Source organism: Chiloscyllium punctatum, chromosome 10 (assembly GCF_047496795.1).
Source record: "Chiloscyllium punctatum isolate Juve2018m chromosome 10, sChiPun1.3, whole genome shotgun sequence".
In the NCBI taxonomy this organism is placed as follows: Eukaryota; Metazoa; Chordata; class Chondrichthyes; order Orectolobiformes; family Hemiscylliidae; genus Chiloscyllium; species Chiloscyllium punctatum.
This window is the reverse complement of record NC_092748.1, coordinates 27748207-27820295: the sequence shown is the minus strand read 5'-3', so window position 1 is coordinate 27820295 and position 72089 is coordinate 27748207. Positions and strand designations below refer to the sequence as shown.

Genomic DNA, 72089 nt, shown 5'->3' with positions numbered 1-72089 from the left:
CTCCCACTCTCCCTCTCCTTCACACTGCCGGGTCCAATTCTGTCTCTCCCTCACACTGCCGGCTCCCAATCTCTCTACCCCTCAAACTGCTCGCTCCCACTCTCTCTCGCTCACACTGCTTGCTCCTACACTCTCCCTCCCTCACACAGCCCACTGCCACACCCTCTCCCTCACACTGCCAGCTCCCACTCTCTCTCTCCCATTCACACTGCAGGCGCCCACTCTCTTTTTCCCTCACACTGCCAGCATCCACTCTCTCTCTCCCACACACTGCCAGTGCCCACCCTCTCTCTCCCACACACTGCCGTTGCCCAACCTCTCTCTCCCTCACACTGCCGGCTCCCACACTCTCTCTCCCTGACACTGCCCACTATGACTCTCTCTCCCTTACACTGCTGGCTCCCACTCTCTCTCTCTCACTCACACTGCTGGCTCCCACTCTCTCTCTCACTCACACTGCTGGCACCCACCCTCTCTCTACCTCACACTGCCGACTCCTACACTCTGTCCCTCAAATGGCCTGCTCCCACTCTCTCTCCCTCTCAGTGACCGCTCCCTCTCTCTCTCCCTCACACTGCCCGCTCTCACTCTCCCACCCTCACACTGCCCACTCCTACTCTCTCTCCCTCATACTGCCGCTCCAACTCTCTCTTTCCCTCACATTGCCTGGTCTCACTCTCCCACCCTCACACTGCCCACTCCTACTCTCTCTCGCTCACACTGCCCGCTCCCACTCACTCACACTGCCGACTCCTACACTCTGTCCCTCAAATGGCCTGCTCCCACTCTCTCCCTCCCTCACACTGCCCGCTCCCAATCGGTCCCTCACACTGCTAGCTCCCACTCTGGCCCACACACTGACGGCTCCCACTCTCTCCCTCCCTGACACTGCCCGCTCCGACTCTCCCTCTCTCTCTCTACCTCACACTGCCAGCTCTCACTCTTTCTCTCCCTCACATTGCCCGCTCCCTCTCTCTCTCCCTCACACTGCCCAATTTCACACTCTCTCCATAACACTGCCCGCTGGCTCCCACTTTCTCTCCCTCAGACTGCCCGCTCCCACTCTCCCTCTCCTTCACACTGCCGGCTCCAATTCTCTTTCTCCCTCACACTGCCGGCTCCCAATCTCTCTACCCCTCAAACTGCCCGCTCCCACTATCTCTCTCCCTCACACTGCCCGCTGCCACACCCTCTTCCTGACACTGCCCGCTCCGAGACTCTCTCCCACACACTGCCGGTGCCCACCCTCTGTCTACCTCACACTGCTGGCTCCCACACTCTGTCCCTCAAATGGACTGGTCCCACTCTCTCTCCCTCACCCTGCCCAATTTCACACTCTCTCCCTCACACTGCATGCTCCCTCGCTCTCTCACTCTGCCCACTCTTGCTCTCCCACCCTCATACTGCCCTCTCCCACTCCCCCCCCACAATGCCCGCTCTCACTCTCTCCCCCCCACAATGCCCGCTCTCACTCTCTCCCCCCACAATGCCCGCTCCCACTCTCTCTCCCTCACACTGCCGGCTCCCAATCTCTCCCTCCCTGACACTGCCCGCTCCGACTCTCTCCCTCCACTGCCGGCTCCCACTCTCACTCTCTCACATTGCCCGCTCCCACTCTTTCTCTCCCTCACACTGTGCGCTCCCACCCTCTCACTCCCTCACACTGCCGGCTCCCACACTCTCTCCCTCAAATGGCCTGCTCCCACTCTCTCTCCCTCTCACTGCCCGCTCCCTCTCTCTCTCCCCCGCACTGCCCACTTTCACACTCTTTCCATCACACTGCCCACTCCCACTCTCTCTCTTCCTCACACTGATGGCTCCCACTCTGTCCCTCACACTGCCGGCTCCAAATTTCTCCGTACTTCACACTGCCCGCTGACACACGCTCGGCTCCCAAAATCTCTCTCCCTGACACTGCCCGCTACAACTCTCTCTCCCTTACACTGCTGGCTCCCACTCTCTCTCTCCCTGACAATTACCGCTCCGACGCTCCATCCCCCACACTGCCCGCACCCACTCTCTCTCTCCCTCACACTGCCGGCTCCCACTATTTCTCTCTCTCAAACTGCCCGCTCCCACGTTGTCTCTCTCCTTCACACTGCCCACACCCACTCTCTCTCTCTCTCAAACTGCCCGCTCCCACTCAGCCTCCCTCGCACTGCCCACTCGCAATCTCACTCTCCTTCACACTGCCGGCTCCCAATCTCTCTACCCCTCAAACTGCTCGCTCCCACTCTCTCTCTCCCTCACACTGCCTGCTGCCACAGACTCTCCCTCACACTGCCGGCTCCCAATCTCTCTACCCCTCAAACTGCTCGCTCCCACTCTCTCTCTCCCTCACACTGCCTGCTGCCACAGACTCTCCCTCACACTGCCGGCTACCAATCTCTCTCTCCCTCACACTGACGGCTCCCACTCTCCCTCCCTGACACTGCCCACTCCGACACTCTCTCCCTCACACTGATGGCTCCAACACTCTGACCCTCAAATGTACTGCTTACACTCTCTCTCCCTCTCACTGCCCGCTCCCTCTCTCTCTCCCTCACCCTGCCCAATTTCACACTCTCTCCCTCACACTGCACGCTCCCTCGCTCTCTCACTCTGCCCACTCTCACTCTTCCACCCTCATACTGCCCGCTCCAACTCTCTCCCCCTCACACTGCCTGCTCTCACTCTCTCTCCCTCGCAATGCCCACTCTGTCTCACATTCCCTCACAATGCCCGCTCCCACTCTCTCTCCCCCTCACACTGCCCAGTCCCAATTCCTCTCCCTCACACTGCCCGATCCCACTCTCTCCCTTCCTCACATTGCCTGCTCCCACTCTTTCTATCCCTCATATTGCCCGCTTCCACTCTCTCTCCCTCACACGGCCCACTCTCAATCTCTCTCTCCCTCACACCGCCGGCTCCCTCTCTCTCTCCCCCCGACACTGCCGGTTCCCATTCTCTCTCTCCCTCACACTGCCCGTTGCCACTCGCTCTCGCTCACACTGCCCGCTCCCACTCTCTTTCCCTCGCACTGCCCGCTCCCACTCTCTCCCTCACACTGCCCTCTCCCTCTCTCTCTCTCCCTCACACTGCCTTCTCCTTCTCCTTCTTGCTCTCACGATGCCTGCTCCCACTCTCTCTCCCTCACACTGCCCACTCCCACTCTCTCTCTCCCTCACACGGCCCGCTGAAAATCTCTCACTTCCTCAGACTGACCTCTCCCACTCTCTCTTCCTCACACTGCCTGCTCCCACTCTCTCTCTCCCTCACCTTGCCTGCTCCCACTCTCTCTCCCTCACACTGCCCACTCCCACTCTCTCCCCCTCACACTGCCCGCTCCCACTCCCACTCTCTCTCCCTCACGCTGCCCACTCCCACTCTCTCTCTCCCTCACACTGTCCACTTCCACACTCTCTCCCTCACCCTGCCCAACTCACTCTCTCACCCTCACGCTCTCTCTCCCTCACACAGCCCGCTCCAACACTCTCTCCCTCGCACTGACCGCTCACACTCTCTCTCCCTCAAACTGCCCGCTCGCACTCTCTCTCCCTCACACTGTCCGCTCCCACTCTCTCTCTCCCCAACACTGCCAGGTCCCATTCTCTCTCTCCCTCACACTGCCCGCTGCCACTCGCTCTCCCTCACCCAGCCTGCTCCCACTCTCTATCACTCACACTGCCCGCTCCCTCTCTCTCTCTCTCTCTCTCACTTTGCCCGGTCCCACTCTCTCTTCTTCACACTGCCCGCTCCCACTCTCTCTCTCCCTCACACTGCCTACTCCTTCTCCCTCTCGCCCTCACAATACCTCCTCCCACTCTCTCTCCCTCACACTGCCCACTCCCACTCTCTCTCTCCCTCACACGGCCCGCTGAAAATCTCTCACTTCCTCAGACTGACCTCTCCCACTCTCTCTTCCTCACACTGCCTGCTCCCACTCTCTCTCTCCCTCACCGTGTCTGCTCCCACTCTCTCTCCACCACACTGCCCACTTCCACTCTCTCTCCCTCACCCTGCCCACTCCCCCTCTCTCTCCACCACACTGACCACTCGCACTCTCTCTCACTCACACTGCCCGCTCCCACACTCTCTCCCTCACACTGACCGCTCCCACAATCTCTCCCTCACACTACCGGCTCCCACTCTCTCTTTCACTCTGCCCACTCGCACTCTCTCTCTGTCAGTGCGCCCACTCCCACTCTCTCACCCTCTCACTGCCTGCTCGCAATCTCTCTCTCCTTCACATTGCCAGCTAGCTCTCTCTCTCCACCTCACACTTTCCACTCCCAATCTCTTTCCCTCACACTGCCGTTTCCAACTCTCCCTCTCCTATACACTGCCCGCTCCCACACTTTCTCTCCCTCAAAATGTTGGCTCCCACTCCCTCTCTCCCTCACACTGCCCGCTCCCACTCTCTCATTTTCCCTCACATTGCCCACTTCCACTCTCTTTCTCTCTCACACTGCCGGCTCCCACACTCTCTCTCCCTCACACTGCTTGCTCACATTCTCTCACTCTCTCTCCCTCACACTGCTTGCTCACATTCTCTCTCTCTCTCTCCCTGACACTGCCCGCTCCGACTCTCTCCCTCCACTGCCGGCTCCCACTCTCACTCTCTCACATTGCCCGCTCCCACTCTTTCTCTCCCTCACACTGTGCGCTCCCACCCTCTCACTCCCTCACACTGCCGGCTCCCACACTCTCTCCCTCAAATGGCCTGCTCCCACTCTCTCTCCCTCTCACTGCCCGCTCCCTCTCTCTCTCCCCCGCACTGCCCACTTTCACACTCTTTCCATCACACTGCCCACTCCCACTCTCTCTCTTCCTCACACTGATGGCTCCCACTCTGTCCCTCACACTGCCGGCTCCAAATTTCTCCGTACTTCACACTGCCCGCTGACACACGCTCGGCTCCCAAAATCTCTCTCCCTGACACTGCCCGCTACAACTCTCTCTCCCTTACACTGCTGGCTCCCACTCTCTCTCTCCCTGACAATTACCGCTCCGACGCTCCATCCCCCACACTGCCCGCTCCCACTCTCTCTCTCCCTCACACTGCCTGCTGCCACAGACTCTCCCTCACACTGCCGGCTCCCAATCTCTCGCTCCCTGACACTGTCCGCTCCCACTCTTTCTCTCCCTCATACAGCCGGCTACCAATCTCTCTCTCCCTCACACTGACGGCTCCCACTCTCCCTCCCTGACACTGCCCACTCCGACACTCTCTCCCTCACACTGATGGCTCCAACACTCTGACCCTCAAATGCACTGCTTACACTCTCTCTCCCTCTCACTGCCCGCTCCCTCTCTCTCTCCCTCACCCTGCCCAATTTCACACTCTCTCCCTCACACTGCACGCTCCCTCGCTCTCTCACTCTGCCCACTCTCACTCTTCCACCCTCATACTGCCCGCTCCAACTCTCTCCCCCTCACACTGCCTGCTCTCACTCTCTCTCCCTCGCAATGCCCACTCTGTCTCACATTCCCTCACAATGCCCGCTCCCACTCTCTCTCCCCCTCACACTGCCCAGTCCCAATTCCTCTCCCTCACACTGCCCGATCCCACTCTCTCCCTTCCTCACATTGCCTGCTCCCACTCTTTCTATCCCTCATATTGCCCGCTTCCACTCTCTCTCCCTCACACGGCCCACTCTCAATCTCTCTCTCCCTCACACCGCCGGCTCCCAATCTCTCTCTCCTTGACACTGCCCGCTCCCACACTCTCTCCCCCTCGACACTGCCCGCTCCCACACTCTCTCCCCCTCACACTGCCCGCTCCCACACTCTCTCCCCCTCACACTGCCCGCTCCCAATTTCTCTCCCTCACACTGCCGGCTCCCACTCTCTCTCTCTCTCACACATTTACCGCTCCCACTCTTTTTCTCCTTCATATCTTTCTCTCCCTCACACTGCCGACTGCCTATCTCTCTCTCCCTGACACTGCTCGCTTCGACTCTCTCTCTCCCTCACACTGCCCGCTCCCACAATTTCTCACCCTCACACTGCCTGCTCCCACTCTCTCTCCCTCACACTGCTCGCTCTCACTCTCTCCCTCACAATGCCCACTTCCTCTCTCTCTCCCTCACACTGCCCGCTCCTACTCTCTCCACACCTCACACTGCCGGCTCCCACACTCTCTCCATCACATTGCGCACTCCCACTCTCTCCTCACACTGCCCGCTCCCACTCTCTATCCCTCACACTGCCCGCATCCTTTCACTCTCTCCCTCACACACCCGCTCCCACTCTCTCTCCCTCGCAGTGCCCGCTCCCACTCTCTCTCTCCCTCACACTGACAGGTCCCATTCTCTCTCTCCCTCACACTGCCCGCTCTCACTCTCTCTCCCTCAAACTTCCCGCTCGCACTCTCTCTCCCACACGCTGTCCGCTCCCACTCTCTCTCTCCCTCACACTGACAGGTCCCATTCTCTCTCTCCCTCACACTGCCCGCTCTCACTCTCTCTCTACCTCACACTGCCCGGTCCCACTCTGTCTCCCTCACACTGCCCGCTCCCTCTCTCTCTCTCCCTCACTCTGCACGGTCCCACTCTCTCTTCTTCACACTGCCTGCTCCGACTCTCTCTCTCCCTCACACTGCCTTCTCCTTCTCCCTCTCACCCTAACAATGCCTACTTCCACTCTCTCTCCCTCACACTGCCCTCTCCCCCTTTCTCTCCACCACACTGCCCACTCGCACTCTCTCTCACTCACACTGCCAAGTCCCACACTCTCTCCCTCACACTGTCCGCTCCCACTCTCACTCTCCCTCACACTGCCCACTTCCACTCTCTCTCCATCACCCTGCCGGTTCCCTCTCTCTCTCTCACTCACACTGTCAAGTCCCCCCCACTCTCCTTCACACTCTCCGCTCCCACTCTCTCTCCCTCACACTGCCGGCTCCCACTCTCTCTCTCTCACATTGCCCACTCCCTCTCTCGCTCTGCCTCATACTGCTCGCTCGCACTCTCTCTGCCTCACACTGCCCGATCCCATACTCTCTCCCACACTCTGCCCGCTCCCACTGTCTCTCTCCCTCACACTGCCGGCTCCCACTCTCTCTGCCTCACATGGCCCGCTGAAAACCCCTCACTTCCTCAGATTGACCTCTCCCACTCTCTCTCTCCCTCACACTGCCCACTCACACTCTCTTCCTCACACTGCCGGCTCCAATTCTCTCTCCCTCTAACTGCCTGCTCCCACACTCTCTCCCTCACATTGTCCACTCACACTCTCTCTCCCTCACACTGCCCGCTCCCACTCTCTCTCTCACACTGCCCACTTCCACTCTCTCTCTCACACTGCCCACTTCCACTCTCTCTCTCTCCCTCACACTTCCCGCTCCCTCTCTCTCTCTCTCTCCCTCACACTTCCCGCTCCCTCTCTCTCTCTCTCTCCCTCACACTGCCAGGTCCCACTCTCTCTTCTTCACACTGCCCGCTCCCACTCTCTCTATCCCTCACACTGCCCACTCCTTCTCTCTCTCGCCCTCACAATGCCCACTCCCACTCAATCTCTCTCTCCCTCACACTGCTCACTCCCCCTCTCTCTCCCCAACACTGCCCGCTCCCATTCTCAATCACTCACACTGTCAAGTCCCAACCTCTCTCCTTCTCACTGCCTGCTCCTTCTCTCTCTCCCTCATATTGCCCGCTCCCACACTCTCTCTCCCTCACACTGCCCACTTCCACTCTCTCTCCCTCACACTGCCCACTCGCACTCTCTCTCCCTCACTCTGCCAGGTCCCAGCCTCTCTCCCTCACACTGCTGCTCCCACTCTCTCACACTCACACAGCCGGGTCCCATTCTCTCTCTCCCTCACACTGCCCGCTCCCACTCTCACTCTACCTCGCACTGCCCGCTCCCACTCTCTATCCCTCACACTGCCCACTCCCCCTCTCTCTCCCTCGCATTGCCGGTTCCCATTCTCTCAACCTCACACTGCCCGCTGCCACTCTCTCTCCCTCACACTGCCCGCTCCCAATCTCTCTCTTCCTCACAATGACCTCTCCCTCTCTTTCTCCCTCACACTGACTGCTCTCACTCTCTCTTCCTCGCACTGTCTGCTCCCACTCTCTCTCACCCTCACACTGCCCGCTCCCACACTCTCTCCCACACTCTGCCCGCTCCCACTCTCTCTCTCCCTCACACAGCCCACTCCCACTCTCTCTCTCCCTCACCTTGCCCACTCCAACTCTCTCTCACCCTTACACTGCCCACTCACAGTCTCTCTCCCTCACACTGCCTGCTCCCACTCTTTTTCCTTCACTCAGCCTGCTCCCACACTCTCTCCCTCACATTGCCCGCTCCCACTCTCTCTCTCCCTCACACTGCCATATCCCATTCTCTCTCTCGCTCACACTGCCTGCCCCAATCTCTCTCCCTCACACTGTCGCTCCCACTCTCTCTCACCCTCATACTGCACGTTCCCACTCTTTCTCCCTCACACTGCCCACTCCCACTTTCTCTCTCCCTCACACAGCCCGCTCCAACACTCTCGCCCTCGCACTGACCGCTCACACTCTCTCTCCCTCAAACTGTCCGCTCCCACTCTCTCTCTCTCTCTCTCTCCCCCCGACACTGCCGGTTCCCATTCTCTCTCTCCCTCACACTGCCCGTTGCCACTCGCTCTCGCTCACACTGCCCGCTCCCACTCTCTTTCCCTCGCACTGCCCGCTCCCACTCTCTCCCTCACACTGCCCTCTCCCTCTCTCTCTCTCTCCCTCACACTGCCTTCTCCTTCTCCTTCTTGCTCTCACGATGCCTGCTCCCACTCTCTCTCCCTCACACTGCCCACTCCCACTCTCTCTCTCCCTCACACGGCCCGCTGAAAATCTCTCACTTCCTCAGACTGACCTCTCCCACTCTCTCTTCCTCACACTGCCTGCTCCCACTCTCTCTCTCCCTCACCTTGCCTGCTCCCACTCTCTCTCCCTCACACTGCCCACTCCCACTCTCTCCCCCTCACACTGCCCGCTCCCACTCCCACTCTCTCTCCCTCACACTGCCCACTCCCACTCTCTCTCTCCCTCACACTGTCCACTTCCACACTCTCTCCCTCACCCTGCCCAACTCACTCTCTCACCCTCACGCTCTCTCTCCCTCACACAGCCCGCTCCAACACTCTCTCCCTCGCACTGACCGCTCACACTCTCTCTCCCTCAAACTGCCCGCTCGCACTCTCTCTCCCTCACACTGTCCGCTCCCACTCTCTCTCTCCCCAACACTGCCAGGTCCCATTCTCTCTCTCCCTCACACTGCCCGCTGCCACTCGCTCTCCCTCACCCAGCCTGCTCCCACTCTCTATCACTCACACTGCCCGCTCCCTCTCTCTCTCTCTCTCTCTCACTTTGCCCGGTCCCACTCTCTCTTCTTCACACTGCCCGCTCCCACTCTCTCTCTCCCTCACACTGCCTACTCCTTCTCCCTCTCGCCCTCACAATACCTCCTCCCACTCTCTCTCCCTCACACTGCCCACTCCCACTCTCTCTCTCCCTCACACGGCCCGCTGAAAATCTCTCACTTCCTCAGACTGACCTCTCCCACTCTCTCTTCCTCACACTGCCTGCTCCCACTCTCTCTCTCCCTCACCGTGTCTGCTCCCACTCTCTCTCCACCACACTGCCCACTTCCACTCTCTCTCCCTCACCCTGCCCACTCCCCCTCTCTCTCCACCACACTGACCACTCGCACTCTCTCTCACTCACACTGCCCGCTCCCACACTCTCTCCCTCACACTGACCGCTCCCACACTCTCTCCCTCACACTACCGGCTCCCACTCTCTCTTTCACTCTGCCCACTCGCACTCTCTCTCTGTCACTGCGCCCACTCCCACTCTCTCACCCTCTCACTGCCTGCTCGCAATCTCTCTCTCCTTCACATTGCCAGCTACCTCTCTCTCTCCACCTCACACTTTCCACTCCCAATCTCTTTCCCTCACACTGCCGTTTCCAACTCTCCCTCTCCTATACACTGCCCGCTCCCACACTTTCTCTCCCTCAAACTGTTGGCTCCCACTCCCTCTCTCCCTCACACTGCCCGCTCCCACTCTCTCATTTTCCCTCACATTGCCCACTTCCACTCTCTTTCTCTCTCACACTGCCGGCTCCCACACTCTCTCTCCCTCACACTGCTTGCTCACATTCTCTCTCTCTCTCTCTCCCTCACACTGCTGGCTCCCACTCTCTCTCTTCGTCACACTGCTCTCTCCCTCTCTCTCTCCCTCACACTACCTGCTCCCACTCTCTCTCCCTCACACTGCCCGTTCCCACTCCTCTCCCTTACACTGCTGGCTCCCACTCTCTTTCTCTCTCACACTGCCCGCTCCCACTCTCTTACTTTCCCTCACATTGCACACGTCCACTCTCTCTTTCCGTCACACTGCCAGCTGCCATTCTCTCTCTCCCTCACACTGCCCGCTTCCACTCTCTCCCTCACACTGCTGGCTCCCACTCTCTCTCTCCCTCACACTGACCGCTCCCACACTCTCTCTCCCTCACACTACCGGCTCCCACTCTCTCTTTCACTCTGCCCACTCGCACTCTCTCTCTGTCACTGCGCCCACTCCCACTCTCTCACCCTCTCACTGCCTGCTCGCAATCTCTCTCTCCTTCACATTGCCGGCTACCTCTCTCTCTCCACCTCACACTTCCCGCTCCCAATCTCTCTCCCTCACACTGCCGTTTCCAACTCTCCCTCTACTATACACTGCCTGCTCCCACACTTTCTCTCCCTCAAACTGTTGGCTCCCACTCCCTCTCTCCCTCACACTGCCCGCTCCCTCTCTCTTTCCCTCACACTGCCTGGTCCCACTCTCTCTCCCTCACACTGCCCGCTCCCACTCTCTCTCCCTCACACTGCCCGCTCCCACTCTCTCTCCCTCACACTGCACGCTCCCTCTCTCTCTCTGCCTCACACTGCCCGCTCCGACTCTCGCTCTCCCTTACACTGCCCGCTCCTACTCTCTCTCACCCTCAGACTGCCCGTTCCCTCTTTCTCCCTCACACTGCCCACTCCCACTTTCTCTCCCTCACACTGCCTGCTCCCACTCTCTCCCTCACACTGCCTGCTTCCACTTTCTCTCCCTTACACTGCCGGTTTCCACTCTCTCTCCCTCACATTGCCCACGCCCATTCTCTCTCTCCCTCACACTGCCCGCGCCCAATCTCTCACTTCCTCACACTGACCTCTCCCACTCTCTCTCCCTCACACTGCCCACTCCTACTCTCTCTCACCCTCATACTGCCCGTTCCCACTCTTTCTCCCTCACACTGCCCGCTCCCACACCCTCTCCCTCACACTGCCCGCTCCCACACCCTCTCCCTCACACTGCCCGCACCCTTTCACTCTCTCCCTCACATTGCCCGCTCCCACTTTATCATCCTCACACTGCCCGCTCCCACTCTCTCTCCCTCACACAGCCTGCTCCAACACTCTCTCCCTCGCACTGGCCGCTCACACTCTCTCTCCCTCAAACTGCCCGCTCCCACTCTCTCTCTCTCCCCTCAAAACTGCGGGGTCCCATTCTCTCTCTCCCTCACACTGCCCACTGCCACTCGCTCTCCCTCACACTGCCCACTGCCACTCGCTCTCCCTCACACTGCCCGCTCCCAATCTCTCTCTCCCTCACACTGCCCGCTCCAACTCTCTCTCTCACTCACACTGCCCACTCCCTCTCTCTCTCCCTCACCCTGCCGGGTCCAACTCTCTCTTCTTCACACTGTCTGCTCCGACTCTCTCTCTCCCTCACACTGCCTACTCCTTCTCCCTCTCACCCTCACACTGCCCACTCCCACTCTCTCTCCCTCACAGTGCCCGCTCCCACTCTCTCTCTCCCTCACATGGCCCGCTGAAAATCTCTCACTTCCTCAGACTGACCTCTCCCACTCTCTCTCTCCCTCACCGTGTCTGCTCCCACTCTCGATCCCTCACACTGCCCGCTCCCACTCTCCCTCACACTGCCCGCTCCCACTCTCCCTCACACTGCCGGCTCCCATTCTCTCTCCCTCACATTGTCCACTCACACTCTCTCTCCCTCACACTGCCCACTCCCACTCTCTCTCCCATACACTGCCCATTCCCACTCTCTCTGTCCCTCACACTGCCAGGACCCACTCTCTCTTCTTCACACTGCCCGCTCCCACTCTCTCTATCTCTCACACTGCCCACTCCTTCTCTCTCTCTCCCTCACACTGCCCGCTTCCACTCAATCTCTCTCTCCCTCACACTGCCCACTTCCACTCTCTCTCCCTCACACTGCTCACTCCCCCTTTCTCTCCACCACACTGCCCACTCGCACTCTCTCTCACTCACACTGCCCGCTCCCACACTCTCTCCCTCACACTGACCGCTCCCACACTCTCTCTCCCTCACACTACCGGCTCCCACTCTCTCTTTCACTCTGCCCACTCCCACTCTCTCACCCTCTCACTGCCTGCTCGCAATCTCTTTATCCTTCACATTGCCGGCTACCTCTCTCTCTCCACATCACACTTTCCACTCCCAATCTCTCTCCCTCACACTGCCGTTTCCAACTCTCCCTCTCCTATACACTGCCCGCTCCCACACTTTCTCTCCCTCAAACTGTTGGCTCCCACTCTCTCTCTCTCCCTCACACTCCCCGCTCCCTCTCTCACTCCCTCACACTGTCCGCTCCCACTCTCTTTCTCTCTCACAGTGTCCACTCCCACTCTCTCTCCCACATTGCCCACTCCCTCTTTCTCTCCGCCTCACACTGCCCGCTCCCACTCTCTTACTTTCCCTCACACTGCCCGCTTCCACTCTCTCTCTCACACTGCCCGCTACCACTATCTCTCTTTCCCTCACATTGCCCACTTCCAATCTCTCTGTCCCTCACACTGCCGGCTCCCACTCTCTCTAGTTCACGCTGCCCGCTCCCGCTCTCTCTCCCTCACACTGCCAGCTACCACTCTCTCTCACTCACACGACCTGCTCCCACACTCTCTCTCCCTCACCCTGCCCGCCACAACTCTCTCTCCATCACACTGCCCGCTCCAACTCTCTCTCCATCACACTGCATGGTCCCATTCTCTCTCTACCTCACACTGCCCGATCCCACACTCTGCCCACTCCCACTCTATCTCTCTCCCTCACATTGTCCGCTTCCACTCGCTCTCTCCCTTACACTGCTCACTCCCATCTCTCTCCCTCACTCTGCCGGGTCCCATTCTCTCTCTCTCTCACACTGCCCGTCCCCAATCTCTCTCCCTCACACTGCCCGCTCCCACTCTCTCTCCCTCACACAGCCCGCTCCAACTCTCTCTCCCTCGCACTGACGGCTCCCAATCTCTCTCCATCAAACTGCCGCTCGCACTCTCTCTCCCTCACACTGCCCGGACCCACTCTCTCTCTTCTTCACACTGCCCGCTCCCACTATCTCTCTCCCTCACACTGCCCACTCCTTCTCCCTCTCGCCCTCACACTGCCCACTCCCACTCTCTCTCCCTCACACTGCCTGCTCCCATTCTCTCTCTCCCTCACACTGCCCACTTCCACTCTTTCTCCCTCACCCTGCTCATCCCATTCTCTCTCCCTCACACTGCTCACTCCCCCTCTCTCTACCCTACACTGCCCACTCGCACTCTCTCTCACTCACACTGCCAAGTCCCACACTCTCTCCCTCACACTGGCCACTCCCACTCTCTCTCTCCCTTACACTGTGCGCTCCCACTCTCTCTCCCTCACACTGCCGCTCACACTCTCTCACACTCACACTGCCTGCTCCCACTCTCTCTCTCCCTCACACTGCCCGCTCCCACCCTCTCTCCCTCACACTGACCGCTCCCACTCTCTCCCTCAAACTGCCGGCTCTCACTCTCTCTCCCTCAAACTGCCTGCTCCCACACTCTCTCCCTCACACTGCCTGCTCCCACCATCTCTCCCTCACACTGCTCGCTGCCACTCTCTCTCCCTCACACTGCCCGCTCCCACTCTCTCTCCCTCACACTGCCTGCTCCCACTCTCTCTCCCTCACACTGCCTGCTCCCACTCTCTCTCCCTCACACTGCTCGCTGCCACTCTCTCTCCCTCACACTGCCCGCTCCCACTCTCTCTCCCTCACACTGCCCGCTCCCACTCTCTCTCCCTCACACAGCCCGCTCCAACTCTCTCTCCCTCGCACTGACAGCTCCCAATCTCTCTCCATCAAACTGCCGCTCGCACTCTCTCTCCCTCACACTGCCGCTCGCACTCTCTCTCCCTCACACTGCTTGCTGCCACTCTCTATCCCTCACACAGCCCAATCCCACACTCTCTCTCCCTCACACTGCCCGCTCCCACGCTCTCTCCCTCACACTGCTCGCTCCCACTCTCTCTCCCTCACACTGCCCGCTCCCACTCTCTCTCCCTCACACTGCCCGGTCCCACTCTCTCTCTCCCTCACACTGCTCACTCCCCCTCTCTCTACCCTACACTGCCCACTCGCACTCTCTCTCACTCACACTGCCAAGTCCCACACTCTCTCCCTCACACTGGCCACTCCCACTCTCTCTCTCCCTTACACTGTGCGCTCCCACTCTCTCTCCCTCACACTGCCGCTCACACTCTCTCACACTCACATTGCCCGCTCCCACTCTCACTCTCTCCCTCACACTGCCCGCTCCCATACTCTCTTCTTCACAGTGCCCACTCCCACTCTCTCTCCCTCACACTGACCACTTCCACAATCTCTCCCTCACACAGCCCGCTCCAACTCTCGCTCCATCATAGTGACGGCTCCATCTGCCTGCTCCAACTCTTTCTCCATCACAATGTTGGCTCCCACTCTCTCTCTCCCTCACACTGCCCACTCCCACTCTCTCTCCCTCACACTGCCGGGTCCCATTCTCTCTCTCCCTCACACTGCCCATTCCCACTCTCCCTCCCTCACACTGCCAGGTCCCAGCCTCTCTCCCTTACACTGCCCGCTCCTACTCTCTCTCCCTCCATCTGCCTGCTCCAACTCTTTCTCCATCACAATGTTGGCTCCCACTCTCTCTCTCCCTCACACTGCCCGCTCGCTCTCTCTCTCTCCCTCATACTGCCCGCTCCCACTCTCTCTCCCTCACACTGCCGGGTCCCATTCTCTCTCTCCCTCACACTGCCCGCTCCCACTCTCTCTCTACCTCGCACTGCCTGCTCCCTCTCTCTCTCCCTCACACTGCCCGCTCCCTCTCTCTCCCTCACACTGCCCGCTCCCTCTCTCTCTCCCTCACACTGCCCGCTCCCTCTCTCTCTCCCTCACACTGCCCGCTCCCACTCTCTCTCTCCCTCACACTGGCCTCTCCCACTCTCTCTCCCTCACACTGCCGCTCACACTCTCTCACATTCACACTGCCCGCTCCCACTCTCTCTCTCCCTCACACTGCCCGCTCCCACTCTCTCTCTCCCTCACACTGCCTGCTCCCAGTCTCTCTCTCCCTCACACTGCCTGCTCCCAGTCTCTCTCTCCCTCACACTGGCCTCTCCCACTCTCACTCCCTCACACTGCCACTCACACTCTCTCACATTCACACTGCCCGCTCCCATTTTCTCTCTCTCTCTCACTGCCCGCTGGCACTCCCTCTGCCTCACACTGCCCGCTCCCTCTCTCTCCCTTCCTCACACTGCCTGCTCCCACTCTCTCTCCCTCACACTGCCCGCTCCCACACTCTCCCCCTCACACTGCCGGCTCCCAGTCTCTCTCCCTCACATTGCCCGCTGCCACTCTCTCCCTCACACTGCCCGGTCCCAGTCTCTCTCTCCCACACACTGCCCGCTCCCAATCTCTCTCTTCCTCACACTGACCTCTCCCTCTCTCTCTCCCTCACACTGCCGGCTCCCACCCTTTCTCTCGTTCACGCTGCCCCCTCCCACTCACTCTCTCTCCCTCACACTGCCCACTCCCTTTCTCTCTCTCTCCCTCACACTGCCCGCTCCTACTTTCTCTCTCACACTGCCCGCTCCCACTCTCTGTCTACCTCACTCTGACTGGTCCCACCCTCTCTCCCTCACACTGCCTGTTCCCACTCTCTCTCCCTCACACTGTCTGCTCCTACTCTCTCTACTTTGCATTGCCGGTGTTGCTTGCTTTTATTGTCAGTGCATTGAAAATAGGAGTTTGGAGATCATGTTGTGGCTGTCAAGGTGATTGGTTAGTTCACGAGTGACATACTGCATTCAATTCCTGCTATAGGAAGTATGTTATAAAACTTGAAAGGGTTCAGAAAATCTTTCAAAGACTGTTGTAAGTTTGAATGGTTTGAGCTGTAGGGAGAGGCTGAATAGACTGGGGCTATTTTCCCCGGTACATTGAAGGTTGAGGGGTGACCTTGAAGAGATCTATAAAATCATGCGGGACATGGATAGGGGAAATAGCCAATATCTATTTCCAAGACTAGATGTTGTCGGTACGAGGTGAGAGGGGAAAGACTTAAAAGGGAGTTTAGGGCAATTTTATTCTTGCAGTGACGTGTGTATGGAATGAGCTGCTAGAGGAAGTGGAGCAGGCTAGTACAATTGCAACATATAAAAGACATCTGGATGGCTATATTAATAAGAAGAGTTTAGAGGGATGTGGAGCAAGTGCTGGCGAATGGGATTAGATTAATTTTGGGTATCTGGTTAGCATGGAAGGGTTGAACCAATGGTCTGTTTCTGTGCTGTACATCTCTATGACGCTATGACTCTATTAAAGGTAGGAAGTGCATGGGGCAGACTGTCCAAGCGTTGGACACAGGATTGATCTCAACACTTTTCAACCTTTAGACAAATGATCTACCAACAACCATGTCTCACAGTTTTCTCTATGCTGATGACTGAGAGTTAAATTGTCATAGCACGGACACAGACTGCTCTGTTAAACCCATTCACCCTGAACAGATCCAGTCCCATTTGCCAGCACATGGCCCCAATCCCTCTGAACCCTTCCTATTCATATAACCATCCGGATGCCTTTCAAATGCTGTCATTGTACCAGCTTCCACCACTTCCTCTGGCAGCTCATTCCATGCACGCACTGACTTCTATTTGTGAAAAGTTGCCCCTTGGGTCCATCTTAAATTTTCCCATCTCACCTTAACCCTCTGCGCACCAGTATGAACTCCTCTTCCCCATAGAAAAGACCTTGGCTCTTCACCCTATCCATGCTGTTCATGATTTAGCAAACCTCTCTGAGGTCATAGAGTCAGAGAGTCATAAAGATGTACAGCATGGAAACAGACCCTTCGGTCCAACTTGTCCATGCCGATATCCCAACCCAATTTAGTTCCACCTGCCAGCACACAGCCCATATCCTTCCAAACCCTTCATATACATATACCCATCCAGATGCCTCTTAAAAGTTGCAATTGTGCTAGTCTCCACCATTTTCCCTGGCAGCTCACTCCAGCTCTGCGTGAAAATGTTGCCCCTTCGATCTCATTTATATATTTCCCCTCTCACCCTAAACCTATCCCCTCTAGCTCTGGACTCCCCCATCCCAGGAAAAAGACTTAGTCTATTTATCCTATCCATGCCTGTCATGATTTTATAAATCTCTAGAAGGTCACACCTCAGCCTCCAATGCTCCAGGGAAAACAGCCCCAGCCTGTTCAGCCTTTCCCTATAGCTCAAATCTTCCAAACCTGGCAATACCCTTGTGAATTTTTTCTGAACCCTTTCAAGTTTCACAACATCTTTCCGATAGGAAGGAGACCAGAATTGTACGCAGTATTCCAACACTCACCAATGTCCTGAACAGCTGCAATATGACCTCCCAACCCATGTACTCAATACTCTTACCAATAAAGGAAAGCATACTAAACGTTTTCCTCATGATCCTATCTACCTGCGACTCCACTTTCAGAGAGCTTTGAACCTGCACTCCAAGGTCTCTTTGTTCAGCAACAGGTCACTTCTCAGCCTCCAATAGCTGAAACCATCGAACCTCAGTGACATTCTTATACATTTCATCCGCAACATTTCAAGTTTAACAACATCTTTCCTATAGCAGGGAGACCAGAATTTGAATATAGTATTCTAAAAGTGGCCTAACTAATGTCATGTACAGCCACACTCCTACACTCAATGTACTGACCAATAAAGGCTCTGTCATTCTGCACCCTGGACCAGATCCTTAATGAAGGTATTACAAAGTTGATGGAATACTGCATCACATGGGTCTTACATTGAATCCCTCATCAACCAATACCAGTGTATGTCGGCTCCACACCTTCAGTGTCAAAACAGAATTGTGCATCGACATTGAAATCTGGCCTATTCCCAGCCAACATCTTTGTGTGTGACTCAAGTCAGAATGTCATTGATTTCAAAATTGTCCTGACCTTCAAGAGCAAAGTCTAATTATTGAATTCTAATCCATTTTTTTGACCATATCCAAAAAAACTTGCAGATGCTTTAAATCAGAAAAAAAACAATACTTGCTGGAAAAGCTCAGCAGCTCTGTGAAGAGAAATCAGAGATAACCTTTCATGTCCGATTGTTCCTCAATACTAACCGCGTCCACTTTAATTGTCAAATACACACAGGTCCACCCATTTGTTTGCTTCAATTTTCAGACTGAAATCTGTTGAAAACATAGAGCACAAACGTGCCTGGTAATCACACCCAGATCAAATTACCATGAAGTTCAAGCACTTTGAAAATGTCTCATTTGGAAATAACTTCCTTACCAAATTGTTTTCATGACAATATTTTTAATTGTGTTTCCAAATAATCTTCAGTCCAGATACAAATGCATTTTAAATTGCTTCCACCTCTCTCCCGTGTGAGTAATCTGGTATATGAAGGTCAGTGTCTGTGTGATGTTATGTATGTAGGCCATGCCTCTGAAAGACTGACAGATTGTTCCAGACAGCATTTCTCTTCAAGTCTTCACAACAAACAGGTTACTGCCTGGACCCAACCAACTTACACTCACAAAACCTAAAACCAAGTGCCCACCATTGGTTGTGATTGCATAACATTTTAAATGAGTTCTAATCCATTCCTGGGCATCACTGGTTGGGCCAGCAATTATTGCTCATCCCTAGTGGTTGTTGAGAATGTGTTGTGGGTTTGGAAAGCGTTGTCTAAGGAGCTTCTGTGAATTTCTGCAGGGCACCTTGTCGCTGGTGCACATTGCTGCTCCTGTGGGTCAGTGGGGAAAATAACTTGGATGTTTGTGGATGTCGTGGCAATCAAGTGGGGTCTTTTATCCCGGCTGGTGCCAAGCTTCTGAAATACTGTCGGAGCTGCCCCCATCCAGGCCTGTGGGGAGTATTCCATCACAATCCTGACTGGTGTATTGTAAATGGTGGACGATCTGTGGGGGATCAGGGGGTGAGTTATTCACCGCAGTATTCCGAGCCTCTGAACTGCTCTGTTGTTACTGTATTTATATCACGAGTACAATTCAGTTTCTGGTCAATGGTAACCCCAAGATGTTGGCAGGAGGGGATTCAGCAATGGTAACCCCATTGAATATCAAAGCATGATGGTTTGATTCTCTGTTGTTGGCGATAATCAGTGTCTGGCATTTATGTGGCACGAATGTTCTTTGTCACTTTTCTTCCTAGTCCTGGATACTATCCAGGTTTTACTGCACTTGGCAAGGGCTGCTTCAGTATCTGAGTAGTCACACATGCTGTTGAACATTGTGCAAACATTGGCTAACATCCTTAGGATGGAGGGATGTACATTTATAAACTATTGAAGATTGTTGGGCCGAGGACATTCTCCTGAGGAACTCCAACAGAAATGTTCTTTCATTGCGATGACTGACCGCCAACAATCACAACCTTCTTCCTTTGTGCCAGGTCCAACTCCAACCAGCAGAGAGTTTTCCTCGATTTCCATTGGCTCCAGTTTTGCTCAGGCTCCTTGATGTCACACTCAGTCAAACACAGCTTTAAACCAGTCATACTCACACCACCCTCTGGTATCATCTCTTTTTCTCCAAGGCCATGGTCACACACAACTCCCTCATCGGAGAGGGGTAACTGGTGCTGAGTGTCACCTCAGGGTCACCATAGGGTAAGAGGAAGAGTCCTTCATGGTAACATCAGCTAATGTGGGAATAGGACCAATGTAGTTGGTGTGCCTCTCCATTGTAAACCAGCTATCCAGCTCACTGAGGGAACGAGTTATTGAGTGGGCATTCTTGAGAGAAGGATACCTTTGGAACACAATGAGATTTAGAGATGGGAGTGTTCGATTGGAAAACAATATTGCTTGTGGAATGAAAGTTCTGATTTCATTAATTAATGTGATCAGAATTGTCCAGTCTGTAAAACTTAATTTCTGAAGAAGGGCTCATGCCCAAAACGTCGATTCTCCTGCTCCTTGGATGCTGCCTGACCTGGTGCGCTTTTCCAGCAACACATTTTCAGCTTTAGAAATACATGTATATTTACGTGTGCACTTAATGTGCGTTGTCATGATCTGTTTGTTCACATTTGAATGAAACACTAATTTGAAGAGTGATGGCACCTCACAATCCCCAGGTGATCCTCCATGGTATCGGTTAAAGGGCTGGGAAACGTGAGACACCAGTGTTTGATGGAGAGAGATTGACTGCAGCATGAAAACACAGATTACCTCAACGCTGAAAACATTTGGAATTATCAATAAATTATTCAAAATGATTCTTGCCATGTTAGTATTCCTGATAAGTGATTTAAACTATTGAAGCTTTGTAGATCTGGGTGAGAGTTACTCCCTGCACTTTGTGATGGAAGATGTTATGTTTTGGTCCAGTGGTCGCCGTTACACAGACACTCGAACATTGATGTCTCTTATTATGTCAGGTGCTATGAATGTTCTCTGTGGTTTAATTCTGATTTGTGAGGGCTTTTGTGGTGCAGTGACAGTGTCCCTACCTCTGAACCACAATGTCTGTGTTCAGATGTAAACCTGCACTGTTTATAGGAAGGAGAGGCAAGAGAGGAGGGGAGTGGTGTTTTTGATAAGGGAAAACGTCATGGCAATACTTAGAGAGGATATTCCTGATGGATCATCCAGTGAAGTTGTATGGATGGAACTGAGAAAAATGAAGGGTGTGATCTCTTTGTTGGGATTATACTCCAGCCCCGCTCCCCCAATACTCAGCAGGAAATTGGGGGGAAAATATGAAGAGAGCTTGCCAAAGGCTTTAAGACTGATAGGGTTACAAGAAAAGAGGATCTTAACCTTCCAAATATAGACTGGCAATGGATTGGAGAACTTACTAGGTGTCATCAGGAAAACTTTCTCAATTAATATGAAGGCAGCCCTCCATGACAAGGGGCAAAACCCAACCTTATCTCAGGAAATAAGGCAGGACAAGTGACAGAGGTATTAGTGGGGGAGCACTAACTGCTATTCGATTAGTTTTTAAATAGCTATAGAAAAGGATAGACTGGTCGACATGTTAAAGTTTCAGAGGAGTCTTTGGACATTACAATCTGTTCGTGTGATTTGTAGAATCATTTTCTGAGTCTTTGATATTGTAAATGAGAGTGAGATTCACTCTGCATTCAGGTCTCTGTTATTCTTTACAAGTCTGATGGATTATGTTCATATATTTAATACCACATAAATAAGGGCATTTGTGCAGCAACTTAAGTTCCTCAGCATATATCCAATCTGAGCAACGAGACGATAAGAAACAGAATCCAAGGAATAGCCAGCATTAAAGAAACATAAAATATGCAACAACCAGAGAAGTTTGAAGCTGGCAGATATGGCAAAGAGTAAAATCACAGAATTCTTCCTGCTCTCTACCTCAGGATCATTCTCTGTTTTTCTCTGACCTCTCAGTTCCTTCTGCACCTTAATAGCCTCGAAGATATGTCTGACAGTCAGAATGTTGATAAAGAGAATAAAAGTGAATGGGAACATTGGTGTTAAAAAAGTCTCAAAATATTTAAAACTTCTCCACCGAGGGTCACAATAATAACCAGGCCTGATATGACAGTACCATGGAACATTGTTGATAATCATTCCAGGGTAATACACAAAGGAATTGGGAATGTTCTTTAACCAAAAGAAGATGCAGATTGTTGCTAGAGCCCTGGTTGCAGTTTTCCCTGTGCAATACTTAGTTTTCATCTCATGAAAACAAATGGCAACAAATCGATCAAAGGAAAAAGCAATGGTGAACCATGCAGAACAATCAATGCTCAAGCGGTTGAGGGCAGAGATAACACCACAAACAGGAGTGATTTGCAGGAAAAACAGTGGATAATAATATTTTCGAAATTGGTGAAGGATGATATAAAAAAAATGAACAGTAGATCTGACGTTGTCATGGCCACCAGGTAGCGAGTGCTGCACACAGAAAGACCACATTTGCCCCGAGCTAAGATTACAATCACCACGACACTAACTGTAAGAGAAAGGAAAAAATAGATTTAAAGTCACGAATGAAACATTCTCTGTGCGTGAGCCCAGGCTGTAAGTAATGACACAAAGATAATTGTTTTTCCATGTTATATGAAGTTTAAAGAATCTCTCTCAATGATTCATTTGCTCTTTTAAAGGACAGAGGGAAGAACATGTGCAACAGATTACTCACAGAAACACACTCATATACTCAGGATGTTTTTGGGTCAGCAGCAGTCGATTTCGCCTGCTCCTCAGATGTAATCTTGCCTGCTGAGCCTTTTCCAGCACATCGCCCTATCAGCAGTCCCCATTATTTCCTAATTCCTAATGACCTGCTGAACCCACCCATTACCCTCCTGTATCTGAGCTCCCATTTGGAACGAGCTGCCTGAGCAAGATCAACCAACACAATCCCTTTCCAGCAAGGAATGGGAAAAACCAGGTGTCCTACGACGTGGGTTGTTACAAAACCCATCTGACCGATAGGAGGCTGTGAACTACCGCAGAAGGTGGTCTTCCGAAACACTTTATAGACCAGCCAGGGCTGGTGCTCAGCCAAACTCCATCAATGTGGCCTCAGTGTTAACCCATTCTGCACAGTATAGGGAAACACACAATGCTGCACATTACTGAGGAGCCTCCAAACTGACAAACTTTAAACTCAGTCAGTGAGTACACTAACGTCTGACATCAGGATTTGCCTTGCTAAATGGAAATATAATAATTTATCAGTTACCTATAGAAATAAGGATAATTCAATGCAGTGGTTTATATAAGTTGTTCAAACACTAACCAGGAACACCAACGACAGCAAGGATGGTCTCATACACTCTACCGATCCTTTCCCTGAGAAGATGCATTTCATTGTTTATGATACAACCTTTCCCTTCCTGCTACTGGCAATCTGTCGGAATTGGAGAATTCTCTCAGAGATGGAGTTGACACAGTTCCAGAGACTTTATTTTATATTGTGTGGTATCTCCACTGGGAAACCGTGATTATATCTTCAAATTTTTTAACGCATTTTGAACAAACAAGTTACAAGAACAGGTTTATTTTAATGATGATAGCATTGAGATTTACAGCTATATTTGAATACCCCAAAGGCTGGATTGATCTGATACTGTTAAGTCTCAAACATTCATGTTTTCAAGTAACAATACTTGCAATGTTTCACTTACTATCAATCCTATCATTATCGAAGTATCTTTTCATATTATTTTCAGTGATGACCTTCGTTCTGCTGAGGTAATTCAGTCGTTCAATGCCTCATGCTGTTGAAGTTTTTGAGAGCTGTTCTCCTGCACACTGTTATCCCACAGCTTTCCTTGTTAATACAACTGATTTGGGAAATTCTCTCTGTGAATGAGCACTCTAATACAGAACCTGAAGCTGACACTGACCACACCTTCAGCTGGAACTTCCACTCGGTCACATTTTCTCAAAACAAAGACAAAAATAATCAGAACCTTCAGTTCAAAACCATAGAATGATGACATCATACAGGACAGAGATGGCCCTTCGCTCCATCGAGTCTGTATCTCTAAACTCACACTCAAAGCTACACAGGGCTGGACAATGGGAAGCCTTCAAACATGAGATAATGAGAGTTCAGAGACAGTATGTTCCTGTTCGGGTGAAAGGCAAGGCTGGTAGGTGCAGGGAATACTGGATGACTTGAGAAATTGAGGTTTTATTTGAGAAGAAGCAGGAAGCATATATCAGGTAAAGGCAGCAGAAATCAAGTGAATCCTGAGAAAAGTATAAATGCAGTAGGAATATACTTAAGAGGAGAATCAGGAAGGCAAAAATGGAACATGAGATAGCACTGGCAAATCGGGGTAAGGAGAATCCAAACAGATTCAATGAATATATTCAAGATAAAAGATTAACTGGGGAGAGAACAGTGCCCTCAAAGATCAGCAAGGCAGCCTATGTGTGGAACCACAGGAGATGGGGAGATACTAAACAAATATTTTGCATCAGTGTTTACTGTGGCAAAGGTCATGTAAGATGTAGAATGTGGGGAAAGAGATGATGACATCTTATAAAATGTTCATGTTACAGTGGACATCTCAAAATGCATAAAGATAGATAAATCCCAGGACCTGATCAGGTGTACCTTAGAAATCAGTGAGAAGCAAGTAAAGTGATTGCTGAGCCTCTTGCTGAGATATTTGTATCATCGATAGTCACAGGTGAGGCGCTGGAAGGCTGAATGTTGGCTAACAGGGTGCCACTATTTAAGAAATGTGGTAAGGATAGGCCAGGAATCTATAGACCAGTGAGCCTGATTGATGGTGGAAAAGTTGATGGAGGTAATCCTAAGGGATAGGGTTTACATATGTTTGGAAAGGCAAGGACTGTTTAGGGACAGTCGGCATGACTCTGTGCGTGTGAAGAGGATTGAGGAGGGCAGAGCAGTGGCTGTGATCTACATGAACTTCAGTAAGGGTCTTCACGGTGGACTGGTTAGTAAGATTAGTGATCATGGAATGCAGGGAGAACTAGCTATTTGGATGCAGAACTGGCTCAAAGGTAGCAGACAGAGGTTGTTGATGGAGCGTTGCTTTTCAGACTGGAGGCCTGTGATCCATGGTGTGCCACAAGGATCAGTGCTGGGTCCACTGCTTTTCATCATGTTACAGTGGACATCTCAAAATGCATAAAGTGAGATAAATCCCAGGACCTGATGAGGTGTACCCTAGAAATCAGTGAGAAGCAAGTAAAGTGAGAAGCAAGTAGCACAATGGTTAGCACTGCTGCCTCACAGCACCAGAGACCTGCGTTCAATGCCTGCCTCAGGCAACTGTCTGTGTGGAGTTTGCACATTCTCCCCGTGTCTACGTGGGTTTCCTCCGGGTGCTCCGGTTTCCTCCCACAGTCCAAAGATGTGCAGGTTAGGTGAATTGGTCACGCTAAATTGCCCGTAGTGTTGGGTGAAGGGGTAAATGTAGGGGAATGCGTCTGGGTGGGTTGCTCTTCGGAGGGTCTGTGTGGACTTGTTGGGCCGAAGGGCCTGTTTCCACACTGTAAGGAATCTAATCATTTCCATAAATGATTTGGATGTGAAAATAGCAGGTGTAGTTCGTAAGTTTGCAGATGACATCAAAATTGGAGGTTACCTCAGAGTACACAGGATCTTGATCAGATGGGTCAATGGGCCAAGGAGTGGCAGTTGGAGTTTAATTTAGATAAATGTGAGGTGCTCTATTTTGAAAAGACAAATCAGAGCAGGAGTTATACACTCATGGGTTTGTTGCTGAACCTCCTTCCAAGGCCCTAAAGGAGCCTTCCACATCCATCAAAGTTTTACCTGCACATCCACCAACATCATTTATTGTATCTGTTGCTCCCAATGCGGTCTCCTCTACATTGGGGAGACTGGACGCCTCCTAGCAGAGCGCTTTAGGATACCTGCACCAATCAACCACACCGCCCTGTGGCCCAACATTTCAACTCACCCTCCTACTCTGCCGAGGACATGGAGGTCCTGGGCCGCCTTCACCGCCACTCCCTCACCACCAGATGCCTGGAGGAAGAACGCCCCATCTTCCGCCTCGGAACACTTCAACCCAGGGCATCAATGTGGACTTCAACAGTTTCTTCATTTCCCCTACCCCCACCTCACCCCAGTTCCAAACTTCCAGCTCAGCACTGTCCCCATGATTTGTCCTACCTGCCTATCTTCTTTTCCACCTATCCACTCCACCCTCCCCCCGCCCTCGACCTATCACTTTCATCCCCTCCCCCACTCACCTATTGTACACTATGCTACTTTCTCCCCACCCCCACCCTCCTCTCACTTATCTTTCCATAAAACCCTTGCCAATTGTTGTTGAAACCCATCTGGTTCTCTAAAGCCCTTTAAGGATTAGGGCTGTCCTTGTCTTGTCTGGGCTACGTGTGACTCCAGACCCACAGCAATTGGTGCGGTTGGTTGAGGTCAGCCATCTAAGCTCCAGGCCCTCACAGCAGGAGGTCCTCAAGATTGTGTCCTAGCCCTAACTATCTTTAGTGACTGTATAACTGACCTTCCCTCAGGCAGAATGTCATGAGCCCGAGGGTTTGCTAATACTCACACAATGTTCAGCAGCATTCTTCCCTCCTTAGATACTGAAGCACTCCATGTGGCTCTGCAGCAAGATCCTGGAAACTTCAGCTCCTCAGAAACGGCGTTAGGGAACTGGGCACAGAGCTGGATGAACTTCGGATCATTCAGAAGGCTGAGGGAGTAATTGAGAGGAGTCACAGGGATGGAGTCACACTTCAGGTACAAGGGAAAGGTAGATTACAGTCAGGAGACAGAAAGGAACAGGCAGACAATGCAGAGTTGCCTTGTGGCCATTCACCTCAATAACAAGCATACTGTTTTGGTTACTGCTGGGGAGGGACAACTTACCATGGGTAAGCAATGGGGCACAGGTCTCTGGCACAGAATCTGTCCATGTTGCTCAGAAAGGAAGGATTAGAAAAAAAGAAGATTGAGGGGGGACCTGATTGAGGGTATGAAGGGTATAGACAGGGTAGATAAAGATAAGCTTTTTCCCAGGGTGAAGGATTCAATAATGAGAGGTCACGCTTTCAAGGTGAAAGGTGAAAAGTTTAAGTGGGGGATACACACGGCAAGTACTTTACACGGAAGATGGTAGGTGTCTGGAATGCATTGCCAGCAGAGGTAGTAGAGGCAGGTATGTTAGATTCATTTAAGATGCGACTGGACAGATGCCTGAGAGGGTGGGGAGCAGACGGATACAGGTGCTTAGGAACTGGGCGATAGGTTTAGACAGTAGGTTTGAGTTGGCTCAGGCTTGGAGTGCCGAAGGGCCTGTTCTTGGGCTGTAAATTTTTTTGGCTCTTTGTTGTTTGAAGTGAATGAGGAGCAGAGCATTCGCCATTGGGGGATTCACTGTGAGGGGACAGATAGGAGATTCTGTGGGAACGAGAGAGAATCATGGTTGATGTGCTGCCTCCCAGGTGCCAGGGTTCATGACATCTCAGATCGTGTTTTTGAGATCCTTGAGGTGAAGGGGGAACAGCCCCAACTCATGGTCCACATAGGCACCAATAACATGGGTAGGACAAGGGATGGGGTTTTTAAGCAGATATTCAGGGAGTTAGAGTGGAAGTTTAGAGCTGGAACAAACAGAGATGTCAACTCTAGTTTGTTACCTATGCCACATGCTAGCAAGGAATAGGGAGAGAGAAGAGTTGAACATGTGGCTACAGGGATGGTGCAGGAGGGAGGGATTTAGATACCTGGATAATTGGGGCTTAGACTGGGGTAGGTGGGTCTTCTACAAACAGGATGGTCTACACCTGAACCAGAGAGGTACTCTAACCTGGGGGCAGGTTTGCTTATGCTCTTTGGGAGGGTTTAAACTAATTCAGCAGGAGATGGGAAACTGAATTGTAGCATCAGTGCACAGGAGGTTGAGAACAATGAGGTCCTAAATAGGGTTTCAAGGTCACGGGAGTGCAGCGGCAGACAGGAAGTTGGTTTCAAGTGTGTCTACTTCAACGCCAAGAGCATCCAGAATAAGGTGGGTGACCTTGCAGCATGGGCTGGGACTTCGATGTTGTGGCCATTTCAGAGACCTGGATCGAGCAGGGACAGGAATGGTTATTAAAGTTCCATGGTTTAGATGTTTCAGTAAGAACAGGGAAGGTGGTAAAAGAGGGGGAGGTGTGGCTATGTTAGTCAAGGACAGTGTTATGGTGGCAGAAAGGACATTTAATGAGGACTGGTCCACTGAAGTAAAATGGGCTGAGGGTAGAAACAGGAAAGCAGATGTCATGCTGTTGGGAGATTTCTGTAGGCTTCCAGAGATGTAGTGGAAAGGATTGCAAAGACGATTCTGGATAGGAGAGAAAGTAACAGGGTCGTTGTTCTGGGGGCCTTTAACTTTCCAAATATTGACTGGAAACATTGCAGTTCGAGTACTTTAGATGTGTCAGTTTTTGTCCAATGTGTGCAGGAGCATTTCCTGACACAGTATATAGACAGGCCAACAAGGGACGAGGCCACATTGGATTTGGTACTGGGTCATGAACCCAGGCAGGTGTTTGATTTGCAGGTAGGTGAGCACTTTGGTGATAGTTATATTTACTTTAGTGATGGAAAGGGACAGGGATATATCGCAGGGAAAGTTATATAGTTGGGGGAAAGGCAATTATGCTGTGATTTGGCAAGATTTAGGAAAGGAAACTGCAGAGGATGGGCACAATTGAAATGTGGAGCTTTTTCAAGGACCAGCTACAACATGTCCTTGATAAGTATGTACCTGTCAGGCAGCGAGGAGGTGGTGGAACAAGGGAACCATGGTTTAGTAAAGAAGTTGTATCTGTTGTTAAGAGGAAGAAGGAAGCTTATGTAAAGATGAGACATGAAGATTCAGTTAGGTGCTTGAGAGTTACAAATTAGCCAGGAAGGACCAAAAATGAAAGCAATGAAGGGCCAGGAGGGGACATGAGAAGTCTTTGGCAGGTCGCATCAAGGAAAACCTTAAAGCTTTCTATCAGTATATCAGGAATGAAAAAATGACTAAAATAAGATTAGGACCAGTCAAGGACAATAATGGGAAGTCGTGTGTGAAGTCTGAGGAGATAGGAGAGGCGCTAAATGAATATTTCGCATTCGTATTCACACTGGAAAAAGACAATGTTGTCGAGGAGAATACTGAGATCCAGATTATTAGACAAAACGGGATTGAGGTTCATAAGGAGGAAATGTTAGCAATTCTGGAAAGTGTGAAAATAGATAGGTCCCTTGGGTTGAAGGGGATTTATCCTAGGATTCGTTGGAAAGCCATTTGAGAAGATTGCAGAGACTTTGATCTTTATGTCATCATTGTCTACAGGAATGGTGCCAGAAGACTGGAGGACAGTAAAAGTTGTCCCCTTGTTCAAGAAGGGGAGTAGAGACAACCCTGGTAATTATAGACCTTACTTTGATTGTGGATAAAGTGTTGGAAAAAGTTATAAGAGTTCAGATTTATAATCATCCTTCAATCATCCAGAAAGGATGAAGATGATTAGGGCAAGTCAACATGGTTTTGTGAAGGGTAGATCGTGCAGCATATTAGGTGGTCAATGTGGTGTATATTGGTTTCAGTCAGGCTTTTGATAAGGGTCTCCATGACAGGCTATTGCACAAAATACAGAGGCACGGAGACATGGGATTGAGGGTGATTTAGCTTTTTGCGTCAGAGATTGGTGAGCTGTAAGGGTGGTTGTTGATGGGAAATGTTTATCCTGGAGTTCAGTTACTACTGGTGTACCGCAAGGATCTGTTTTTCATTCACTGGTGTTTGTCATTTTTATAAATGACTTGGATGAGGATGTAGAAGGATGGGTTCATTAAATTTGCGGATGACACCAGGTCAGTGGAGTTGTGGACAGTGCAGAAAGATGCTGCAGGTTACAAAGGGACAAAGATAAGCTGCAGAGCTGGGCTGAGAAGTGGCAAATGGAGAGTAATGCAGAAAAGTGTGAGGTGATTCACTTTGGAAGGAGGAACAGGAATATGGAATACTGGGTTAAAGGCAAGATCCTTGGTGGTGTGGTGAGCATAGAGATCTCGATGTCCATGTACATAGATCCCTGAAAGTTGCCACCCAGTTGATAGGGTTGTTAAGAAAGCGCACAGTGTGTTAGCTTTTATTAGTAGAGGGATTGAGTTTCAGAGCCATGAGGTCATGTTGCAGCTGTACAAAACTCTGATGTGGCCGCACTTGGCGTGTTGCATACAGTTTTGGTCGCCAGATTAAAAGTAGGATGTGGAAACATTGGAAAGGATGCAGAGAAGATTTATCAGGGTGTTGCCTGGTATGGAGAGGTGGTCTTATGAGGGAAGGCTGAGGGACTTGAGGCTGTTTTTGTTAGAGAGAAGAAGGTTGAGAGGTGAATTCATAGAGACATACAAGATGATCAGAGGAGTAGATAGGGTGGACAGTGAGAGCTCTTTTCCTTGGATGGAGATGGCTGGTACGAAGGGACAGAGCTTTACTGTCAAAGGTAGTTTCCTTACTCAGAGAGTAGTCGGGGCAAAAAAACGCCCTGCCTGCAACAGTAGTAGACTTTAAGAACATTTAAATGGTCATTGGATAAACATATGGACGATAATGAAATGGTGTAGGTTAGATGGGCTTGAGATTGGTTTCACAGGTCGGCACAACATCGAGGGCCGAAGGGCCTGTACTGCACTGTCATGTTCAATGTTCTATGTTCCAGGCCTGGGCTGACAAATGGAAATTAACATCCATGCCACACAAATGCAAAACAATTATCACCTCCAAGAAGAGATCACATCGATAACACCTTTTGACATTCAAGACTTTGCTCTTGCTGAATCCCCCACAATCAACAAGCTGGGAGTTCCCATTAAGCTGAAAATGAAATGGATTTACAATGTAAGTACTGTGGCTATAAGAGAAGCTCAGGGGGCAGGAACACTGCAGTGAGGGATGGCTCCAAAAGCCTCTCCACCATCTCCAAGGCACACGTCAGTGGTGTGATGGAATACTCCCCACTTGCCTGGATGGAAATATCTCCAAGATCCCTCAAGAAATGGGATCCCAGCATGACCAAGCAGCCATATAAAAGCACAATGTTGCGGGCTCTCAAAATCCGAAATGAAATCAGAAAGTGCTGGAGAAATTCAGCAAATCTGGTAACACCTTTGGAGAGATACATAAAATTAAACTTTTGAGTCCAATATCACCCTTCTTCAGAACAGGCTGATCAGGAGTCATGTCAGACTAGAAACATTCATTCTCTTTCTCTCTTCACAGTTACACCAGGCCTGCTGAGTTTCTCTAACATTTTCTCTTTTATGATGAAGTACTCAGTTTGATCGGCACCACATCTAAAAACATTGTCTATCCACCACCGGTGCTCATTGGCAGCACTGAGTATCATTGACAATACACACTGCAGAGACTCACCAATGCTCCATAGACATCATCTTCAACATCTATGACCACTACCTTCCTAAAGACAAAGGCAGTAGATGCATAAGAACACCATGACCTACATGTTCCCTTCCAAGCCACACACCATCCTGACTTGGGTATATATTCCTTCAGTAAAATCGCCATAGTCCCAGTGGACCATAGGGCTGCTCTCTCATTAGTGAGAAACGACTGGCTGTGAGTTTAAACTGAGGGTCACTGTGCCTCAGGGGAACGGCGAGGTTGGGAAGGTAGGGCCTTCATGATGATCTCAGCCAGTGTGGGGATTGAAATGTGCTGTTAACATAGAACATACTATAATACAGCATAGTACAGGCCCTTCAGCCTTCGATGTTGTGCCAACCATTTATCTGACTCTATTGTTCTCTCTTCTATGTGCCTATCAAAGAGTTGCTTAAATTGCACAAAATACAGAGACATGGCATTGAGGGTGTTTCAGCAATTTGGACCAGAAGGTGGCTAGTTGAAAGAAGACAGAGGGTGATGGCTGGTGGGAAATGTTCACCCTGGAGTTTGTTACGAGTGGTGTATCACAAGGATTTGTTTTGGGTCCACTGCTGTTTGTCATTTTTATACATGACCTAGATGAGGGTGTAGAAGGATGGGTTAGTACATTTGTGGATGACAATAAGGTCGGTGGAGTTGTGGATAGTGCTGAAGGATGTTGCAGTCTACAGAGGGACATAGATAAGCTGCAGAGCTGGGCTGAGAGGTGGCAAATGGAACTTAATGTGGAAAAGCGTGAGGTGATTCACTTTGGAAGGAGGAACAAGAATACAGAGTACTGAGCTAATGGTAAGATTCTTGGTAATGTAGATAAGCAGAGAGATCTCAGCGTCAAGGTACATAGATCCCTGAAAGTTGCCACCCAGTCTGATAAGGTTGAGGCTCTTTTCATTTGAGAGAAGAAGGCTGAGAGATGACGTAATTGTGAGATACAGATAATCACAGAATTAAATAGGGTGGACAGTGAGAGCTTTTTCCGCGGATGGTGATGGTTAGCACGAGGAGACATAGCTTTAAGTTGAGGAGTGATAGATATAGGACAGATGTCAGAGGTAGTTTCTTTACACAGAGTGTAGTAGGAGCATGGAACGCACTGCCTGCAACTGTCATAGACACCGACTTTCAGGGCATTTAAATGGTCATTGGATAATCATATGGACAAAAATGGAAGTGTAGGATAAATGGGCTTCAGATTAGTTACACAGGTCGGCACAACATACGGCCGAAGGCTGTACTGCGCTGTCATGTTTATGTTCTATGTTCTAATTGTTCCTAATCTATCTGACTCTTCTACCACTGCTAGTAGTGTATTCCACACACCCACCATTGTCTCTGTTAAGAACCTATGTCCGACATCTCCCCTAAAAGTTCCTCTAATCACTTTAAAATGACACCCCCCTCATGATGACCCATTTCCACCCAGGGAAAAAATCTCTGTCTATTCCCTCTATCTGTGTCTCTCATCACCTTGTACACCTACATCATGTCAGCTCTCATCCTTCTTCACTCCAGTGAGAAATACACTCGATCCCTCAACAGCGCCCTGTCTAAAGCTCCCACATCCTTTCTATAATGAGGCAACCAGAACTGAACATAACATTCCAAGTGTGGTCTAAGCAGGGTTCTATAGAGTTGCAGCATAACCTCGCGGCTCTTAGACTCCATCCCTCTGCTAATGAAAGCAAACATGCCAAAAGTTGCCTCCACAAATTTGAGGGGTGCTGGGTGACTTTGAGGGATCAATAGGCATGGAGCCCAAGATCCCTCTGTTCCTCCACACTGCCAAGAATGCTGCCTTTAACCCTGCATTCTGCATTTCAATTTGAACTTCCAATATGAATCACTTCATGCTTTTTCAGGGTGAACTCCATCTGACATTTATCAGCCCAGTTCTGCATCCTGTCAATGTCCTGTTGCAACCTAGGGCAGTCCTCCAGACTATCCACCACTCCACCAACCTTCATGTCATTGGCAAACTTACTAACCCAACCTTCCACTTCCTCATGCAGGTCATTCATAAAAATATACAGAGAGCAGAGGTCCCAGAACCGATCCCTATGGAACATAACTGGTCACCAAGCTCCAGGCTGAATACTTCCCATCTACTACCAGCCTCTGTCTTCTATGGACAAGCCTACTCTGTGTCCAGACAGCCAAATTTCCCAGTATCCCTTGCCTCCTTACTTTCTGAATGAGCCTCCCATGGGCAACCTTATCAAATGCCTTGCTAAAATCCATGTACACCACATCCACTGCTCTACCTTCCTCAGTGCATTTTGTCACATCCTCAAAAGATTCAATAAGGTTTGTGGGGCATGACCTGCCCTCACAAAGCCATGCTGACTATCTCTAACCAAGCTATGGTTTTCCAATTAATCATAAATCCTGTGTCTCAGAATCCTCTCCAATAATTTGCCCAACACATAAGTAAAACTGACTGGTCTGTAATTCCTAAGATTACCCTATTCCCTATCATGAATAAGGGAATAATATTTGCCACCCTCCAATTATTTGGCACTACTCCAGTGGACAGTGAGGACACAAAGATCATTGTCAAAGGCACAGCAATCTCTTCCCTCGTTTCCTGTAGTAACCTTGCATATATTCCTTCCTGCCCAGGGGAGTTAGCTATCCTTAAAACTTTCAGCGCATCCTCCTTTTTAACACCAACCTGTTTGAGCATGTCAGCCTGTTTTATGCTGTCCTCACAAACATCAAGTTCCCTCTCAGTAGTGAATAATGAAGCAAAGTATTCATTGAGGACCAACATTACCTCCTCCTCCAACTCCAGGCACAAGTTCACTCCACTGTCGCGCTAGCTTACCTGAGAAGGTTTTTTTCTTATAAAAGCGCGCAGGCGAGGAACGCGAGGCACTACAGGGGTAGAGCCTCCCACCCGCCCTCCTCCTCTAACCTAATAATAAGACCCATTGTGACAAGCAGGTAAGTGCTGCATTTTGCTTGTTTGTTTCTTTAGATCGAGTTTTTAAAGTTTCTCTTTTAGAGGGATGGCAGCGAAGGCAGTGCAATGTTCCTCTTGCAACATGTATGAGGTGAGAGAAGCCATTAGCGTCCCTCCTGATTACACTTGCAAGAAGTGCACCCATCTCCAGCTCCTCCAAGACCGTGTTAGGGAACTGGAGCTGGAGTTGGATGAACTGCGGATCATTCGGGAGACAGAGGTGGTCATAGATCAGAGCTTTAGGGAAGTAGTTACTCCGAAGGTTATAGAGAGATGGGTGACAGTGAGGGGGAGTGGGAGGAAGCAGCCAGTGCAGGGACCCCCTGCGGTCATTCCCCTCAAGAACAAGTATACCGTTTTGGATACTTGTGGGGGGGATGACTTACCAGGGGTAAGCAACGAGGTTCAGGCCTCTGGCACGGAGCCTGTCCCCATTGCTCAGAAGGGAAGGGTGGTGAAAGGTAGAGCGATAGTTATTGGGGACTCAATAGTGAGGGGCACAGATAGGCGGTTTTGCGGGGGCGACAGAGACTCACGATTGGTATGTTGCCTCCCAGGGCAAGGGTATGTGATGTCTCTGATCGTGTTTTCCGAGTCCTCAAGGGGGAGGGGGAGCAGCCCCAGATCGTAGTCCACGTTGGCACCAACGACATAGGTAGGAAGAGGGGTGAGGATGTTAGACAGGCTTTCAGGGAGCTAGGTTGGAAGCTCAGAGCTAGAACGAACAGAGTTGTTGTCTCTGGTTTGTTACCCGTGCCACGTGATAGAGAGTCGAGGAATAGGGAGAGAGAAGAGTTAAATGCGTGGCTACAGGGATGGTGCAGGAGGGAGGGATTCCGGTTTCTGGACAACTGGGGTTCTTTCTGAGGAAGGTGGGACCTCTATAAACAGGATGGTCTACATCTGAACCTGAGGGGCACCAGTATCCTTGGGGGGAGGTTTGCTAGTGCTCTTTGGGAGGGTTTAAACAAACTCTGCAGGGGCATGGGAACCTGGACTGTAGCTTTAGGGTACAGGACCTTGAGTGTAGGGGGGTTAGGAACATGGCATCGATCTCAAAGGAGGGTGCCTGTAAACAGGAAGGTGGCTTGAAGTGTGTATACTTCAATGCCAGAAGTATAAGAAATAAGGTAGGTGAGCTTGCAGCATGGGTTGGAACCTGGGACTTCGATGTTGTGGCCATTACAGAGATGTGGGTAGAACAGGGACAGGAATGGCTGTTGCAGGTTCCAGGGTTTAAATGTTTTAGTAGGGTCAGAGATGGGGGTCAAAGAGGGGGAGGTGTGGCATTGCTTGTCAAGGATAGTATTACAGCAGTAGAAAGGGTGATGGAGGAAGACCTGCCATCTGAGGTAGTGTGGGCGGAGGTTAGAAATAGGAAAGGTGAGGTCACCCTGTTAGGAGTTTTCTACAGGCCTCCTAATAGTCCAAGAGAAGTAGAGGAAAGTATTGCGAGGATGATTCAGGTGAAGAGTGAAAGTAGCAGGGTGGTTGTTATGGGGGACTTTAACTTCCCAGATATTGACTGGGAAAGCTATAGCTCGATTTCGTTAGATGGGTCGGTGTTTGTCCAATGTGTGCAGGAGGGTTTCCTGACACAATATGTAGACAGGCCAACACGAGGTGAGGCTATACTGGATTTGGTTCTAGGTAATGAACCAGGCCAGGTGTTAGACTTGGAGGAAGGTGAGCACTTCGGGGGCAGTGACCACAACTCGGTGACGTTTACTCTGGTGATGGAGAGGGATAAGTGTGCACTGCAGGGCAACAGTTATAGATGGGGGCAGGGAAATTATGATGCGGTGAGGCATGACTTAGGATGTGTGGATTGGAAAAATAGGATTCAAGGGAGGAACACAAATGATATGTGGAGATTGTTCAAGGAACAGCTAATGGGTGTCCTTGATAAGTATGTACCAGTCAGGCAGGGAGTAAAGGGTCTTGTGAGGGAGCCGTGGTTTAATAAGGAATTGGAATCCATTGTAAAAGGGAAGAGCGCAGCCTATGTAAAGATGAGGCGTGAAGGTTCAGTTGGGGCGATTAAGAGTTATAAGATAGCCAGGAAGGATCTAAAGAGAGAGCTAAGAGCAGCGAGAAGCGGACATGAAAAGTCCTTAGTTGGTAGGATTAGGGAAAACCCAAAGGCTTTCTATAGGTATGTCAGGAATAAAAGGATGACTAGGGTAGGTATCGGTCCAGTCAAGGATAGTAGTGGGAAGTTGTGTGTGGAGGCGAAGGAGATTGGTGAGACACTAAATCAATACTTTTCGTCAGTATTCACTCAGGAACAGGACACTGTTGCTGATGTGAATATTGAGTCACAAGTGATTAGAATGGATGGCCTTGAGGTACGTAGGGAAGAGGTCTGGGGAATACTGGAAAGGATGAAAATAGATAAGTCCCCTGGGCCTGATGGCATTTATCCTAGGATCCTCTGGGAAGCTAGGGAGGAGATAGCGGAGCAATTGGCCTTGATTTTTATGTCGTCATTGTCTACGGGAATAGTGCCAGAAGACTGGAGGATAGCGAATGTGGTCCCCTTGTTCAAGAAGGTGAGCAGGGATAGCCCGAGTAACTATAGGCCAGTGAGTCTCACTTCTGTTGTGGGCAAAGTCTTAGAGAGAATTGTAAGGGATAGGATTTATGAACATCTGGATAGGAATAATGTGATCAAGGATAGTCAGCATGGTTTTGTGAAGGGCAGGTCGTGCCTCACAAACCTTATTGAATTCTTTGAGAAGGTGAACAAGGAAGTGGACAAGGGTAAAGCAGTAGATGTGGTGTGTATGGATTTTAGCAAGGCGTTCGATAAGGTACCCCATGGCAGGCTAATGCAAAAACTACGGAGGTATGGCATTGAGGGTGCATTAGAGGTTTGGATTAGGAATTGGCTGGCTGGAAGGAAGACAGAGGGTAGTAGTTGATGGTATAGGATCATCTTGGAGCGCAGTTACTAGCGGTGTTCCACAAGGATCTGTTTTGGGACCATTGCTGTTTGTCATTTTTATAAATGACCTGGAGGAGGGGCTTGAAGGATGGGTGAGCAAGTTTGTGGATGACATGAAAGTCGGTGGAGTTGTGGACAGCGAAGAAGGATGTGGCAGGTTACAGCGCGATATAGATAAGTTGCAGAGCTGGGCAGTAAGGTGGCAAATGGAAATCAATGTAGCTAAGTGTGAAGTCATTCACTTTGGTAGGAGTAACAAGAAGATGGATTACTGGGCTAATGGTAGACTACTTGGTAGTGTGGATGAGCAGAGGGATCTTGGTGTCCATGTACACAGATCTTTGAAAGTTGCCTCTCAGGTAAATAGTGCTGTGAAGAAGGCATATGGCGTACTGGGCTTTATTGGTAGAGGAATTGAGTTCCGGAGTCCTGAGGTCATGTTGCAGTTGTATAAGACTCTGGTGCGGCCTCATCTGGAGTATTGTGTGCAGTTTTGGTCGCCATACTATAGGAAGGATGTGGAGGCATTGGAACGAGTGCAAAGGAGGTTTACCAGGATGTTGCCTGGCATGGTAGGATGATCGTATGAGGAAAGGCTGAGGCACTTGGGACTTTTCTCATTGGAGAAAAGAAGGTTTAGGGGAGATTTGATAGAGGTGTACAAGATGATTAGGGGTTTAGATAGGGTTGACAGTGAGAACCTTTTTCCACGTATGAAATCAGCTGTTATTAGGGGACACAGCTTTAAATTAAGGGGTGGTAGGTATAGGACAGATGTTAGGGGTAGATTTTTTACTCAGCGAGTTGTGAGTTCATGGAATGCCCTGCCAGTAGCAGTGGTGGACTCTCCCTCTTTCTGGTCATTTAAGCAGGCATTGGACAAGCATATGGAGGTTATTGGGCTAGTGTAGGTTAGGTCGGCTTCGGTCGGCGCAACATCGAGGGCCGAAGGACCTGTACTGCGCTGTATTTTTCTATGTTCTATGTTCTAAGTTCTATGTCCCTGATTGGCCCTACCCTCACTCTGACCATCCTCTTGTTCCTCACATCAGTGTAGAATTCCTTGGGGTTTTTCTTCATCCTGCCTCCTAAAGCCTTTACGTGCCCCCTCCTAGATTTCCTAAGTCTATTCTTCAGTTCCTTCCTGGCGACCTTGTAACCCTCTAGAGCCCTGTCTGATGCTTGCCCCCCAACCTTAAGTATGCTTCCTTCTTCTTCTTGACTAGATGTTCCATATCCCTTGTCACCCAAGGTTCTTTCACCCCACCATTCCTTCCTTGCCTCAGTGGGACAAACCTGTCCTCCTAAACATCCTCCACATTTCTGTCATGCATTTCCCTGAGAACATCTGTTCCCAATTTAGATGCCCCAGTTCCTGCCTAATAGTATTGTAATTCCCCCTCCCCCAGTTAAATACTTTCCCAGACCATATGCTCCTATCCCTCTCCATGAGATTAGTGAGGATCATGGAGTTATGATCATTATCACCGAAATGCTCTCCTACAGAGAGATCTGACACCTGGCCTGGTTCGTTGCCAAGCAATAAATCCAACATTGGATGTTGGTATCACTCTACATCACAAACCAGCCGTCCAGCCACCAGTGCTGCAGGGGCTCAGTTAGCACAGTTAGCTGGATGGCTGATGTGAGATGTGGAGAGGTGAGGTGGTACTTTGGTTAAACTTAGCATCAGTTGTCTCTCTACCTCACTCCAAAACAGAGCAGCCTTTTGAACTGTGCAATTCCTTCGGTATCCCTCTGTCACAATCCTAGAGAGAAGTCTGAGAGGTTACTTAATTGAGACATACAAGATAATCAGGGGTTCAATAGGGTGGACAGTGAGAGCCGTTTTCCTCAGATGGTGATTGCTTGCACAAGGGGACATAGCTTTAAATTGAGGGATGATAGATATAGGACAGATGTCAGAGTAGTTGGGGCACGGAACACCCTGCCTACAACAGTTAGAGACTTGTCAACTTTAAGGGTATTTGAATGGTGATTGGATAAACATATGGATGAAAATGGAATAGTGTCAGATCGATGGGCTTCAGATTGTTCTACAAGTCGGTGCAACATCGAGGGCCGAAGGGCCTGTACTGTGCTGTAATGTCCGATGTTCTATTTTAGTGACCAGTTGATCACTAAAAGGTTGATGGGTGAGAGCAAAGGAGAGACCCGCAGAGACCCAGAGATGGAAAGCAGAGGGAAAGCTGTGATTCTGCTCTTCACCATCTCTGGAAGCTTCACCCTCCCGTGTTTAATCAATGTTGTAGGTTTCTGATATTATGTCATTCGAGGCATCAACCCTAATGATTACCCACCGTTTCTGTTAGTGTTCAGTGTTGCTGGTCACATGCTGCAGAGGTTACGTTGTTGTACAAACAGATTTATTTATGCAGCAACGCTGTCTACGTTCAGAGGGAAGATCAGTAACACAGTAAAACCTCTGGCTACACAAATTCATCGCGTTCTGAATATATAAAACTCCTCATTGAAGCCAAAGTGACGATCCCATTGTTCCCAGACTGTGGAATGATATTTTTTCATTGACCCGTGGAATATGGGCAGAACTAGCTGGGCCAGTGTTTTTTGCCCGTCCCTAGTTGCCCCTTGAGAAGGTGATGGTGAGCTGTCTTCTTGAACTCAGTGCACTCCATGTGATGTAGGTAGACCCACAATGTGCCCCTTAGGGAGGGAATTCCAGGACTTTGACCCAATGATACTAAAAGAACAGCGATATGTTTCCAAGTCAGAATTGAGAGTGGTCTGGAGGGGAACTTGTAGGGGGTGGTGTTCCCATGTAGCTGCTGCCCTTTTCCTTCCAGATGAAAGTGATCCAGTGGATAGCAGACTGACCCCACTTTGTCTGGGTCACTGACCCGGGGAGAGCAGACTGACCCCACTGTGTCTCTGTCACTGACCCAGGGGAGAGCAGACTGACTCCACTGTGTCTCTGTCACTGACCCGGGGAGAGCAGACTGACCCCACTGTGTCTCTGTCACTGACCCAGGGGAGAGCAGACTGACCCCACTGTGTCTCTGTCACTGAGCCAGGGGAGAGCAGACTGACCCCACTGTGTCTGGGTCACTGATGTAGGGGGAGCAGACTGATCCCACTGTGTCTCTGTCACTGACCCAGGGGAGAGCAGACTGACTCCACTGTGTCTGTGTCACTGACCCAGGGGAGAGCAGACTGACCCCACTGTGTCTCTGTCACTGACCCAGGGGAGAGCAGACTGACCCCACTGTGTCTCTGTCACTGAGCCAGGGGAGAGCAGACTGACCCCACTGTGTCTGGGTCACTGATGTAGGGGGAGCAGACTGATCCCACTGTGTCTGTCACTGACCCGGGGAGAGCAGACTGACCCCACTGTGTCTGTGTCACTGACCCAGGGGAGAGCAGACTGACCCCACTGTGTCTCTGTCACTGACCCAGGGGAGAGCAGACTGACCCCACTGTGTCTGTGTCACTGACCCCAGGGAGGGATGGCTGACCCCACTGTATCTGTATCACTGACCCCAGGGAGGGAAGGCTGACCCCACTGTGTCGGTATTACTGACCCCAGAGAGGGAAGGCTGACCCCACTGTGTCTGTATCACTGACCCCAGGGAGGGAATGCTGACCCCACTGTGTCGGTATCACTGATCCCAGGGAGGGAATGCTGACCCCACTGTGTCGGTATCACTGATCCCAGGGAGGGAAGGCTGACCCCACTGTGTCTGTATCACTGACCCCAGAGAGGGAACGCTGACCCCACTGTGTCGGTATCACTGATCCCAGGGAGGGAACGCTGACCCCACTGTGTCGGTATCACTGATCCCAGGGAGGGAACGCTGACCCCACTGTGTCGGTATCACTGATCCCAGGGAGGGAACGCTGACCCCACTGTGTCGGTATCACTGATCCCAGGGAGGGAAGGCTGACCCCACTGTGTCGGTATCACTGAACCCAGGGAGGGAAGGCTGACCCCACTGTGTCTGTGTCCCTGACCCCAGAGAGGGAAGGCTGACCCCACTGTGTCTGTGTCACTGACCCCACTGTGTCTGTGTCACTGACCCCAGGGAGGGAAGGCTGACCCCACTGTGTCGGTATCACTGACTCCAAGGAGGGAAGGCTGACCCCACTGTGTCTGTGTCCCTGACCCCAGAGAGGGAAGGCTGACCTCACTGTGTCTGTGTCCCTGACCCCAGAGAGGGAAGGCTGACCCCACTGTGTCTGTGTCCCTGACCCCAGGGAGGGAAGGCTGACCCAACTGTATCGGTATCATTGAACCCAGGGAGGAAGGCTGATACCTTGTCCCTTTAAGAAGGATGTGTTCTGTTTCTCTTAATGCGGGATGTTATCAACCTGGTGCCAAGGTGTACGTTCCATGGAAAGCAGAGTAAATAACTTTGGGTTTTCTTAAATTACGACCAGAGCGTGAGGAAGTGGAGTCTGGATCTCACCGATCCAAGGTCTCAGCGCTACTTTCAGTTACTGAAGTTGCATTGTTTGGTGTTGAAGCTACTAGGCACAGCTGTCACCTCTCTCTGCCGTAGGAAAAAAGCTTGAACTCTCTCCCTGCTGTGAGATTGTTTGTTTTGGTGTTCCCATCTTTTGGATTGGAGGAGATAGTAAGTGAGGGAAGTCTGTTTTGCTAAATTTGCCTTTAATAGGCATCTGTTTATAGGATATGGCAGTATTGGAACAGTTGATGGGTAGAATTAAATAATATATTATTTTGTTCTGTATTCCGACAGGTTCAAGTTGTTTTTTATCATTGTTTGCATTTTAATTGTGCTGTAAGAATTAAGTGTGTTTTGTATAAAGCTCAACATTCTGACCAATCGAATTCCATCCAGAACAGAACACTCTAGAACTGTCCATGATGCTACCAGCGATGTCTAAGGTTCGAACTGACCATTCTCAAACTCACTTGAAATATTGGCCAACAGAGTTCTGTACATTCTAGATTGGATGTGAGTGCATTGGAGAGGGTGCAGAGGAGATTCACAAGGATGTTCCCTGGGCTTGGAGACTTTTAGTTCTGAAGAGAGTTTGGACAGGCTGGGATTGTTTTCATTAAAGCAGAGTTGATAGAGAGAAGACATGACTGAGACGTATAAAACTATGATGGGCGAAGGGTATACAGGAAGAGAACATTTCCCATGGATGGGGGGATTAAGGACCGGGGCATAGATTTAAGTGAAGGAAACTGAACCCTTTAGTTGAAGGAGGAGTAGAGTGTCAACAACTAAATGGCTGGAGGATAAGAGAAAGCAAGTAACGTGGGTGTCTGGCAAGCACAGCCTAAATGAGTGGTAGAGGTGTGAACCCTGAAGACAATTCGGAATTGTATGGATGATATTTTGAAATGCCACAGTGGACAAGGCTGCAGACTGATGTAGACAGTGAAGCAAGAGGATATGACAGACAAGGAGTGAAACTCACACCTCTCTGTATAGTGGGCCCAGACCCATACCCTCCCTGGTCTCACCCCTCCATCTCCCTTCAAACTGCTCCATCATCAGTCAGCTGTTTTGGGTTTCTTCACTGAGCATGCCCAGTACACTGCAGGGAACAAAGAATGATTCATCCCCAGCTGCTGCTGTACAGATCGTGTGTGTCTCAGAGTCAGCTCTGAGATGTCTCCTGGGCAGTCTCAATCTGTATCTGTGTATCTCTGACTCCGTGTCATTGAGCATCACCCGTACACCCTAATGTCTATGTCTAGAACTGCTTTGTATATTCTGGAATTTGAACACATTGTAACCTGAGAAAGGTGAGGATTCCCTGTTTGATCGCAGTGAGGCCACTTGAACTGGACAGGTCAAAGTGTGACCTCACAGAACAAGTGTGACCTCACCGTGTACATCACAGAGAAAGTTCTGACATCACAACTGGTTTGTGAACTGGCTTCAACTGAGACACGAGGCTGTGTCAGGAAACACAGGGAAGGCTAGGTCACTGCACTGACCCTGTCTCGGGCTGATCTGTCTGGGAGTGAATGTGATCAGAGAGACGATCAAAACTGCTGGACTTGACAAAGAGAAAACAAAGCTTTGAAAACACCATCAACAATCTGATCAGGCAGAAGATGGGGAAGTTTGAAAGGTTTTTTTTAGATATTAGATTAGATTCCCTAAAGTGTGGAAACAGGCCCTTCGGCCCAACCAGTCCACACCGACCCTCCGGAGAGTAACCCACCCAGACCCATTTCCCTCTGACTAATGCACAGAACACTACAGGCAATTTAGCATGGCCAATTCATCTGACCCGCACATCTTTGGACTGTGAGAGGAAACCGGAGCACCCGAAGTAAACCCACACAGACACTGGGAGAATGTGCAAACTCCACACAGTCGCCCGAGGCTGGAATCGAACCTGGGACCTGGTGCTGTGAGGCAGCAGTGCTGACCACTGAGTCACCATGCTGCCCTAAAAAAGGTTAGTGTAAAATTCTTCCTCTTGCACTGACTGAGAATTTGGGGGTAACTGGGGAGTAATGCTCGAAAGATTTATTCTGAGAAAGTTTCGGGCTTATTGAAACCGGTGAGATAAACAGAAGGTACTTAATGAGGGACAGAAACTATCCCAAATATCACCCTTCTCCTCGGACCTAGGCCTTTTGAAAAGCATTAAGGGTGGTAAAAATTGTTCAGTGTAGGACTGATGTGCAACAGTTTGAGGAGAGCCCAGAGACAATGCATGTGACTGGGAGGAAGACGGGTCAGAAATTGAGTTGGAGAGAGATTGATTGAAGTGGAGCTCCCTGTGAGAGAGTAGGGTGGGAAAGAAGTTTGATAGTGAGGATTAGAGGGTAAGGCATTGTGGAGAGATGATAGTTATGATTTGGAGATGCCGGTGTTGGACTGGGGTGTACAAAGTTAAAAATCACACAACACCAGATTATAGTCCAACAGGTTTAATTGGAAGCGCACTAGCTTTCAGAGCGACGCTCCTTCATCAGGGGATTGCCTTCATCACCTTATGAAGGAGCGTCGCTCTGAAAGCTAGTGCTTCCAATTAAACCTGTTGGACTATAACCTGGTGTTGTGTGATTTTTAACTTTGGAGAGATGATGCCCTGCTTCACATCATCATTGCCCTCAATTCCACCAACATCTCCAGAGCTTGCAGAGATGTGAACAATGCTCAGCATGTGGCCATGGTGCCCAATACTCCTCTTTAGCTTTCAAAAAGATATTTGATCTTAATCTTGAGGTTTGTTATTTCGTTGGATGGAAGTCGCCATGGATTTGAAAATCTGCACTCTCTCTTGTGTCTCATCCTGCAGACATGATTTGGAGGTGCCGATGTTGGTTTAGGGTGGGGTGGACAAAATTAAAAATCACATAACACCAGTTTATAGTCCAATAGGTTTATTTGGAAGCACTAGCTTTCGAAGCACTGTTCCTGATCAGGTGGTTGTGATAAAGGAACAGCACTTCAAAAGCTAGTGCTTCCAAACAATTCTGTTGGACTATAACCTGATTTTTAACATCTTCCAGACACATTTCATAGTCAAAAAACAAAGAAAATTTACAGGCCCTGCAAGCCTGAGCCAATACAAATCTACTCTTTAAACCTGTCGCCCAATTGATAAGCATCTGTATCCCTCTGCTCCCCACTAACTCATGCATCTGTCCAGATGCATCTTAAATGAATCTACCATGCCTGTCTCTGCCATCTCTGCTGGCAATGCATTCCAGACACCCACCACCCTTTGTGTGAGGTACTTGCCATGTGTATCCCCATTAAACTTTTCACCTCTCACCTTTTAAGCACGGCCTCTTATTATTGAATCCTTCACCCTGGGTAAAAGCTTATCTCTATCCACCCTATCTATATCCTTCATGAATTTGTAAACGTCAATCAGCATCCCCCCCATCTCCTTTTTTCTAATGAAAATAAACCTAACCTACTCAACCTCCCTTCATAGCTAACACCTTCCATATCAGGCAACATCCTCGTAAACCTTCTCTACACCCTCTCCAAAGCATCCACATCCTTTTGGTAACGTGGCGCCCAGAACTGTACACAGTATTCTAAATGTGGCCGAACCAATGTCTTGTACAATTTTAACATGACTTGCCAGTTCTTATACTCAATACCCCGTCCGATGAAGGCAAACATACCATATGCCTTCTTGACCACTCTATCCACCTGTGCAGCAACCTTCAGGGTACAATGGACCTGCACTCTCAGATCTCTCTGCTCATCAACTTTTCTTAAGGCTCTTCCATTCGTGGTATAATTCGCTCTAGAATTTGTCTTGCCTAAATGCATCACCTCTGGATTGAACTCCATCTGCCACTTTTCCGCCCAACTCTGCAGTCTGTCTATATTCTCCTGTATTCTTTGACATTCGCTTATGCTTTCTGCTACTTCAACAATCTTCGTGCCATCTGCAAACTTGCTGATCATACCAACAGTGCCCTCTTCCAGATCATTTATGTATATTATAAACAACAGTGGCCCCAACACTGACCTCTGTGGAACACCACTGGTCATATTTCTCCATTTCGGGAAACTCCCTTCAACTACTACTCTCTGTCTCCTGTTGCTCAAGCAGTCCTTTATCCACCGAGCAAGAACACCCTGCACACCATGTGACTTCACTTTCTCTATTAGTTTACCATGAGAAACCTTATCAAATGCCTCACTAAACTCCATGTATATGACATCAACAGCCCTCCCTTCATCTAATGACATCTATCGCACAAAAACATGTTGCCTATCACTGATAAGCGTATTCTTTTCTAAACATAAATAGATCCTATCCCTTAGCATCTTCTCCAGCAACGTTCCCACCACTGATGTCAGGCTCACTGGTCTGTAGTTACCTGGAATATCCCTTCTACCTTTCTTGTACAGGAGGACAACGTGAGCAATCTTCCAGTCCTCTGGCACCTCACCTGTGTTTAAGGATGCTACAAAGATATCTGTCAGGCCCCAGATATTCCCTGGCTCACCTCCCTCAGCAACGTGGGATAAATCCCATCGGGTCCTGGGGATTTGTCCACCTTACTAACCTCTAGCCGACCCAACACATCTTCCCTACTTATGTCAACATGATCCTGACTAATCAAACTTCTATCTCTAATCTCAACATTCATCATGTCCCTCTTCTCAGTGAACACTGATGTAAAGTAATCATTCAGAATCTCACCCAGTCTCTCAGATTCGACACATAGCCTTCCTTCATTATCTTTTAGTGCATCAATCCTTTCTCTAGTTACCCACTTGCTTTTCATATAAGAATAAAATGCTTTGGTATTCTCCTTAATTCTGCTTGCTAAAGCTATTTCATGACAACTGTTATCCCGCTTGATTCCTCGTTTAAGACTGGCCGTACTCTTCCGATATTCTTCCAGGGCTCGTTCTGTTCTCAGCTGCCTAGACCTTATGTATGTTTCTCTTTTCCTCTTGGCTAGTCGTACAATTTCTCCTGTCATCCACGGTTCACCAATCTTGCCCTTCCTATCCTTTGCCTTCAACAGGACATGTCTATCCTGCACTATCTTTAACCTCTCTTTGAAAGCCTTCCACATCTCAAATGTGGGCTTCTCTTCAAATAGCTGTGTCCAATCCATATTTCCCAGCTCCTGCCTAATTTTGATAAAATTGGCCTTGGCCCAGTTTAGTACTCATCCCTTAGGACCACTCTCATCTTTATCTACGAGTATTCTAAAACTTACAGAATTGCGGTCACTGTTCGCAAAGAAATCCCCCACCACAACTTCTACCACCTGGCCTGGCTTGTTGCCCAGTACCAGGTCCAATATGACCCCTTCCCTCATTGGACTATTGACATACTGCTCTAGAAAACTCTCCTGGATGCTTTGTACAAGTTCTACGCCATCCAGACCTCTGACGCTAAGTGTATCCCAGTCAATGTTGGGAAAATTAAAATCTCCCATCACTACTACCCTATTGCCTCTATATCTTTCCATAATCTGTTTACCTATTTGTTTTCTACCACATGCTCACTGTTGGGAGGCCTGTAATATAGCCCCAACAATGTAACTGCACCCTTCTTATTTCTCAGCTCCACCCGTCTTGCCTCACTACTCAAGCCCTCCATAATGTCCTCCTTTAGCACAGCCGTGGTATCATCCCTGATCAACAATGCAACTCCACCCCACCCCCACTTTGCCTTCCCTCACTGTCTTGTCTGAAGCATCTATATCCTGGAACATGCCAATGATGCCCTTCCTTCAAACAAGTCTCTGTGATCACAATAACGTCATACTCCCAGGCTCCAATCCAAGCCCTTAAGTTCATCTGCCTTATACACTATACTCCTTGCATTAAAGTAGATGCATTTCAGGCCACCAGTTTTTTTTTTGCATTCATCTGGTCTCTGCCTACTCTTCCCTTTATTAATGTTATCTTCATTATTCTTATCATCTCCAGTCTCCACCTTGTTGCCTACTTGTTTTCCCTTCTGGTTCCCAGCCCCCTTCCACATTAGTTTAAAATCTCCCCAATAGCAGTAGCAAAACCTCTCCCAAGAACATTGGTTCCAGTCTGGTTCAGACGTAGACCCGTCCATTTTGTAATAGTCCCACCTTCCCCGGAACCGGTCCCAATGTCCAACAAATCTGAACCCCTCCTTCCTACACCATCCCTCCAGCCACGTGTTCATCCTGCCTATTTTTTTCATTTCTACGTAGCACTGATAGTAATCCCGAGGTCACTACCTTTGAGGTCCTTCTCTTTAACTTCTCTCCTAGCTCCCTGAATTCTGCTTTTGGGACCTCATCTTGTTTTTTACTTATATCATTGGTGCTTGTATGCACCAAGACACCTGGCTGTTCACCCTCCCCTTTTAGAATGCTCTGCAGCTGATCGGTGACATCCCTGACCCGAGCACCTGGGAGGCAACATACCATCCAGGAGTCCCGTTTATGGCCACAGAACCGCCAATCTAGTCCTCTCACAATAGAATCCCCTGTGACTATGGCCCTGTGAGTCTTTTTCCCGCCATTCTGAACAGCAGTGCCCACCACGGTGCCGTGATCCTGGCAACTGCCTGGTCAGCCATCTATAGTTTCCAAAACAGTATACCTGCTTTGGAGGGAGATGAGCTCAGGGCACTGCCTTCCTGCTCTTTCTCTGCCTTTTGGTCACCTGTTCACTGTCTCCCTCAGCAATCCTAACCTGCGTGTGACCAGTTCACTAAACGTGCTATCCACGGCCTCCCCAGCATCGCGGATGCTCCACAGTGAGTCCATCCGCAGCTCCAGAGCCGTTATACCGTCAAACAAGAGCTGCAGCTGGACACACTTCTTGTACGTGTAAGGGTCAGGAACGTCAGACACGTCTCTGAGCTCCCACATCAAGCAAGAGGCACAGGGCATGGGTCTGAGGTCCCCTGCCAATGTAGGCTTAGCTTTATATCAACTAAATAAACTCAACCAATGCACTTGAATATATGAAAAAGAAAGATAAAGAAAAATAAAAGCTTTATCTTACAGAATCATTTTCTTCCAGTTCAAGGTGGGGGTGTGTGCGGGAGGGAGATAATACACGTGTAGTATCTCGGGTACAACCAATGCCCAAATATAAATGAAGCCCTTACCTTCCCAGTGGCCCTTGCTTCACTCCACCTTCTCTCCTCGCCGCTCTGTCAAAATGGAGGCACAGTCAACTCCATTTTCATCTGTCACCCCGTGATCAGCTTTTCCTTTCTCCCTGCCTCACAATTATCGGTCCCCTTTATCTGTCTGACTGCTCTTCTGTTTCTTTCTGGGCTCCATCTCCACCTATTGTAGCAGTAAGATGCCTCACCCTCCTCACCCTCCCCCCCCCCCCACCCCCTCCCCACAGCCATTTGCACCTTTTCCTCGCTCCTATCAGTTACGATGAAGGATTACTGGATCTGAAACGTTAACTCTGCTTTAACTCCGCAGAATCTGCCAAACCTGCTGAGTTTCTCAAGCGATTTCTCTTTTCATTCACATTCACATCCAGACGACGTTCCCAAGTTGGGACCGAACTTCCTATTGGCTATAAGCTAGAGATGGACTGTGAGTTATAAAGTAATCTCACAACTAACAACAGGGCAATTCCAAACTACTCTTTCAAAAATACTGCAGCATTAGTGCACCACGACTTCCCAGACAATGCCGAAAAGAGAGAAAGAAAGAACATAATAAGAATGGGCCATAAAAAGTGAATTTCACCAATCACAGTCTCGATGAGATTACCTTTCCCTTCCGATGTCTCCAGGAGGGAAATGAGAGAAATTCAACAACATATGACATCGAAATTCATTGGAACGATTTTCCCATTGGCCAGAAAACCAAATAACGACGGGTCGAGTCACCGGAGGACTTTGTTTCGCAACATCGATGAAATAACAGTCTCCATTCGGTTCCAGTAAAAACTCGACTTGCCTGGAACATAAAGCTACAGTAGAGCCGCTGGCGATTTTCCGCGCGGGAGGCAGAAAAGAGTTCCATGATCCCTCTCTGACTCGCAAGCTGCTGGGATGTGCCCGTCTACAATATCAATTTCGCAGCACATAATGATAGCCCATCAATCCAGACAAAAATCAATGGTAAGCTGAGTCTATCTTCTCAGACTCTTTTCAGCTGCAAATGTATCTGTGAATCCGTGAGAATATATGTTCGGTGATGATTTGGTCAAATAACCATGAGTTGCTTGACATTACTGCAATTTCGATTCTTGCATTGCTAAATGATTTCACCCATTGCTCGAAACAGGACGACTTTCACGTTTACATGGAACATGAAACACACCGGGCTACAGGGAAAATGCACAAAGCTGAGCAGGCGGTGTTCCACATCATACCGTGCAGCATAGTTCAGTCACTGTGTCTTGTTTTGCAGAATAAGAGTCCCAAAGAATGTTCTCCACCTTAAAAGTGGAGGTAGCATTACAATCCGAGAACGACAGTTCACATTGTGAGGATGCTCTGACCTCGGAGCCAGTTCGAGATGACACTTTCCGTGCCTTTTACCTTGACCATGCAATTTGCTGCAGAGATGTTCACATCTGGATATGAGCCACATGGATACCAACTGAGTTGGAAACCTGTGTGGGAATCGACGAGAAGCGACTCAATAAATTTTGCTAAATACCATGGTGCTTATTAGAAATGCAGTTTCTGTTCACCTCAATCTAAAAGGCAGTTTTTGAACATAGTAACAGAAGTCAAAAAGTAATTACCTCACCCCACCCCCACTCCGGAAGAGGTGCTAACTGCCCTTGAGTGCTTTTTGTTCTCGATGTGAAGAGCTCTCACGCCTGAGTCACCTTCACGTCTCTGGTTGCAGAGTGAATCACAAAGAAGGAATTTCACCAGAGCTTCAACTGCCTCACTTCCCCACTCGCCCTCCCCATTTACATTTTCCTGCTTGTCAGTGATTTAAAGAAAACCAAATGGATGCGCTGTCATTGTGTAGCCTCTCTGTCGATTCCTCCGTTTCAGTTCCAACGTGGCTTAGATCTTGGGCGCACCTTAATACTAGCGACGCTATGAAAGCACAGTCCAGAGGTTCCTCTGAGAGTGTATGTTCTTTCATTGCTGTTGCTGACTGAATGAGCCACTAACGTGCGAACTGCTCCAAAACATGATTCAGGACCTCTGGTGCCAATTGTCGCACGTTGAATAACGACAGACAGCTTCCAAATGAGCCCTTTCAGAGACGACTTTGGGGTATATTTGACAGACAAGTTAAGGAATCCATGGCGCACTCTGACACCAGCGCATCAGTTTCTTCCCTGTCTTTGAACCGGGCCGCCTGCGCAAGGAATGCAAATGGGTTACTGATTTTCATGGAAGGATCAGAAGGCGGTAACTACACTCTCAAACAGAATGGCATTTGATCAGAACCAGGTTGGAGGAAAACTTTACAATGCTTTGCACTGTAATTAAATGGAATTGCATTACATTTCACGACGAGAGCAGATTTGTTCAAGCAAATTCGAAGGCAGGTTTGCAGATGGGCAAGCAAGCAAGAAAGCTCAGTTCTTATCCATGTAAAAGGCTGCAGTTGAAGAGCAAAGCAGTTTCCGCCCAGCTTTGAACTGGGGACTTTTCGCGTGTAAGGTGAACGTAATGACCACAACACTACAGAAACAAGCCCCAGCATGCCCCCCTGCACTGAGAGTTGAAGCCATTCTACCTTTCACCTTTCTGTTTCCAATCGCTCGTTGTTTAATGGGAATTGTTTAATTTTGGCTATGTGGTGAGCATGGACGAGATACACCGAAGTATCTGTTTCCATGCCGTGTACCCCAATAATGTTGTGTTGCTTACGCCGGCTTTAAAGGATTACTTTTTAGCAGAGCTTGCCGTCGCAGTCTGTGGCACAATCGTTTAGTCTGTTCGAGTGCTCGCGGGAAAGGTAGTATTGTGAAACACTGCAGAAACGAACGACTTCCTTACTTTTGCTCCGACTGACCATATTCCGTGAAATTTTCCCAGATTCTCAGTTGAGGAATTTTGTATCTGGAAGTTACCTCAGAAACGCTGTTAATTCGTAACGTATTGAGCGAATCACAAAACAGAAAGCATTTAACACGTAACACAAACAAAACTGGCAAACCAAATGCATTTTCAGACACAGCGAGCATGAATGCTAAATGTGAGACAGTCCGAGGGCATGAGCCATAAACTAATCTCACAACTAACAGCAGGGCAATTCCAAATTACTCTTTCAAAAATACTGGAGCCTTAGCGCACCTCCACTTCCCAGACAATGCTGAAAAGAGAGAAAGAAAGAACATAATAAGAATGGGCCATAAAAAGTGAATTTCACCAATCACAGTCTCGAGGACGGAGATGAAGGAAATGGGAGAAATTCAATAACATATGACATTGAAATTCATTGGAACGATTTTCCCATTGGCCAGAAAACCAAATAACGACGAATCAAGTCACCGTAGGACTTTGTTTCGCAACATCGATGAAATAACAAAAACAGAACCCCCAGGATCCTCATCTTCTATCCCACCAACCTCTGCAAATCACATCATCCGCTGACAGTTTCGCCATCTTGAAACGGATCCCACCACCAGGGATCGGTTCTCCACCCCAGCCCTATCCACTTTCCGCCAAGACCATTCGCTCTGTGACTACCTAGTCAAGTCCACGCCCTCCAATGTCCCACCCTTCCCTCCCAGCACCTTCCTCTGCCACTGCAGGAATTGCAAAACCTGCTCCCACATTTACCCTCTCATCTCTGTCCAAGGCTCCAATGGAGGCTTGCACATCCATCAAAGTTTCACCTGCACTACCACACATGTCATTTCTTGTGTCTGTTGCTTCCGATGCGGTCCACTCTAAATTGGGGAGACCCGGCTGTCTTCTCACAGAGCACTTCAGAGAATATCTCCAGGACACCCACAAGAATCAACCCCAGTGCCCTCATGGCCAAACATTTCATCTCCCCCTCCCACTCTCCTGAGGACATGAAGGTCTTGGGCCTCCTCCATTGCCACTGCCTCACCACCCAATGCTAGGTTGAAGAAAGCCTCATCTTCTGCCTTGGGACCCTTCAACCCTATGGCATCAATTGGGACTTCACCAGTTTCCTCATTTACCCTCCCCTACCTTATCCCAGTTCCCACCTTCCAGCTCATCACCGTCCTCCTAACCTGTCACACCTGTGCATCTTCATTCCCACCTATCCACTACACCTTCTTCTCTGAAATATCATGTTCACCCCCCACCTCCATCCACTTACTGCACTCTCAGCTACCTTCTCCCCAGCCCCGCCCCACTCCCATTTATCTCTCCATCCAATATGCTCCCAGTGTCATTCCTGATGAAGGGCTTTTGCCTGAAATGTTCATTTTTCGTGCTCCTCAGATGCTGCCAGAACTGCTGTCCTTCTCCAACACCACTCTAATCTTGAAGGGAATCAGTTGATTGAGAGGGCTTTCGGATATTTTCTAGTGTTGACCACCTTAGCAACTACCAGTATAGGGAACAGCAAAAGGACTGAGCACAAGTCAGGTGACCACATAAACATTTTTTTAAAGTGCAAGATAAAACATGGAAGGCTGAAGTATGCAACTTTGCCCATCAAGACTGTTTCACCAATGAGTTTATCACTGATTCCTTCCCAAGTCAGAGTGCTATGGGCCTTGGAGGGGAGCTTGCAAATGGTGGCGTTTCGTTGCATTTTCCAACCTTGTCCTTATAGTCAGTACTGCTGTTGAGCTTTGAAGGTTCTGTCAAATATTCCCACATGACTTATTCCACTGCATCCTGTAGTTGGTGCACTCTGTTGTAATTGTGCCTAAGCGGTGAAGAGAATGAATATTGCAGGTATTGAAGAGGGTACAATCAAGAGACTGCATTGTCGTGGACCGTGTCCAGTTCCTTAAGTGTTACTGAAGTTACACCCATCGAGGTAAATAGAGAGAGTTGTGTTCCACGTCTGATTTATGCCTTGCAAACAGTGTAGGATTCCCGGAGACACAAGTTGAGTTTACAATCAAAAAATGTCTACCAAAGGACATGTTTTTGTTGTCAAATTGTTTATATAGCCAGTTTCTATCTGTTTATTTTTCTAAATACTAGCTCTGTGGACAATTACACGGGATAATTTGGTTACAGTAAAGCCATTGAATGTCAGTGGGATATGATTAGATCCTCATTTGTCAGACTTATCATTACTCTATTTCGTCCTTGTGTGGACAAATCTGATTCCAGTCGCTGTCTGATTTCAAGTTCCAATTCCCGTCTGTGTTTGAAATTTCAACCGTTTCTTCGCATAAATGTCTCCACCTGCCTTAATAATATGTAAGGACGCTGCAGGGGACAGCAGAGATTAATGAACATGTTGTCAACACTGGAGAAAATGGACCTTCGTGGAATGATTGGTTAGGCTGGGATTATTCTCCTTGAAACAAAGGAGGCGGAGTGCAGCTCTATAATCACATAATAACATTTATACACGTTCAATATTCATGGGATCTTGACAGGGTAGCTACTGGCAGGTGGTTTACTCTCTGGTATGAGGAGAGCACCAGAGGACATGAACTCAGAATTAGATATTGCCAATTTAATTCAGAAATGGGGAGTAATTTCTTTGCTCAGGGGCCAGTGAATCGGTGGAACTCCTTACCAAAACTGTTGATGAGGCTGAATTGTTGTGTATTTTCAAACTGTGACAAATAGATATTTAACCAGAAAGACGATGAAGCATTATCGATGTAATGCAGGAGAATGGAGTTGAGGATTATCAGATCAGCCATGAGTTCATTGAGTGGTGGAGCAGATTCGATGGGCTGAATGGCCCACTTCCAATCTTACATCATTTGGTCTAAAGCCTTACTTTATTGATAAATTTAGAATTCTGAGGGGATGGGATGAAGTGATAGGAAATGTTTCCAAACTGATCAGACAGATCAGGAACTAGGCTCATAAGCTCATGAACAAGAAATGGGCTGTGGCCTGGAGACAACAAATGGCACTGGGCACAACGCAGATGGGTATGTGCAGAAGCTGTGATTGCTAAAGAAAATTGGTGGATCTTATATTTTTGCCAACTTGGCGTCATGCTGGATGATGGATCGCGGTATGATTCACACAGCGAAAGGTTGTGAAAGAATGAAAGGTTCGTTTCATTGGAAAAGTTTTCTGTGGTTCCAATTCCAACTGACTGTTTGAAATACTGATCAGAAATTTGTGTGGAAATTCACAATCCCACTGGATAAACTATTGCACCCAATCTCTCCTTATTTGTTTCACTTCCATTCGATGTAAATTCATAGAAAGTCAAGATGGAATGAAAGGAGGAAAGAAATGTTGCACTCCTTTTCATTATCCCAATGTAACTTACAACAGAATCAAATTGCTTTATTTCGACTTTGATGAGGTATCGATTTATCACAAATCTCCGGTGCAATGAAGGGCAAGAGCAAGATTCTCCATCCAATGTATACTAAAGATGCGAGGCACAAAGGGAAACCATAGCTGCGTTAGATAGAAGTAACAGCCAGAGTCGGAATCAAATCCACACATGCGCAATGAAAGAGCAACCCGTCGCGTTAATCTCTGGGCCACTTAAATCTATGGAAAAGGGGCTCACATATGACCACATCAAGATTACACATGGTGCACCTAGGGGGTATGAAATTCCCTGAGCGGAATCGAATCCACGCCATTATGTTTCTGCTCTCAGTGGAATAATAATATCAGCAAAATCCAATGATTTGACCTCGTCCTTGGAAGGAATACCTCGTCCTTGATTTATTCCGAGTCGGAACTATCTCAGAATGAACCAGCAAACATGAAATTCCCGTCATATTCACACGCACGTTTAGTCTGGACGCATAATTTCTTCAGACAGTTTCTCTCTCACGTGAAGAAGTGTATATGCAGAGAGAAGTGAAGGTGATGTTTTTGCTCAATGGTCTTTCTCATATGGCTGAACCTGAACTGGGTAAAATTCCCGGAAATGCAGTTTTGTTCGTTTCATTTTATTAATTTTGCTGCAACTTCACTCTGTTCATTGCAATGATCGGAAGTGAATTGGATTTATATGATTGGAATGTTTAACGTTGTATTCAATTTTGCTCCTAATTTCTTTCCGTTTAAAGAAAATACTGCTGAGAAAAACAGAAGGTTAAACTATAAAACAAGATGCCAGTTTTGATGCTCAGTTACTTTGGCAGATTTCAGTGGGAATCAAATGAACCTAACATCATGGCGATTGTCCTCCCATCTTTAAGCAATGGGATTAAAGCAGGGATATTTCTTTACATCTGAAGGCATCCAAATTAGACATTGTTTCCTCGCACCCTCCAACCCCCACACCCCACTTTTACACTTTTACCTGGCCACAGGCTGTCTCTCTCCTGGTGAAACTCACTGCTTGTGTGTCTCTAAATGTGTTTCCAAATATTTTGGAAACGGATTCTCTGAGTGACAGAAATTCTGCTCCCATTATTTCTTTGTCCTACATCAATGGTTTTGAAAGCGTGACGTTCAGAAATTTACGAACTTGAAAGAGTGAATTTACTACCTATTTACTCTCTCCAAACCTCACATACCCTGGAAAATTTGCATTCGGTTTTCCTTGGTTCAGTTTCAAATTTTCCAAAACACAAATAACTAAAATGCCATCCCCACTAAACGCCGTCAGCATCATCTCTAATGTCTTAGCACCCCAGTAAACGCTGACAGTGTCCTCTCTGATAGAATCACAGATTCCCTACAATGCAGAAAGTACAATTCAGCCAATCGAGTCTGGAGGAACACTCTGAACAGCATCTCAACCAGCCCTAGCTCCCTTCTCTAACACCGCAGGCCTCTGGCTTGTGATTTCAAATAAACCTGCTGCAATAAAACCTGGCATCGTGTGACTGCTGACCTTATCACTGCGTTACCCATGGTTAATTCACTTAACTTACTGAATTCGCTCCCTGGACACATCAGCGCAATTTAACATGGCCAATCCACCTAACCTACAGACTTAAGAGCAGTGCGAACCACTGTAGTGTGCCATCACATTGAACACTCTCTGTATCACGTGTAACACACTGGTAACTCCGCCTAGTGAAAGCAAGCTGCGCTCACCAACCCGAATTTAATGCATCCAAATGCGGTGTTACGCTGTACAACCTCATTAGTGCTGCTGGAAATGTTTCTGCCCTCAGATCTGAATGGGTTTACTCTGTTTTCTTCCTAAGATTCCTGCTTTAAATAAACACATCAGTCAGAAACAACTCTATATAATGGTTTTCATTCCAACACAAACACAATGTGCAGTTTGCTGAACATAGAACATAGAACATAGAAGAATACAGCGCAGTACAGGCCCTTCGGCCCTCGATGTTGCGCCGATCAAAGCCCACCTAACCTACACTAACCCACTATCCTCCATATACCTATCCAATGCCCGCTTAAATACCCATAAAGAGGGAGAGTCCACGACTGCTACTGGCAGGGCATTCCATGAGCTTACGACTCGCTGAGTGAAGAACCTACCCCTAACATCAGTCCTATATCTACCCCCCCTTAATTTAAAGCTGACTCCATACGTGGAAAAAGGTTCTCACTGTCAACCCTATCTAACCCCCTAATCATCTTGTACACCTCTATCAAGTCACCCCTAAACTTTCTTTTCTCCAATGAAAACAACCCCAAGTGCGTCAGCCTTTCCTCATAGGATCTTCCTACCATACCAGGCAACATCCTGGTAAACTTCCTCTGCACCCATTCCAGTGCCTCCACATCCTTCCTATAGTATGGCGACCAAAACTGCACACAATATTCCAGATGCGGCCGCACCAGAGTCTTATACAACTGCAGCATGACCTCAGGATTCCGGAACTCAGTTCCTCTACCAATAAAGGCCAGTACGCCATATGCCTTCTTCACTGCACTATTTACCTGGGTGGCAACTTTCAGAGATCTGTGTACATGGACACCAAGATCCCTCTGCTCTTCCACACTACCAAGTAGTCTACCATTAGCCCAGTAATCCATCTTTTTATTACTCTTACCAAAGTGAATCACCTCACACTTACCTACATTGATCTCCATTTGCCACCTTTCTGCCCAGCTCTGCAGCTTCTCTATATCCCGCTGTAACCTGCCACATCCTTCCTCACTGTCTACAACTCCTCCAACTTTCGTATCATCCGCAAACTTGCTCACCCAACCTTCTAACCCTTCCTCCAGGTCATTTATAAAAATGACAAACAGCAATGGTCCCAAAACAGATCCTTGCGGAACACCACTAGTGACGGCACTCCAAGATGACCCTTTGCCATCAACTACTACCCTCTGTCTTCTTCCAGCCAGCCAATTCCTAAGCCAAACCTCCAACTCACCCTCAATGCCATATCTCTGTATTTTCTGCAGTAGCCTACCATGGGGGACCTTATCAAACGCCTTACTAAAATCCATATATACCACATCTACCGCTTTCCCCTCATCTACCTCCTTAGTCACCTTCTCAAAGAATTCAATAAGGTTTGTGAGGCACGACCTGCCCTTCACAAAACCATGCTGACTATCCTTGATCACATCATTCTTATCCAGATGTGCATAAATCCTATCCCTTACAATTCTCTCTAAGACTTTGCCCACAACAGAAGTGAGACTCACTGGCCTATAGTTACTAGGATTATCCCTACTCCCCTTCTTGAACAAGGGAACCACGTTTGCTAGCCTCCAGTCCTCTGGCACTACTCCTGTAGACAAAGAGGACACAAAAATCAAGGCCAATGGCTCTGCAATCTCCTCCCTTGCTTCCCAGAGAATCCTAGGATAAATGCCATCAGGCCCAGGGGACTTATCTATTTTCACCCTTGCCAGAATTTCCAACACCTCTTCTCTACATATCTCAAAGCCATCCATTCTACTTATTCGTGCCTCAGTATTCATATCGATAACAATGTCCTGTTCCTGAGTGAATACTGACGAAAAGTATTCATTCAGTGCCTCCCCAATCTCTTCAGCCTCCACACGCAACTTCCCATTACTATCCTTGATTGGACCTATTCCTTCCCTAGTCATTCTTTTATTCCTAACATACCTATAGAAAGCCTTAGGGTTTTCCCTAATCCTACCAACTAAGGACCTTTCATGTCCCCTCCTTGCTGCTCTTAGCTCTCTCTTCAGGTCCTTCCAGGCTACCTTATAACTCTCAATCGCCCCTATTGAACCTTCACGCCTCATCTTTACAAAGGCCGCCCTCTTCCATTTAACAAGGGATTCCAATTCCTTATTAAACCACGGCTCCCTCACACGACCCTTTCCTCCCTGCCTGATAGGTACGTACTTATCAAGGACACTCAATAGTTGCTCCTTGAACAAGTTCCACATATCAATTACGCTCTTGCCTTGGAATCTACTTTTCCAATCCACACATCCTAAGTCATGCCTCAACACATCATAATTTCCCTGCCCCCAGCTATAACTCTTGCCCTGTAGTACACACTTATCCCTCTCCATCACTAGAGTAAAAATCACCGAATTGTGGTCACTGTCCCCAAAGTGCTCACCTACCTCTAGTTCTAATACCTTTCCTGGTACGTTACCCAGAACCAAATCCAGTATGGCCTCACCTCTTGTTGGCTTATCTACATATTGTGTCAGGAAACTCTCCTGCACACATTGCACAAACACTGACCCATCTGACGAACTTGAGCTATAGCTTTCCCAATCAATATCAGGAAAGTTAAAGTCTCCCATAACAATCACCCTATTACTGTCACTCTTCTCCTGAATCATCTTCACAATCCTTTCTTCAACGATTCGAGGACTATTAGGAGGCCTGTAAAAGACTCCTAACAGGGTGACCTCACCTCTCCTATTCCTAACCTCAACCCAAACTACCTCAGATGGCAAATCTTCGTCCATCTTCCTTTCCACCGCTGTAATACTATCTTTGACAAGCAAAGCCACACCCCTCTCCTCTTTTACCCCCACCTCTGACCCTACTAAAACATTTAAACCCTGGAACCTGCAACAGCCAATCCTGTCCCTGATCTAGCCACGTCTCCGTAATAGCCACAACATCGAAGTCCCAGGTACCAACCCACGCTGAGAGTTCACCTACCTTATTTCGTATCCTTCTGGCATTAAAGTATACACACTTCAAACCACTCTTCTGTTTACAGGCACCCTCCTTTAAGATTGATGCCATATTCCTAACCTCCCTACACTCCAGGTCCTGCACCCTAAAGCTACAGTTACGCGTTTGCACTGTCACTGACACTGTCTCTCCCCAAGAGCTGCAATCCTTCCCCAGCTGATTCAGACAGCACTGTCCTTGCTGTGATATGTCCCATCGAGAATTAATAACCTTCACTGGGGAACAGAGCAACAGGTTTAAAACCTTTACGATGTCCTCAGCGGAGAATTGAGCCCTGTGACAGGAGGGGACACTAACCACGATACTGTGGAGGAGGACAACATCGAAGGAGGCCCTTCAGCCTGTTGTGGCCGCACTTGTCCAACGCAACTGCTTAACGACCCGAATCAAGTTTTCCATCGTTTAGCCCATAATCTTATATGTTTTGGCATCACAAATTAACATCTCAATTTTTTTAAGGTTAGAACGATTCCCGCCTCTCTGACCCTTTCCGCACATCTACTCAAACCTTTCTGCCTTTTTCCGAAATCTCTTGGCCCCAGTGTTCGATCTCTCCATCAATAAGAAACGCTTCTTTCAGTCTAGCTGATCCATATCCCTCATTATTTTGTACATCTCAGTCATGTCTTCTCCAATCTGCTCTGCTCGGTGACAAACTACCCCAGTCTGTCCAATCTTTACTCATAACTGAAACTCTTCAGCCCAGACAATATCCCAGTGGATCGCTCCTGCAACGTTCCCAGTGCGATCACATCCATGCTGTACTGTGAATTGCAGAACTGCACAGAGTAATCCAGCTAGAGCCGAATTAGCTTTTTTTCTATTCTGTTACGGTATGAGGGCGTCGCTGGTTGGGCAGTATTTATTGCTATCCCTAAACGCACAGCGGGTTGAGACTCAACCATATTGTAGTGAGGCTGGAGTTACATGGAGGCCCGAGCAGGTAAGAATGGCAGCTCCATTTCTTAAAGGACGTCAAATGGTTTTGTTTTATCAACAATTGAAAATGGATATATAGGAGTTATTAGATTCATAATTCCAGATATTTATTGAATCCCAATTCTACCACCTAGCGATGGTCGGAGTCAAACCCGGGTCCGTGGTGTCTGAATTAACAGTTCAGTGGTTAGTGGTAATAGCGCTCAGCCATTGCAGAAAAGCAGTGAAACTGATCTTATCCAATGAAGTCGCTTTTACTGATACTGCCCCGTGCCATTTTCCTGAGCTTGAACCTCCCCCCCCATTTTCCTGAGCTTGACCCCCACCCCCCCCCCCCCCCCCCCAATAATCTCTGGTCCATGTCGGTAAAAGCTGCTACATGAATATTGATCTCACAACAGTGGTAACCAAATGGATCAAATGGTCTGCAGGTCCCGATGGTGGGGTTGGGGCACGTTCACCCAGCAACAGTGACTCCAGCCACACAGACTGAAGGGTATCAATGTGAGTTAGTGTTAGATTCTACAGTCCACAACCACATGATGAAAGAGCAGCGCTCCGAAAGCTAGTGCTTCAATTAAACCTGTAAGACCATAACCTGGTGTTGGGTGATATTTAACTTTGAACTCGATAGTGCAGCACCGGCATCTCAAAATTAATGAAATGGGGGTATGGGATGGAAAGTTCGCTTAGTGATCGTAGGAAGGAAGAAATCTCTGAGAACGGGTGGATTTGAATTCTGACATATGAAGCACAGAGGTGTGAGCGAGCAGAGCTTGAAGGGGAAAAAAATCACCTTGGAGAGAATCACCACATTAAAACAACTGATTCCTTTGTGTTTCACAAAACACTAGGACATATAGAGCAATTACTACTGTGACTCAGATTCGAACCGAGGTTGCTGCAACCATAACGCAGAGTACTAACCACTATACGATCACAGCACCCCACCGACCGATACACTAGCGAGCAGCAATAAGTATCATTAGAAATGTTAGAAAGAGCACCAAATGCACAATATCAGTGCTTAGCGAACAGTGGCAGATATGTGGGAACTCAGAATGGGCTGACCTTTTAACATCGGTGCCCTCAGAGGCTGTGGTGATTCCATCATTAATGTGCTGAAGGCTGAGATAAATAGATTTCTCCAAAACATCAAAGACTCCGGGGACAGTGCAGCTTTTGTTACCTGCACATCCACCAATATCATTTATGGTATCCATTGCTCCCGGTGCGGTCTGCTCTACATTGGGGAGACTGGGCGCCTCCTAGCAGAGCGCTTTAGGGAACATCTCTGGGACACCCGCACCGATCAACCACACCGCCCTGTGGCCCAACATTTCAACTCCCCCTCCCACTCTGCCGAGGACATGGAGGTCCTGGGCCTCCTTCACCGCCGCTCCCTCACCACCAGACGTCTGGAGGAAGAACGTCTCACCTTCCGCCTCGGAACACTTCAACCCCAGGGCATCAATGTGGACTTCCGCAGTTTCCTCATCTCCCCTTCCCCCACCTCATCCTAGTTTCAAACTTCCAGCTCAGCACTGTCCCCATGACTTGCCCTGACTTGTCCTACCTGCCGATCTTCTTTTCCATCTATCCACTCCACAGTCCCCCCACCTATCACCTTCATCCCCTCCCCCACTCACCCATTGTACTCTATGCTACTTTCTCCCCACCCCCACCCTACTCTCACTTATCTCTCCACCCTTCAGGCTCTCTGCCTTTATTCCTGATGAAGGGCTTTTGCCTGAAACGTCGATTTTACTTCTCCTCGGATGCTGCCTGAACTGCTGTGCTCTTCCAGCACCACTAATCCAGAATCTGGTTTCCAGCATCTGCAGTCATTGTTTTTACCAAGCTTTTGTTGAAATGTATGCTTCAATAGCAATGCAGTTTAACATCGGCTACTTCCCGAGTTTCCCCACACAAGGCAGTAACCACTGCTGCCACATAGTCCCAGTTCCTAGCCCCAGAATCAGAGGAACTGAGTGGCGCAGTCGTGAAGATGCAACTTTAAATCGAGATGGGAATGAGGTCGCAGAGATACTCGATGGCTCAAGTGACACATTCGGAGAATGCACGGTATTTCTATGATGGTTTGGAGGCGCAAGCAATTCCGAGGTTGGAGTGCTTCTGGTCAAAGGCGGGGCAGAAGTGAATATGTGTTCCCGTTTATAATAACAGCAATGTACAGTGCATCTTGCTGAGGTAGCTGAGTGCCACAACTGGAGCGTGGGCAGCTGGTTTGAAGTTTAATTTTGCTTCACTATCACCCAGTTCCCTGGAATGAATTGCTTTCACCATTTTTATTTCCAATTGTTTAATATCTCCCGGTATTCTGCGGCTTTCTTCCTCAGGGTTAATTGCATGACTAACTCTTGTATGATGTGCATACTGCTAAATCACGGCCACTACAAGTAAATATGAATCATTGATCTATATGAGAAAACAGTGGAACTCACTGCAGGCATGCTCTGTCGGTTTGCAGGCAACACCAGAATTGTAGACAGTGAGTAAGATTATCTAAGTTTCAAAAGGATCTTCATCCAAAATGTAACATGGAGTTCAATCTGGATAAATGGCAGGTATTGCATTTTGGTACAACAAAAAGAGTATGGCTTTGCGTATGTTGGAGAACAGGGAAGCTCGGTGTGCAGGTACATAATTCCTTGTAGTTTGCATTACCGACAGACAAGATGGTTCAAAGACATTTCACATACTTCCCTTCATTGCTCAGTCCTTTGTGTATAGTAGTTGGGAGTGATGTTGAAGTTTTGCAGGACATTGATGAGGCCTCTTCTGGAATATTATGTCCAGTTCTGGTCGCCCAGTTGTAGCAATGATATTAATCAGCTGGAGCAGGTTCAGAAAAGGTATACACGCATGTTGTTGTGTGTTGAAGGTTTGAGTTATAATGAGAGGCTGGATAGGCTGAGACTATTTTCAGATTCGAGATCGGGGTGATGGAAAACCACATCAGGTAACACAGAATCCGAGGAGCAGGAGAATCATTTCTTTTCGCGCAACTGTCGTTCATCAGGCTCTTCCCCGAAACGTCGATTCTCCTGCTCCTCAAATGCTGCCTGACTTGCTGTGCTTTCCCAACACAACACTCTCGACTCTGATCTCTCATCTGCAGTTCCCACTTTCTCCCAGTTGAGACTGTTTTCTCTCTAGGTTCGGGGTTTGAGCGGCGACCTGACAGAAGTTTATGAATTATTGAGAGGCAAGTTAGTTAACGATAGCTGCCTTTTCCAAGGATGGGGATTTCAAGGCGATAGGGCATATGTTTAAGATGAAAAGAGATTTTTTTTTAAAAAGTCATGTGAGGCATTTTTTTAGAGAAGGTGTTTTACGTGTGCAATTAACTTGCTGAGGAAGTGATGGATGAGGGCACGTTTGCAACATTTAATGGACAATTGATTCCAAACATGAATGGGAAAGTGAGATTTTTAAAATAAATTTATTCATGCCTCGTGCATCAGTTATTTGCCAGAGGACATTTAAGAGTCAACCACGATACTATCCATCTGGAGTCTCCTGTGGGACAGAGCAGATGAATATAATAGTTTGCTTCCCGAACTGGCATGAGTGAATCAGATGGAGTTTCCACACAACTGATTCAGGTCGTCACGAGGCTCTTCAATTCCAGGGACTTATTGAATTCCAACTCCACCACATGCCAGGACCTAAACTCTTTGTCCCCAAAATATTACCTGGTTTTTTGGATTAACAACACAGTAATAAAACTGCAAAGGCATTATAACCACTCAACGGGTACAGGAGGAGGCAGATGGGACTAGATTCGTTTGGCAGTACGTTCAGCATGGATTGGTTGGACTGACAGGCCTGTTTTCATGCTGTATGAATCTATGATTGACGCTATGGAGCAGGCAGCTGGTTTGGATCAACAGCCGCATTGACAGCATAACCGAACACCTGATGGGATATATAATCCTGCTGGAGTCTCCGGAGGTCGTTTTGCTCAGTTGATCCCTTCCAACACACGGGACTGGTGAACGGTCTCTCTCCAGTGCTACTGATTAAATAAGTTTCTATTTCTGTGGTTAATTGAATCTCTTCCTGCAGTTCCCACATTGCCCTGCTTTCTCTGTCGTATCGGTGTCCTTTTTACAACCCAGGGTGAACGATCCTTTCAAATTGTGTCCACACAGTTACAAATTCCGTTTTCCAAGTTGTGAATGTGTTTTCATTGTTTCTCATTCACCCACAGGGTGTGAGTATGACTGGCCTGGACAACATTTATTCTTCGCCCCTTGTTCGTTGCTGTCTGGCTACACCACAAACACGGTGCGATCCCAGCCTCGGGTGTCTGTCTGTGGGCAGTCTGCACATTCTCTGTGTGTTTGCGTTTTTATTTCTCCCTCTGACCAAAGATGTGCCATTCACAGGGATCAGCAATGGGAAATGCAGGCTTATGGGACAGGGAATACCGTGGGGTCTGGTGGGATGCACTTCGGATGGACCGTGTGGACTGGAAGGGCCGACTAGCCTGCTTCCCCACACGATGGGGATTCCTGAATTAAGGGTCAGCTCATGTTTTTCTGGTCCTGGAGTCTCTCGTAGGCAGGACTGGGTGAAGATTGTAGACTCCCCTGCATAAGGGACATGAATGAATGGGATTGCAGGAAAATAAAGTTATTATCTCTGTTCCTGAGGTCAGGCTTGCATTCCAGGTTTTATTCGTCGAACTTAAACATCACCGTTTCCGTGTCCCAGTCGCCAAAGATGACCAGTTTAAAATATCACCCCAACACCCCCTTTTCCAGGTTGAAGTCTTGACTGTGTGGAAGAAACTGAAACTGAGCTGATGCAAGCAAATGCAGCTGCCACCGCCAGTGTCGGAAACACAGATCCAAATAGCAAAATCATCTTTGAAACCCAACACTGCAAAGTTAAGTGCTCAACACGCTCCAGTTGTGCCACTCGGTGGTCTTAGCAAGATGCACCGGAAATCGCTATGATAGTATAAACGGGGACAACCATTCCCTTGAGCAGGAGCACATTCAACCGAGGAATTTCTTGCGTCTCTATGCCATCATAAAAGGACAGCACGCTCACCTGTTGCATCACTGGAGAGTAACTCCGCGACTCATTCCCTCCCCATTTCCGTTTGGATCTGGGCGGCTGTGCTGCAGTTTCTCTGCTTCTGAAAATGTGAACTGGGATTATGTGTGATTACCTGCAACACTGGGTTACAACTTGAGGAAGCTGGTGAAGTCGCCGATGTTAAGCTAAAGTGCTATTGAAGCATACATTTCAACAATATCCTGTACTGTCCCCCGAGTCGTTGATGTTTTGTCACAATCTATCAATCTCAGTTTTGAATATTCTTATTCAAGGGATCTCCACAGCCTCTGAGGACATCGTACTGAAAGATTCAGCTCATTCTCAGTTCCCTCATATCTGTCACTGTTCGCTGAGTACTGATACTGAACATGTGCTGATCTTCCGAACATTTCCCCTGCTAGTATACTTATTGCTGCTTGCAAGCATCCTGTTCTGTGGTTACTGTGATCGTGGTTGTCGGTATTTTGCATTGTGACCACAGCAACCTCGATTTGAAACCAAATCACGGCACTCAGTGTTCTCTCCGTTGTCCTTTTTGTGACACATGCTAAGAAATTAATTGTTTTACCTTCAAATTCCGCTCTCTCACATCTCTGCGTTTCATATATTAGGATTCAAACACAGCCGTTGTCGGAGATTTCTCTCCTTCCCACGAGCATTAAACCTCCTTTCCGTCCCTCCCCCCATTTCTCTGAGGCAATGCCCAATCTATCACTCTCTTTCACATTCATACTGTTCTGTCTGTGCTGCTGCTGCGGTCACCGTTGTTGGGTGAACGTGCCCCAATCCCACCATCGGGACCTTCAAACAAGTCGATCCATTTGGATACCGCGGTTGTGAAATCAATCCCCATGTAGCAGTTCTTACTGACATAGGCCAGAGACAATTGGAGCGTCTAGCTCATGGAAAATACCCAGGATTGTTTTGGTGAAAAGACATTTTATTGGAAAAGATCAGCTTTTGTGGCTTTCTGCGTTGCTCTTGTGATAATTTCATAGGACTGATAATCCAGAGACCGAGGTAATAGTCTGGGTACTCGGACTTGAATCCCACCATGCCATGATTGGCAAATTTGGATTAAAAGAATATCTGCAAGGAAGAATCTAATGACTACTATAGATCCATTGACAATTATTGAAAAAAAAGTCTGTTTCACTGATGTCATTTCGGGATGGAATTTGCTATCCTTACTTGGTCTGGGCTGCATGTGACTTCAGACTCATAGCAATATGGTTGAGTCTCAACTGCCCTCTGGGCAATTCGGAATGGGTAATAAATTCTGCGTTGCCAGAATCGCCCTCATACTAATCCAGAAATTTAAAAACAAATGCTCATTAGGCTCAAGCAAGAGCATTGTGTGCAGTTTTGCAAGTCACATTATAGCAGGGATGTGATCACACTGAGAAAATTGCAGGAGATATTTACCGGGATATTGTTTGGGCTGAAGAGTTTCAGTTGTGAAGAAAGACGGGACAGAGTGGAGTGTTTGTCGTAGTGTAAAGGAGATGTAGAGGAGACATGATTGAGTTAGGGTAGGGACAGGGTTGACTGAACGAGTTTCCCATTGATGGAGGGATCGATCAGCAGGGGCCAGAGATTTAAAGAGAAAGACAGAAAGGTTTGAGAAGATGTGCGAAAAAGCCTTATCAGCCAGTGGGTGGTTGGAATTTGGAATACACTGTCTGCATTTTTCAGAGCGGCAGTAACCTTTATAACCTGAATAAATATTCAGATGTGAACTTTTGATACCAAGACATATAAGACTGTGGGGTAAGTATTCTGAAATGGGACTCAGTTCATTAGGCAGTTGTTTTTGACAAGTGTGGCCACATTTAGTTGAAGGGCCTCCTTTGACACTCTTGCCCTCGGTAGTATAATGGTTAGTGTCCCCGCCTGTCATAGGGCTCAATTCTCCGCTGGGGACAACGTAAACGTTTTAAAACTGACGCTCCATTCCCAAGTGCGGGTATTGATACCTGTCCTTCCATTCTCGATGGGGCATGTCACAGGTAGGACACTGCTGCCTGAATAAAGGTGGGGAAGCTGAAAAAAATGTGTTGCTGGAAAAGCGCAGCAGGTCAGGCAGCATCCAAGGAACAAGGAGAATCGCCGTTTCGGGTATAAGCCCTTCTTCAGAAATCCTGATTCCTGAAGAAGGGCTCATGCCCGAAACGTCGATTCTCCTTGTTCCTTGGATGCTGCCTGACCTGCTGCGCTTTTCCAGCAACACATTTTCAGCTCTGATCTCCAGCATCTGCAGTCCTCACTTTCTCCTTAAAGGTGGGGAAGGACTGCAATTCTCAGGGAGGCAGAGTGTCAGTGAACGGTCAAACACGTGACTTCTGCAAACTTCACCTTGTGACTGTGTTGGAATGAAAAGCATTTGACAGACTTGTTCCGGATTGAAGTGTTTACTAGAAGCAGGAAGCTGAGGAAGAAACAACATAAACGAATTCAAATATGAGTGCAGAAACATTTTCCGCAGCATGAATGAAATTGTAAAGGACAGAGTAGCGTTTCGATACATTGAATTTGGGTTCATTTGTTTTGATGAGGCTGTTACCAGGGTATAAAACCATTAAAAAATGATACAGCATTTGCTCAATATGATGGAATATTGTCTCAGTAATTCGCACTGCTGTTCAGAGGGAGGGTTATGTTGATTGGCAAAGTTAAATTACCCTCTCGTGTGCAGGGAGTGAATTAAGTAAGTTAGGTGAATTAGCCATGGGTAACGCGGGGAAAAGGTCAGACGTCACAGGACATCAGGTTATACTCCAACAGGTTTATTTGAAATCATAAGGGGGAGGGATTCCCCTTCTTCAGGTGAAATATAAGGAAATAGGAAGGGGAGCTAGGTCTAGGTGTGATGCTCTTCAGAGAGTCAACACCGGGTCGATTGACTGAAATGCTCTTTCTGCACTGTCTGATTCTGTGATTCCATGAATTGATAATGACGGTGTTTACTGGGGTGGAAAGTCATCAGAGAAGATGCTGATGGGGGTGTACTGAGGATGAGATTTTATTCACTTGTCTTCTTGGAAAATTGAGAACAGTTATCCCTGAACCAAGGAAGACTTAATGGGTTTTTTTAGGTTATGAAATATTGGACAGAGCAAATAGGTTGATTCTCCTGCTGCTCGGATGTTTCCTGACCTGCTGTACGTTTCCAGCACGACAGTCTCGCCATGGCGAAGATAGACGAGCTCTGCTCAGGCTTTTTATCTGATAGCGGAGAAGGCTGAGTGAGGAAGTGTTTAAGGTGCACATTAAGGGGATCGGTATCTGTGATCGGAATAAACTTTTTATGGGGAGGGTTAACAACCAGGGATGTACGGAAACGCAAGGGAGAGGACGTTCAGAGGAGATATAGGAAGAATGTTTTCATTCTGAGACTGTCGTTTGTTTGGAATTCACTGTTTGAACGTCTGGTAAAGATACTAGTCATCAAAACATTTCAGGAGTATTTAGCCGAATACTTGAGAAGCTAGAGCACACATGGATAAGGACCAGGTACTGGAAAGTGGGGTGAAGATAAACCGATGTCTGGTGAAAGATCCAAACACCGAACCGAAAATACAGAGCATGAAAACATGGGCAGTGTATAAGCATGAAAACTAGTGGCGATATGTTACAAGGGTCTGTGGAATGCTACACTGGTCAAATGATGACTTTGGCAGGATGGGGCCGCTGTGACAGCATGGGATAAGAATATTGGAATGATCCTACACCAATTAGCAGCGTCAGTCTGAGGTTGAATGGCTACTGTGGCAGGCTGAAACAATAACAATTAGTAAAGTCAGCCTTGCCGGCTAAATATCATCATGGCAGTTTGGGACAAGTCGTGAGAATAAATATTTAGGACATGATTTTAAATATTCAATTGATAGTTATTAGAGTCAGTATACTTGAGAACCTCGTAGCAAGATATGACATTAAATATCGAATCAGTAGTTAATAGAGTCAGCTTGAGACAGGAAAAACATTGTGGTAGATTGGGTAGCTAAATATCTAATCATGACAGGTTAGTCTGGGATGGATGATTATTGCAGCAGAGGTGGCAGTAAAATACCAAATCATGGCAGTGAATAATATTAAGTTGAATGTAGGAAAACCCATAGTGGCAGACGTGGAGCGATAATAGGAACTAACATCATTGGTTTATTGTGTAGCTGGAGTGAGGTAATTCGGACAAACACAGTTGGGCGCGCTGATAAGTTCGGGGGCAATCAAGAATTGGCTTTCTGAATATCACGGCTTTTTGTTTACAAATAAAAGATCTACTCTTTGAAGGTCTCTCCGCATTTCCTGGTGATTATCTACATTTCCTCCACGACAACCGCAAGTTTGGGTGCAATAAAATTGTGGTAGCACGGCTCTGCGGCGCAACGAAAAGCACATTAGATTTCTACAGCATTGTTAACAATGCTATTTAAAGTTTACGGGTTTGACTTCCACCAGAATCGAAGTTTAGATGCCAGCTCAATCAATGATTGTTCTGCTGAATCATCATCAATTCCCATCGTCAGGAGTTCGCGACCCAGCTGTTGACCAGAGAACATTCCTTACCTTCTTGGTTGTGAGTTTTGACGCAATCATATCGTTTGAAACATGATCAACCAGAATTAGCTGGTCAGCCGCAAAACCTGCAAAGTTCGTGCAGAAATCCACTGTCTCGAAACACTTTTCCTTCCCATAGTGGCACAGACATCTTCGATTGCTGAAATGTATTTTTCCCTTTGTGTGACAGGTTATTGTGGATGAGCTGGGGAAAGACATTGAAGCTGTTGATCAACCATGACGATATCAAATGGTCGGATAGGACCGGTGTTTGGCCTCCTCGTGTTCCTTTCTTTCCGTGCTGTTTCTGACAGAAGGTTTTCAACAATAATATAATGAGGCCAATCTGAATCTACACCACGGAATATCAAGTTGCTCCCCTTTACACTACCGCTCTCACAGCTGGAATAGACAGCTTCTCTTGCAGCTTTAGATCAGACATTGGAGGATTCTCTCAGGCGCTCTGTCAAACTGAATGCTCCTTCACACAGATTTCCAACTATGCAAATGGAGTAAGCAAACGTGTGAATATTGGGGATTCAGGGACAGATTTCCTGTCTGATGGGCTGCAGTTCTGGACATGGTGACGTACATGAATTTCTGTGCATTCTTCTTATTTTACAGTTTAAACTGGAATTTATTCTTGCATAACAGTCTTACGTCCTTAGTATTCATGGAAATCGTGCAACGTGTACTTGGATGTAGGGAATAGTGAAAATTATTGATGAATGCAATATGTTTCATGCTACCTGTATGAAATTTCAGAAGGATATTGGTGAACTTCTATTGATTCGAATTCTGTGCCGAATTGAAGCCGATCGAAGGAATTGAAGCCCTGCGACAGCGGCAATGTAACATTGTCTGTAAACAACGGAGGAACCAATGGAAACAGTCGAGATTGTCCGCTCTCCCACATCCATTTTCTCTCCAGGAGGTGTTAAAATAATGGTCTGAATCGCTTCCTTCTGTTCCCTGTCTATCACTCTGGGATAATGTGAGCTTGTGAAATCTACTCTCTGAGCTGGTAGTAACGTGGTAAAATGTATACACATCAGGTGGAGTGTGTGTGAGCGACAGGACTCGCTGCAGTAACATCCTATACAGATTCAGACAGCAGAGTCATCCCGTGACTTCGAGAAGGACACAAACAATGTACCCATTAACTGAGCGAGATTCTCTCTTTCCCAACAGTTTTCTATCTGTCTCAACTTTTGGATAAGTTTTCCAAAAAAAGATGAGTTCCTGTGAATGCACTATCTCCCTTTTGTACAGCTTTCCAGAATTTCCATACCGACCTCTCCCACAGCTCCCTTCCCTGCTCCACAAACCCATGTTTGATTGGGAGCTGAAGACCGCGTTCATGCTGTACTCCACCAGCACTGCCTGCCAATGGAAGATGAGTTTGTTCAGTCATCAACGGAGAGCACCCAGTTCCGGGGGAACCAGCTAACACAGCTTCCTGGGAGAACGAGTCAGAATGGAAAGGTGTTGTGCTGCTTTCACTCCGAAACAGCAGAAATAGCCTTAGCTTACAAGAGAAAAAAAAACACCAGATTGATGGTTACCACGTCTGGCGCCATTCTGGCTCGTTTGTCTCAGGTGTAATATTGCCTCAGGCGGGTCACTTACGTGCGAGAGGTCTCCAGTTCAATCCCGGATGAGCCCTGGAATTTTGCTCACTGCATCACTTTTGACTGAGAAGGTATAATTTTGATGAGATCAAAGTCAGATTA

The 72089-nt window shown here is 48.4% G+C and overlaps 2 long non-coding RNA genes across 2 annotated transcripts in view; both read right to left on the bottom strand.

The window, feature by feature from the left end:
• Window positions 1–18668: 18668 nt before the first annotated feature.
• LOC140481964 (uncharacterized) lies at window positions 18669–51178 on the bottom strand. Its single transcript, XR_011961639.1, has 3 exons — window positions 49384–51178; window positions 26386–26529; window positions 18669–22304 (listed from the first exon to the last, which is right to left on the bottom strand). It is a non-coding gene; the product is annotated as an uncharacterized lncRNA (long non-coding RNA).
• A 17021-nt stretch (window positions 51179–68199) lies between these two features.
• The window catches only part of LOC140481963 (uncharacterized), a 23388-nt gene continuing 19498 nt past the window's right edge, over window positions 68200–72089 (bottom strand). Inside the window, exon 3 of the long non-coding RNA XR_011961638.1 lies at window positions 68200–72089. This exon is cut by the window's right edge and continues 2440 nt beyond it. This is a non-coding gene — a long non-coding RNA (uncharacterized lncRNA).